This window comes from Coenobita brevimanus, chromosome 84 (genome assembly GCF_032717465.1).
Source record: "Coenobita brevimanus isolate Jiangsu-jjx chromosome 84, ASM3271746v2, whole genome shotgun sequence".
Taxonomy (NCBI): domain Eukaryota; kingdom Metazoa; phylum Arthropoda; class Malacostraca; order Decapoda; family Coenobitidae; genus Coenobita; species Coenobita brevimanus.
This window is the reverse complement of record NC_137037.1, coordinates 36,336,558-36,408,646: the sequence shown is the minus strand read 5'-3', so window position 1 is coordinate 36,408,646 and position 72,089 is coordinate 36,336,558. Positions and strand designations below refer to the sequence as shown.

The 72,089-nt window shown below is 40.3% G+C and overlaps 1 protein-coding gene across 1 annotated transcript; it reads left to right on the top strand.

Moving 5' to 3' along the window:
• Positions 1-17,508: 17,508 nt before the first annotated feature.
• LOC145410128 (facilitated trehalose transporter Tret1-2 homolog) lies at positions 17,509-44,758 on the top strand. Its single transcript, XM_080280326.1, has 6 exons — positions 17,509-17,578; positions 18,203-18,256; positions 18,546-18,740; positions 23,639-23,736; positions 41,174-41,554; positions 44,389-44,758. Exons 1-6 carry the CDS (start codon positions 17,509-17,511, stop codon positions 44,569-44,571), a joined length of 981 nt encoding a protein of 326 aa, XP_080136452.1. The 3' UTR covers positions 44,572-44,758.
• Positions 44,759-72,089: the final 27,331 nt, after the last annotated feature.

Below are 72,089 nucleotides of genomic sequence, written 5' to 3'. Positions count from 1 at the left end.
TGAGGAGCGGCTTGAGGCCGTCTCTTCCGTGGAGCGGCTTGAGGCCGTCTCTTCCGTGGAGCGGCTTGAGGCCGTCTCTTCCGTGGAGCGACTGGAGGCTGTCTCTGATGTGGAGTGGCTGGAGGCCGTCTTTGATGTGGAGTGGCTTGAGGCCGTCTCCAAGGGGCTGTAAGGAGCATAAGGTTCTGCTCCACCCTGATCCTGATGCAGGCCGGGCTGGCAAGAAGGTAGTGCACCTGGGCTGAGGTGTACGGCCGGGTCGGTTCCTGGGAGTAGGGGCGCGCGGCTACCCAGGGCTTGTGCCCATATGATACGGACACCCCGTACACTGCATTTAACCCTCTGTTGTCGCCTCCTGGGGGTGTCATGTCTTTGTCCGCTGTTATTGTTTCAATAATAATAATAATAATAATAGTAATAATAATAATGGTAATGATAAAAATAATAATTATAATAATAAAAATAATGATAAATAATAATAATAATAATAATAATAATAATAGTAGTAGTAGTAGTAGTAGTAGTAGTAGTTGTAGTAGTAGTAGTAATAGTATTAGTAGTAATAATCATCATCATCATCATCCATCATCATCATCATCATCATCATCATCATCATCATCATCATCATTCATTCAGACCTCCATTCCCACCCTAGGGCAGGGTGAGGTGTTGCAACGTAAAAACCACCCACATTTGCCCAGTCCAGTGGGCCACGCTTCCATTTACCCACCATTCTAGCCCTCGGAATCCTGGCACTATCTGATACACCAAAAACATTCACCACGTACTGTAGGTTCAGATAAACATATCCGATCAAGTAAATCCGGACGTTGTCACGTTAAAAGGGGTTGCCAGATCCTTGATCATGCACTTCTCCTCACAATATTCATCCAGCCTGCTCGATCTCTTTTCAGTCCCCTAGCCTCACTGACTACTAAACCTCTCTTCCTCATACACTCGTCCACCATATCTCTTCACCTTCTCCTTAGCCTACCTCGCCTCCTCCCTCCTTCAAATTCACTCAGATATACCCTTTTCACCACTCTGTTGTTATCCATCCTCTCCACACGACCATACCATCTCAATACACACTCTTCGATTCTAGTGTCCACAGACTTCGTCACTCCACATCTTTCACGAATCACATTATTTTGTATCCTATCCACTCTCTGTACTCTACATACATTCCTCTGCAGTCCCATCTCCACTGCTGTCACTCTTGACTTTTCTTTTTCATGCTACACCATAGTCTCACATTAATATGTTAAAGTTGGCACTAGCACTCCTTCATGTAAGCCTCGTGCAACTGCAACACTCAAGCCTCTGTTTCTTGTCAAGGCTTTCATTGCACTAGCTACTATCTTTCCTTGTGTCACTCTACTTTCCACCTCTTTTACATATTTTCCTCTTCTCTATCACTGTACCCAGGTATTGGAACTCTCTTACTAATTCCAATCTCTCTCCATTCACTGTAACGTCACACTGGGAGTCACCTCTCTCAATAACCATCACTTTACTCTTTTCTGCCTTTATTCTCAAGGCACGACGCTCACAGACATCAACAAAACTCTGTACTAGTCTACCATGTTCTTTTCCGGTATTTGCAAGTAGTACTGCATCATCAGCATACAACATATTTGAGATATTCCGACCATCACCATTCCTTACCAACGCCATCCCCCTCTCCATAACTCGTGTTTTTACTTCTCTCATCACCCCATATATATATATATATATATATATATATATATATATATATATATATATATATATATATATATATATATATATTACGTGTCCGACTCTGGACACCTATCCCAAGGCCCAGTAGTCCTCCTACACCTCCACATGTCACCACTTCGGCGCCAACACCCACCATCCATATTGAATACAATCTAGGGTTGTCTCATACAGGATTGGTGTATTGGTATTAGCGGGGGTATTTTAACGACGTGTCGGCGGGTCAACTGGTAGATCAGGAAAGTCTGCATTTTAGGATATTCAAATCCTTAAACTGTTCCCTGCCCCAGCTGGGATTCGATCCTGGGTCCATTAGGACTGCAGGCCGCCTCTCTACCGAGGCACATGCCCACACCGATCGTGAACCATTCACTTAGATGCCCATTTACTCTTATGCATGCTTCACTACCATCATTAAAACTCTTGACGGCACCTAGCAGCTTACCATCTACACTGTACATGCTCAGAATCTTCCACAATCCTTCTCTGTGTGCTTTGTCGTATGCTTTTTCCAGCTCCAGCAATGCCATAGACACCTTATAGTTCTTCTCACGAGTCTTCCTCACTATCTGTCTCACTGCAAATATTTGATCCACACATCCTCTCCCACTCCCAAAGCCACCCTGTTCATCACTCACCAGGACTTCTGATATCTCTTTTACTTTATAATAATTCTGCCCTATACCATCCCTACCACACTCAATAAACTTGTGTCAAGGTGCGTGTTGCACTCACTTCACTCGCATTTATTTCTGTACAGGGGTTCAATCACAGTCTTTTCCCACTCTGCTGGCACAGTTTCCCTCATCCATGCCTTCGTACATATCTCCAACAATCACTTCATTCTGCTTTCTCCACTACACTTAATCATCTCTTCATTCCACTCTCTCCACTACACTTAATCACCTCTGCATACACCTCGTCAACCCCAACTGTTCTCCCATTTTTCAGTCGTTTCACAGAGTTCGTCACCTGTGCGAGTGTAACGTTTCCTATCACAGCATTCCTTTTCTTCACGCACCCCAAACCAATCATGCCTACAACGGCCTTCTATCTCTATTCCCATTCATCAGGCTTTCAAAATATTCTTACTATCTGGTCTTTACTTCATCCCCATCGGTTAACAATCTACCACTTACATCCTTCATACTTTCACAATTCTTTCCGCTGTCACTTCTACATTTCCGCACCTCTTTCTAGAATAACTTCCTATTTTCAGAGTAGATTGCATTCATTTTTCTTCCTAGATCATCATTTACCTCCTCCTTTTTCCTCTTCACTAGTCTCTTTACAAGCTTCTTGCTCTCAATATATTCAGTTCTTATTTCAACTGAACCCCTGTCCTGTAACCACTCTAGCCACTTCTTCCTCTTTTCCTCCACTGCCCTCTTAACCTCTTCATCCAACCATGCCGTACTTTTCTTCTTTGTTGTTACTCTTGCCACACAAGACACCGCTTTAGCATTCCTAACTAAGCAATCTCTATAAATTATGCATTCCACAGATCCATTTCATTCCTATTCACTGATTCTAACTCCTTTCCTACTTTGGTCCTGTATTCATCAGCCATTTCTTTGGTCCTCAGCTTCTTGACTTTCAGTCTTTCTCCCTGACTGCTCCTCACTCTCTTGGTCCATATCACTCCTCTCAGCTTGATCTTGCATACCACTGTCATATGATCTGACAGACCTCCACATCGTCCTCTCACGGCCATTGTATCAGCAACCATTCCCAGCACTGACCTCTCTACGAGCACAATCAATCAGTCTCCTTTCAACACGATCCCCATTCCCTCTGTACCACGTATATTTATGTGCATGTTTGTTTTTGAAATACGAATTGCAAATGCACAAAATCCTTCCCTGACACGTATCCTTCAGTCGCTTCCCATTATCATTTTCTCCTGACAGTCCATTACAACCTATTTTGTCGTCCTCAGGACCAGTTCCTCCTCATCCATTCATATCGCACATTGCGATCACTTTATTGCTCCTGGATATTTCTCCCACCGCTTTATCCAGCTCATCCCAAAACCTGTCTTTGTCTCTCTCACTCCTGTCATCACACGGTTCATACGCTGCAATCACAGCCACTTTCACCTTCTCAAACTTGAACTTGACATACATTCATCTCGAACTGACACATCTGTAATCTCTCATTCCACTCTGCCACACCGCATTCATAAACATAACAACTGCTTCCTTGCATCTTCCTTGCCCATTCATGCCCAACCTCACACACTTTACACCCTCCCACTCCTCCACTTCACACCCTTTCATCTTTATTTTACACAGTGCCATCACTGCATATCTCGCACTCTTGAACACATTCACCATTTCCACCCTCTTTCTCACCTCATGCACATCCTTCACATTCCACATGGCCATGCGAATCTGCCCATTTGGTTGGGGCCCTGGGGAGGTATTGGGCTCTCCGAAACATTAGCCATAATTAAGTGATTTTAGATAGGGGAATCTGGGGGACACTTAACCCGGTCAAAAACACAGGTTGTATGGTTACCAACCAATGTAGTAAATGGGTTTCTGGGTACAGGAAACCATTTGGCTTGTCACTCAATGTAGAGAATATAAGGCATCCCTACATTAAGTGGATGATGGGCGCCCCCATCTATCAGTAATGATGATAACAAGTTGTACCAGGAACAACAAACCTCGCCCGACAGCAGTTACTTTATTGCTGTTAAATACTAAAAGCCCATACTTCCTATATCATAGTAAATATATATCTCTATCTTCAGCAAGATTCGAGTTATAGCCCCCTGAATATCCGTGTCCTTGAGTTTGACCTTTCAAGGTCACGTAAGATCAGAGGTCATGGTACTTGTTAAAAACCCATAGGAGACTTCCTATATGTTGATAAGAGTAAATATCTATCTACAACCAGTTTCGTGTTATAGCCCCCTTAATATCCGAGACCTTGAGTTTGACCTTTCAGGGTCACTTAGGGTCATAGGGAACTTCCTATATGTTGATAATAGTAAATATCTATGTGCAATCGGTTTCGAGTTATAGCCCCCTGAATATCCGTGACCTTGATCTTGACCTTTCAAGGTCACTCAAAGTCAAAGGTCTTGGTGCCAAATGAAATCCCATATGGGAGTTCCGGTATGTTTGATAATATCTGCCTTCAACCGGTTTCAAGTTATAGTTCTCTGAAAATCTGTGACCTTGATTTTGACCTTTCATGGTCACTCGATTACCTCCAGATTTTAACCACTTCCTTTTGGGACCAGTGCCCACATATTCTGAAAGTTTCATGTAATTTCAGTCATCCGTTTATTATGTAAGGTTAACAAAGAAACAAAGAAACAAACGACCAAAAACAATACCTCGCCGGACTCCGTCCCGGGCGAGGTAGTAGTAATGATAATAATAATTAATAATAATAATAATAATAATAATAATAATTATAATTATAATAATAATAATAATAATAATAATAATAATAATAATAATAATAATAATATACAATGATAATATTAAAAACGACAAGATCAACAAAAACAGTAACAAAAACAAGAACGACAACAGCAGCTACTACTACTACTACTACTGCTACTACTACTACTACTGCTGCTGCTGCTGCTGCTGCTGCTGCTACTACTACTACTGCTACTACTACTACTACTACTGCTGCTGCTACTACTACTGCTGCTGCTGCCGCTGCTGCAACTACTACTACTTCTATTACCTTTTAACATCTCATTCGATTTTAATATTTCGACTCGGTGTAAGAGAACTATTGACTACGACTGTACGAAAGATTTCACTAATATAATTCAGTCAAAGCTAAGTAATATCTGTAAGGCTCTTAGCCCCTTGAGTCCTGTGTCGTATTCCGGAGTTTATTCTTGCCATACTCGAACAGTTTTATTAACCGCGAGTTTTCGGTCATTAATATCTCACAACGAATGATTTCTCCCAAGATGACAAAAATCATCTAAGAGTAGCAAAAATAAGCTAAAAAAAAAAAAAAAAAAAAAAAAGACATTGGATTGCAAGGCCTAAGCCTATCAATATGGCAATAACTCACGAATAAAAACATTTAATTTAACATGTTCATGGTTGGAACAGTTCTAGTAGTCTATGCCGGCTAACACCAGACGATTTTATTCTGCTGAGAGTGAGTTATAGGAGTCTTAGTGTTAGTAATGTGGTGACGACTGACCTGCGCTGTTTATCAATCACATCTTCCGTAATGAATCCATCGTTAGCACACAAACCAGGGCTAACGATGGATCGTTAAGGTTTACAGCAGTTAAAAAATTACTTTAATATATGGTTATAAACATCACCAATGAATGATAAACATATTGCTTCTCACACACACACACACACACACACTAAGAAAAATCTAAAAGTCAAGGAAATAAAACTAGATATACCATCACAAGTAGAACTGATTGCAGTAGAGATCGACACATCTGAAGGTAAAGTAATTGTAGCCAATTTGTACATGCCACCCAGATCAAACACATGGGAAAGAGACGAATGTGAGGACCTGGCAGAGAGTACAATTCAGAGTTTAAGATCATTGCTACATAAAATGGAAGAGAAATCGGAAAGAATTATACTAACTGGGGACTTCAATACAAATATAAATTGGAATACTCTAGATATAAATAGCCAAGAAAGCTGTTGGGACCAAAAGCTCCTGGATCTCGTACAAGAGTTTTTCTTAACGCAACATGTGAGGGAAACCACCAGAAAAAGAGGACTTGATGTACCTTCAGTGCTAGATCTAATATTTACAAGGCAAGAAAATGATATTGACAGTTTAATATATCACCCTCCACTCGGCAAAAGCGATCATGCAATACTAAATTATAACTTCAGGATAGCATATGACATAGTAAACAGCACTGATAGTTACAAAAAGAGCCTAAACTATAAAAAGGGAAATTATCAAGACCTAAAGAAGTATTTCTTAGAAGTTGATTGGGAAAATGAGCTTAGAGGACAAGATTTAAATGCTGTATATAAACGTTGGGTCTGGTTAGTACTTGGATGGGTGACCGCCTGGGAACACCAGATGCTGTTGGCATCCCTACGTCAAGTGGGGTTGGCGGAGGATTAGTGCCCCTCCCTGTAAAACAATTAACTCTAAGCCCTTGGCCACCCTGTCTGGGATACATGGCGTCTGGCAATGAATGAAATGAATATAAAAAATTTTGTGAATTTTATGAAATAGGAGTCCAGAAGTACATCCCACAGCACAAAGAAGCAGATAAGAAAATACAGAAATGGTTCAATACAGAATGTAAAAAATCAAAAGAAAGAAGAGATTTGTTGTGGAATAGATACAGAAGACACAATAGTGAAAGGGTGTATAATAATTACAAACAGGCAAGAAACGACTATACAAGAATAAGGAGGGAAGCCCAAAAACAGTTTGAGGAGGATATAGTAAATAAAAGTAGTGATCAACCAAAGCTGTTTTACAGCCACATCAGAAGCAAAACTAAAGTAAAAGATATAATACAATCCATTACAGACGAGGGAATCACTTATACACAAGAGAAAGATATTTGTGAAGCACTAAATAAGAATTTCCAATTAGTTTTTACAGAAGAAAAAAATTTTGAGAGGGACTATGTGGAACACGCATGTCCACACACACTACCAGATATACAAATAGCAGAAAAAGTAATACAGAAGGAGTTAAGTAGATTAGACAGAGGAAAAGCAAGTGGTCCTGATGAAATTTCATGTTGGGTATTACGAGAATGTGCAAAGGAGTTAAGTAAACCATTATTTTTAATTTTCAAGAAATCCTTGAGTCAAGGTAAACTACCTGATTTTTGGAAAAAAAGCAAATATTGTCCCCTTATTCAAGAAAGGAAATAGACAAAATCCACTCAACTACCGACCAGTATCACTGACCAGTGTTGTAAGCAAGGTATTAGAAAAACTTATAAGAAAAGCTTGGGTAAATCATCTAGAAGAACACAGTATGATAACAGAAAGACAGTTTGGTTTCAGAAAAGGAAAATCATGTGTTACTAATCTGTTGAGCTACTATGACAGAGTAACAAACACAATACAGGAAAGGGAAGGATGGGTGGACAGTATCTATTTAGATTTCAAGAAAGCTTTTGACACAGTACCACACCAAAGACTTTTATGGAAACTGTACCATCAAGGAGGAATTCGAGGCAAACTGTTTTGTTGGATGCAAGACTTTCTCAAAAAATGAGAAATGAGGACAGTACTAAGAGGAAACTACTCATCATGGAAAGAAGTGACTAGTGGAGTACCACAGGGTTCAGTGCTGGCACCAATCATGTTTTTAGTGTATATAAATGATATAAACAGTAACACTGGAAATGAGAGCTATCTGAATATGTTTGCAGATGATGCAAAAATACAAAGGAGAATTACTAACACAGACTCTTGTAAAGAGCTACAAGAAGAATTAAATAAACTTCATGAATGGAGTAGTACATGGCAAATGGAATTCAATGTGGACAAGTGTCATGTAATCAAGTTTGGTAAAAGTGGAAAAAGACCTGGTTGGGATTATAAGTTAGGAAATAAAACCCTATACACATCAGAAAGAGAGAAAGACCTAGGTGTGATTATCAATAACAGATTATCTCCGGCTGACCACATCAGCGAGAAGGTGCGGAACATGTATACACTGCTTGCAAATATGAGAATAGCATTCACATACATAAATGAAGACATGCTAAGAAGGGTAATAACATCATTCATAAGACCAACCCTGGAATATGCATCAGTAGTCTGAAGTCCTCATCTAAAAAAGCATATAGACAAGATTGAAAAAGTTCAAAGGGCCGGTACAAGATGGATACCAAGCTTAAAGGACCTAAGCTACGAAGAAAGACTAAATAAACTGAATCTACCAACACTACAGGATAGAAGGAAAAGAGGTGACATGATGATGCTATATAAATGCATATCAGGAAAGGAGAAAATAGACATAAATGATTACTTAACATATGGAGAAGCATCAGCAAGAGGACACTGCAAAAAACTGCATAAGAAGAGAGGTGATAAAGACGTAAGGAAATTCAGTTTCCCAAACAGAGCAATTGATCAATGGAATGTACTACCGAATGAAATAGTGTGTGCCAAAACAATTCACAAATTTAAGGATATGTACGATAAATATGGTTTAAGACACGGGACAGTACGAGCTTGACTCATTCCTGTAAAGATACAATTAGGTAAGAATTAGGTAAGAACACACACACACACACACACACACACACACACACACACACACAAATATATATATATATATATATATATATATATATATATATATATATATATATATATATATATATATTATAGTCGGTTTCACGGAGTCTGACGCACTGATTTTGCCAGTCAAGGACAAGTGGATTTAATAACACTGCGCGTTGCACTCGGGCGCTGATGGGTCGATTTTCGTTGTGTTTGAACGTGCACCAAATTGACTTTGTATTCCAACCAAGGCCCTCATTGATTTGTAAGATGCCGGAATATACAGATACAGATTAAAGCAATGATATCTTTAATGATAAATATGTGCCTTTTAAATTACTAGAGATAAACCTGAACGACAGTGATAACAAAAATTAATTAAAGTCGCGACTGTACGCATAAGGACAAGTCAGCAACTGATATATTTGTTTAAATTCATTTCATTATGTTTGAGTTCGTTCACACTGCACGCGGTTTTGTAATAGCAGCAGAGTTCAACTATTATTTTCTCATGGGGTTTGCTTTTATCTTACTTTCTTCCACCATTAACAAAAATTCGGTTCATTCTACAGTAATGTAATCCATTACTTTCCCGGCTGTCTGTCAAGGGGACAGAGATACATGCTTGAGGAGAGGGTGCATGGTGACCAGGGAAGGGTGTCCGTCTGTCTGTCTCATGACACGAAAATATTAGGGAAAATCAAACACCAAGCTTATTCATGTAAGAAATAATTTTACTGAATCTGACTGGGAATACAAACAAATGCAGAAATTTTTAAAGTTACTGTTACCTATGAAGGTAATGAAAATGTGTATGTACACTATATGTATTGAGAATAGCATGTATTGACCCCAGTGAGGTGTGTGTGTGTGTGTGTGTGTGTGTGTGTGTGTGTGTGTGTGTGTGCTCACACAAATCATAATTATTTGAAGCTAAGCTAAGCGTATCTAAGGTCAGATTGTATATTAGCAGATAAGGTAATGGAGGGCATGGTGTAGACTGTAGACTGTGACACTGTGTAGTAGTGGTAGGAAAAACATTCGATCCTTCACAGGACCTCGGAACCACCTCCCTATTAACGTCTGAATTCCCGCCTCAGTTGCTTTCTGTGTTCGTATGCATCCAGTCGCGACTTTACTTAGTTTTATCACTGTCGTTCAGGTTTATCTCTAGTAATTTAAAAGGCACATATTTATCATTAAAGATATCATTGCTTTAATTTGTATCTGTATATTCTGGCATCTTACAAATCAATGAGGGCCTTGGTTGGAATACAAAGTCAATTTGGTGTACGTTCAAACACAACGGAAATCGACCAATCAGCACCCGAGTGCATCGTGCAGTATTACCAAATCCACCTGTCCTCGGCTGGCAAAATCAGTGCATCATACACCGTGAAACCGACTATAGTATACTAGGAGGGGTACGGGACGTTGCCGGGCCATAAAGGTGAACACTGTAATCCTATTTGTTCTAGTTCAGTCTTCCTTTCTACTCCAGAAAGACCATGTACCTCTTATGCTTTTGAAGAGGGATTATAAGAGGTCCAGGAACTCTCTATTTCAGCTTTTGCTGATTATTGTACAGTATTTGTGCACACTTGTTTACTGTTACATGTGACCTCAAATGACCTCTGACCGATGACTTGAAATGACCTCGAAGGTCAACCTCGTGTAGCCTATGTCCGAACTGGAGGTCATGTGAGTCTCCATGCCAAAAATTGGGCTGCTGGGTCCAATCGTTCGAGTGTTTATTACTGGTGACCTCAAATGATCTCCGTCCATTGACCTCAAATTACCTCGGAGGTCAACCTCACATAGCCTATGTCCGAACTGGAGATCATGTGAGTTTCCATGTCTAATTGGGCTGTAGGGGTACCCGGCGTTGCCCGGGCCATGAAGGCGAAAACTTTGCCATTGAATTCAAATGACCCACATTTGAATTTTGACCCCCCTAAAACCATCTTTGTGTCACCCTGATTCAGAATATAAATGGGTCTGGGGCTTTCTGGCCCTTGGTTTGGGCGTGATTGAAGGGAAAAAAAAAAAAACGCGGCTCATATATATAGATGTTCAGGCAAACTAAGTTAAATTATGTCATTTCTGAGACATTGTGTAAAATTTGACTTAGTAATACATCGAAATTCGAATGAAAAATGACTGGTTGACACGGGCGAAGAAGCTGTATGTCACCGTCACCTTTTAATATCCTGCATCCTATATCTTGTCACAGTTCTGTCGTAAGGTGTAACTAAATAAACGAAATTAAAGAGACAGAAGACTTACTGATGATGCGAAAGTAGAAAGTGTAATGCAAACTGATGCGACAGCAAAACGTTTTCGGTTCGAATACTAGCCTGCTTTGTCAAATCAGACATCCTATGTACGGCCTAACCTCCTACCCCCGTGTCTAGCATTCATCAAAATTCAGGGAGTTATGTCATATTTCATTGGAGTTCCGATGTATTATCAAGTTAGATATTACATAGTGTCGCTGTAATGACAATTAATCTTAGTTTGCCTGAACATGAAAGATAAATCAAGGTAGGCTGCTCGTAAAGCTTTACATGAATGTTTTGATGTCCCGAGAATTAAAAATTTTACACGAATTTTGACCATTTCATAAACTTTGTAAGGTCTCATTATTAATATATGCAAAAACTATAATATTTTATTATGGCAATCTTATCGTCAAACGGTTATTGTAAATCTTAAAATAAAAATCATTTTAAATGCGTCGTCAATAATGAATGCACTCGGACAACCAATCAGCTGCCGTCTTTCAAAAACTTACGGTTCGTCTCTTCTCAGATCTAATAGGCTATAGTTATGTGATCTGAATATTGGATGTTTCCTAATACCGTACTGTGAGATAACAAATAATACAAGTAATAATAAACAATGTCCTATTATTTATGAACACCAAAACTTCGTTGTTGCCTTTGAAAAAAAAAAAACACACACACACACATACGAGTATATAAATACATACATACACACATACATCTATCACTCACTCACTCTATTATCTATCTATCTATCTATATATATATATATATATATATTTATATATATATATATATATATATATATATATATATGTAACCTCAGTGGTATGGTGTGCGTTTTGTACACGGGTGAACCAGGGTTCGCGCCCCCCCAGGGTAATAAACTTTGGGAGTGTTCATCCGGCCACATACTACATTGGCGGACACAAGGGGTGCTGTGGTTGAACCAGTGTCACTTACTATAAAGTATGCTTGCACCCAGTCGGCCTGCGCGGGCCGATTACACTTGGTTCACAGACTACACACACATCCAAAGCCACTCCAACACTATAATTACACTTACAAGCACTTCTCACCCTACATACAATCTCTACTAGGCAGCCTAAGCCACTTGGTAGAGATACATTGGCTGTATCGTTCCGACTTCGGTCGGGATAGGCCGGTCATGCAGTGGATACTCAAACGGCTGATGATGATGATGATGATATATATATATATATATATATATATATATATATATATATATATATATATATATATATATATATATATATATATATATATATATATATATGAATGGAAAGATGATGACAGGGAGTGCTGGAGCTCCCGTTTCATCAGCCCTCGGGACTAGTTCCTGACAATCCCTCTTTGCTGATCTTTTTCAGTGTTTCAGTAACACAGAGGGTAAGCCAGCATGCTGTCCAGTACAAGTTTCTCTGTCAACACCAGTCTACATGCACAGTACACACTACACTTCCTTTTCAAAATTAAAAAAACAAAAATGGCACACAATGACCTGGCCCTGGAGTCCACAGGAAGGGGGGGTAGGACCACAAATACCCCCATCTGCCCCTCTCCCAGTGACGACTCAGCGAGATGCCTAGAACCACTGTCTGACTCACTTCTTCATTTTGTGCAACATTTGCGGCCCTTCCTCTAACTTTCTGTTGAACACCACCTCTCATCCTATAAACCTCACCTTGTCTTCCTGACCGATGCTTAGCTGTCTGAGGCAACTGACAGCAAACCCTTTTCTGTTTCCCCCTACTTTCTCTATACTCAATTCGAAACCAAAGTGGCTGTTGTGTATATGTATGCAACGACTTATCTTGCTTTCGTGTTCCTGGACTTGATTCTTCTGAAATCTCTGCTCTCTGGCTTTGACTTTCCTGTCATTCTCTGATCAAATATATCTATGCTGTTTACTTATCTTCTAATTCTACTGAATATGAAAAATTCTTCGACTGTTTTACTTCTATGATGGAACACATTCTATCCATTTCTCCTTTCTCTGAAATCTCCATTCTAGGAGATTTCAATGTTCACCACCACCTTTAGCTCTCCTCTCCTTTCACTGATCCACCTGGTGAACAAGCCTACACCTTTTCTTTCATTAATGACCTAGAGCAGTGTTTACAACACCCTACCCGCATCCCTGACCACCTTGGGGGGAGCTCCAACATACTTGACCTCTTCCTTACAACTAATCCCTTTGCTTACGCTGTTAATCCTTCCTCTCCACTGGACTCCTCCGATCACAATCTTATTTCCTTGACCTGCCCTATCGCCCCGGTACGGCCTTTGGACCCCCCATAGAAATGTCGACTGTGGCACTTTGGAGCTGCAGATTGGGAGGCCCTCAGGTAGTACTTCTTTGATTTTCCTTGGAATGATTATTGCTTTCATGGCCGGAAGCCATCTGAATGCGCTTTGCGCATTACGGAGGTTATTCTCTCACGCATGGAAGCATACATTCCTTTCTCATATCCTTTGACCATTGCCAGAAAGCCTTGGTTTAATCACGTTTGTTCTATTGCTGTCTACAAGGAGAAGGCCTATAAAAGATACCAGAGCCAACCCACCCCTGAATCACATCTTTTTTATGTTTCTGCCCAGAATCGTGCTAAGTTTGTTCTTTGCTCTGCTAAAAGTGATTTCATCCGTAGGTTACTAAATGCTCTCAATTCTCCAACTCACACTCTTCCTGCACCATCTTGCACCTTGCCAAAAACCTTCCCAACAACTTTACCTCATCATCCCTCCCTCCTCTTTTCTGTTCTGATGGCTCTGTAGCTATTTCTTCCACTGATGAAGCAGATCTCTTTGCTCAGACTTTCTCCTCCAATTCCACCTTAGAGATTCTGGTCCTGTTCTTCCATCACTTCCCCCCCTCTGAAGTCCTCATGGCTGACATTAACCCCTAGGCGTCGGTCCATGTCAGCTGATCATATGACGTGTTGGTAGAGGCCTACAGTCCACGTCATATGATGTTTTAATTTTTTGTGGGCATGTTTGAGCTTAGTAGTGCACCATATGGACTCACAGTATGTCCTGGCATGGCTGGTGCACAGGGTAATGCTGGCTGGCGGGGGGAGTGGTCAGGGGTGTGGGTGGGGTGGTGGGAGGACAGCCCAGCAATGAGGAGGGCTGTGGCGGAGGGTGGTGAAGGGTGGTGGGAGGCTGGCAAAGGGAGAGTGTGGTCTTGGAACCAGCTGATACTGGTTCACGGTAGGGGTAGAGATTGGGAGGGGTTGGGTGGGGTTGGGTGGAGGGGAGGGCTACTAGGGGGCCCTGAGGGGTGTGGGGGAGAGTGTATGGGTGCTTGAATACACTTTTACTGACCACAGCCAGACTTTAGGGAGTATCATGCTGTCAAGAATTACTAAAAACAGTAAAAGAATGTGTAAATAGTGTGTAAATAATAGTGAATAAATAAACAGACATAAATTTGTTAGAAAACAAGTATCATGGAAAGCATAAAATAAGCCAATCTTTATTAGTTACTTTTTTGTGTTTTTTGCTATTTTAGTTGTAATATTATCTTCATACGGCGTTGTGCATTAGTGAGAGAAACAAATACACTCTCAACACTTACTTTGGCACAAGGTAATCATCCCTCTTCCCTCCACCAATACCGCCAACACACCACCGCGACCCTGAACATGCTTAACCCACCTGCCACACACCGGCTCCCTCACACCACACCGCCACCTCCAAATCGCCAAAAGAAAATAAGTACGCTTTGTTTTATTTGTTTTTGGTCATTTGTGATTGATTTGTAATGAAAGAAAAGTATTGGGGGGAAAATTAATTTTCCTGAAAATAACCCAGTTCTGGGACATGGATAGGTCTACCCATGCCCAGTGCGTAGGAGTTAAAATTTCTTCAGCTGATATAGTTTCTGCCATCGCTGGCCTTAATATTAACAAGGAATATGGGCCTGATGGAATGCCTCCTGTTGTCCTCGAGAACTATGCTTCTGTGCTTACACCCGGCCTAGGTAAACTCGTTTGCCTTTATCTTTCAATTTGTACCTTTCCTTCTTGCTATAAGTTTGCTCTCATTCAGCCAATTCCAAAGAAGGGTGACCATTCCCAACCCTCTATCGTCCAGTTGCCTTAACATCCTGTCTTTAAAGTTTTTGAGACTACACTTAACAGAAAGATTTTATAACATCTTTCTTGTCACAACCTTCTTTCTCATCGTCAGTATGGGTTCCGTCAGGGACGATCCACTGGCTATCTTCTTACCTACCTTTCAGACTCCAGGTCATCCTCCTTTCGGGACTTTGGCGAAAGCTTTGCCATCGCACTTGACATTTCAGAGGCTTTCGATCGAGTCTGGCATAAATCTTTGATTTCCAAACTGCCTTCTTATAGTTTCTATCCTTCTATCTTTGCTGTCATCTTTAGCTTCGTTTCTGGCCGTTCTATAACTGCTGTTGTAAACGGCCATCGTTCTTCTCCTATATCTATCAACAGTGGTGTTCCTCAGGGCTCTGTCCTATCGCCAACTCTCTTCTTTTCATTCATCAATGACCTTCGAAGCTGTACATCTAACCCTATCCACTCATACGCTGATGATGCCACCCTTCACCTTTCCATCCGTCTCTCACAACGTCCATCTCAGCAGTTACTTTAACAAACAAGGGATGAGGCTATGGCACACCTAATGTCTGACTTGACTCGTATCTCTGGCTGGGGTAAAAATAATCTTGTTTTAATGCATCAAAAACTCAGTTTTTACACCTATCAACCTGACACAATCTTCCATAGGAGTAACCACTAATGTTTAACAATATCCAGCTCAATCTTGCTTCATCCTTGAACATGCGTGGGTTTCCATTAACTCGGGACTACTCTTGGAAAGATCATAATTGCATCTCTTGTAAAATCTGCTTCCAAGAGATTGGGTGTGCTAAGCCAACTCCGTATCTTCTTTATCCCTGCACAGTTGTTGACTTTATACACGGATTTTATTCGCCAACCTGTGTGGAGTACAACTCTCATGTGTAGGAGGCTCCCAAAGTATAGCTCTTCTCAATAGGGTGGAGTCAAAGGTTTTTCATGTCATTAATTCTCCTCCTCATACTGGCTCCCTTCAACCTCTGTCTCTTCGCTGCACTGTTGCATCTTTATCTCTTTTCTATCGTTACTTCAATGGTCACTGCTCCTCTGAACTGTCTGCTTGCATCCCTCCACCTCTACGACGGGTGCATAGCACCCGTCTAGCACAAACTCTCATCCCTTTTCTGTCCAACTCTCCAATGCAAGAGTTAACTGTTACTCCCAGTCCTTCATCAATGCAATAGGTCAACTCTGGAACTGTCTCCCTCCGTCTATATTTCCTACTTTCTATGATCTCCAGTCTTTCAAACGCAGTGTGTCCAGGCATCTCTAAATGAACGGATTTTGGATTTTGCTCTTTGTATTGTTTTTGTTTTTTTCTTGGAAGGAACGATTTGCGGGCTCCTGGCCTTGGGTTCCTTCTTTCTTGCATTGTATATATATATATATATATATATATGCGTGCGTGTGTGTGTGTGTGTGTGTGTGTGTGTGTGAACATACATACATATATACCTATATCATTATCATCATTATCATCATCATCATCATCATCAGCCAGTGCAAGTCCACTGCTTAACAAACGTCTCCCCCAACCTTGACTGAGCCAATTTTTGTCACTCTTTTCCTGCATATTTCTCTATCTCGTCTCTCCACCTCCTGTCAATCTCATGGTGTCCAGTCAGTCAGTATATATATATATATATATATATATATATATATATATATATATATATATATATATATATATATATATATATTACCCTCGCGTCCAAGACTGTAATATTGTATCACGATGTCCCGTCTAGGACGAGAAACGTCTTGGACCAACACAAGACCTTATGGAAAAGATTATCATTGTCACAAAATCTTCGAAAAGTGCCCCTAAAAACATCAACCTAGACCTAGTTTGGCACCAAAACAAATTTCCTCACCTTGAAAGTGTGTGTTTCTGAGCTTGTTATCTCCAGCTTAGTAGCTCAGCTATCTCCAGTTTAGCAGCCTGAGGTAGATGGCAGCGCTTCAAAGGGTTAACAGACGGTTACCTAGGCACTGTTACGTAAGGACAGGAATAACCTAGGAGGAAACGCTGAATGCAACACGTAGTGTGTCTACGGTGCTCTGATGAGGGAGACAGTTTAGACTAATGCAAGCCCCGCTTGCTCATCACATGACCAGATGCCAATATTTTATTGGACAACATTGCAAGGACGTCACTCTCCCGGGTGTGGGGACCGTGCTGGACCGGGTGAGACAGTCATAGCTGTATTCTCCTCGGATTTGGGCCGTTATGAACCGTTGGTTCCGTGTTGGACGTATTCAACCGTATTACAGCAATACAGTATATTGGATTATTATTTATGGTCTCCGTCTTGGACGCGAAACGTCTTGGACAAACCCGTCTTGGAAGCGAGGACACTGTATATATACATACATACATACATGCAGATATCTATCTATCTATCCGTCTATCTATCTATCTATACAGATAAATAGATGAGAGAGGAATTTGTTTTGTCTGTTGCTTGTTGGTCTCCCTTATCCTCCAGTCTCAGCAACAAAATTCATAAACTAGAAAGGACAACAACCATGAGGGATTAATCTTCGTAACGTACATTTGTCCTTTTTTCATCACTATTTCTGTTATCTGTCTTCTCCTTAACATCTCTATCCAATGAACGTATTTCATATTTTATTTTTTCTGTTTCCAGACGATTTTATTGAGATTTAGAAAGCCTTTCCTAGCTAGAGTGATTAGGTAAAGTTTTCCACAACCGCTTCATTGCTGGGGATCCTTCCTAAGCTGAGTAAATCCGTCTGAAGATTACAAGATTATACGACGTATTGGATTGAATTTTGTGTATGTTCCTAGTTTCAACTCTGTATGGTCAGGTGACGTGGAAATATGGTGTGAACTCCACGACAGGTACCGAATCATGTGTCTGCTTCCTTGATCTCTGCTACCCTCTCTTCTGAGTCTTGTTCAGTCTCTCACTTCCCAGCCTTGGTGATGAGGCCGCAAGAAGTAATTAAACTGCGAATCTTCTGTCTCATCATCTCCTTGACCTCTGTTAGCTGTCTATTTTTTGCCTTTCTTATCTGCCAACCTTAACTTTAAAAGGCGGAAATCGTTGCTAATTCAGAAACTGCTGAATCATATTTTATCATCGCTTTCATATCATTTATCTGTTTCTCGTTTGTCTATCACATTTCAGGTGGTGAGGAGAAGGCGGTGCGAATTCTACGACAACTGCGGGGCGAGTTCGTGGACACCGGTGAAGAGGTGATGCGATACCTGGCGCTGAATGCCGAGAGGAAGGAGCGGTCGGCGTTCGGGGTGCTGCTTCGTCCCCCTGCTCTTTGGGACCTTCTCGTCAATTCCATGCTCTTCGTTTTCATGTACTTCTGCGGTGAGTTCCCGTCCTATATTTCAGAGAATACGTATATATTATATCTCCTATGTCTAACCGCATTGATATATCCGTTGCAGTTAGTTTCTTTAACAGGTTTCATTATCATCATTTGGTGATAATATCAAGTGGTGATTCAAGCAGTGTTCCCCATTCCTGTGTGGCATGAGCTAAGAGACTGCTTGAATCTGTCTATCTATCTATTGCCAGACGTCATAATCCCATAAAGGGTGGCCATTTGACTGAGTTATTTGTTTTACTGGGAGGGGCACTAAACCTCCACCAACCCACTTGCTGACACGTAGGGAGCACGCATGATTTGGTTATATGGTTACCACCAAGCGTTGTAAATGGTTTCTTGGCTTACAGGAAACCATTTGGCTTGTCACTCAATGTAAAGCCACCTGTAAAGGAAAGAAAAGCAATAAGAAGTGACAGGAAAGATGGGAGAAATAGGAAGTGAGGAGGGCAGGCACAGAAAAAGAATGATAAAGGCTGAGGAAAAAGTAGGCAGCATTATATCAAGTGAGTGGATGATAGAATGTTGCCTACTTTTTCCTTAGCCTTTATCATTCTTTTTCTGTGCCTTCCCTCCTCACTTCCTATTTCTCCCATCTTTCCTGTCACTTCCTATTGCTTTTCTTTCCTTTACAGGTGGCTTTACATTGAGTGATAAGCCAAATGGTTTCCTGTAAGCCAAGAAACCATTTACAACGCTGGGTGGTAAACATATAACCAAACCATGCGTGCTCCCTACGTGTCAGCAAGTGGGTTGGTGGAGGGTTAGTGCCCCTCCCCGTAAAACAAATAACTCAAATTCAAATGGCCACCCTTTATGGGATTATGGTGTCTGGCAATGGATAGATAGATAGATTCAAGCAGTCTCTTAGCTCATGCCACACAGGAATGGGGAACTGAACTTGAACCTTTTTTTCTTCACATGTCTTAACTCAGTTTGTAGCATCAAATAAAGTGTAGAAAGATAAAATCAACTACTATAAAAAAAAAAAAAAAATGATTGCTTTAACCCCCTCAGGAGCCGAACGTCAGCTTTATTGTATTCTTGCTGCTGCCAGACGATTTTATATAACTCAGAGGCGTCTAGTAACCAAAGAGTTGAAAAAGATTGTATCTAGTCACTGCAGTTTGAATAGCTTCTCCTAAGCTGAACAGAATTACCTGGAAATAGCAACAACAGTATATAAAGTAGGTACGTCGTCGGACTGAAAGGGTTAACAAATATTTTATGATTCTACTTTGCCGTTAGTCACTTATTGCCAGTTATTACAGAGATAATACAGGATTTTCAGTTTTTCTTTGTTCTGCTTTTTATTATATATACCACACTCTTACTATTTGTATGAGGTAACGCCGTCATATAACACATGACTGGCTGTGGTTCACTTGCTGTTCTTCACCACCTCCCGTTCTGTCTCTGTTGCTTAACATTAACTTGACAAATACTTACTTTGCACTTTATTGCGGCTAACATCAGACTGTTTTACCATGCCTGTAACACATAAGGCACCGAAAATGCTAAAAGCAATGACGATTAAGTTTTGGCCAAGAAAAACGGACTTTATATTTGATTGTAGCTCCTAACGAACGATTTTATTCAGCTAACAGAAATTTAACGCAAGTAACGAATGAACCCCTTCACTACGATGACGTATTAATCTGATATATTTTTGGTGTTTGCAGCAGATATAAATCAACTCATGAAAGACTTCTTATACTGAAGGCGTTAATGAGGCGTAAATCTGTCCCTTTCTGTAGAAAATTGTCTCCTAAGTGGGATACTATAGTCAGGAGTTATCAATAATTAAATAAAAATGCATCATCTTAGTGAAATGATTAAGCTTTAAATGCTATACTACAAGCCTCGCGTTTACTTTCCCTGCCGCATTTCCTCCATTTCTCTATTTCATGTTTGTAATCAGTAACAACATGCCTCGTGTAAACTCCTCCTGTTTATCTCTTTGCTCTCTCTCTCTCTCTCTCTCTCTCTCTCTCTGTTTCCGTAGAACCAAATTAATTTCCTCTTCGGTTTCTGCACAGTGAAGGCCTCTCATATACTTCCTTAGCATGATACTCGGATGACTTGTTTTTTATTCATTTCAAGGGTTACTTTTTTGTTAAACTTAGGAAAGACCTTTCATACGACAAAATGTTAAGGGAGGCCGAAGGCTAGCTAACTCCTCCTGACTGAAGTCTCCATAAGTACTGTACAGTATATAAAAAGTTATCAGAGGACAGCAAAATTAAATTAAATGTACGTCGTGGTACTGAATTGATTGAGTTGTCCAGAAGTGGAGAAAACAGAATATAAGGATATTGTTTTACTTAAGATGTTAATGGAGATTATTTCCAACCCTTCACCACGAGAGGACCCTCCAGAGCTTAATGAAACCATCTTGTGGTTGGAGAAATAAAAAGAGGAAAAAATCGTACTGTAATGCTTGGCAGAAATCGGAACACTACAACTGCTACGTATGAAATAAAGCATGTACAGTCGCCCCAAGAAGTGATGGCAGAGTTTCAGATTGCTTCGGTCACTCTGCAGTGCCATACGTTCAATGAAACAGTGAATATAAGGTAAATATTCAATGCCTTCATCACGTCATATCAAATAAAATATGACATCACGCTAAGAATGATGTAAAATGAATAACAGGAGGCAGTGATACATTAGAAGTTAACACTTATATAGTTACCTTTCCCGATTTGAATGAATGTGAAATGTATTACTCCGCGCGCTGTGGGCAGTAGGCCTATAACTCCGTGTTCCTTATTTGTGTGCCATGTTTTCAAATACAGATGCTCCAGTTTTGAAGACCAGTTAAGGAAAATTCTTGTGACTGCAATACACTGCCTTATTTTCAAATGCTATGGTGATGATACAACAACAATAAGGATGCCATAACAATGAAATTATTATTCGTAATGATGCCCTACCTGCGGTAGCAGCAAGACCGTACTGCCCTTTATTCCGTCTTTCTCTCGCCAATAATAAATATAATTGGCAACTTTATTCCCAACTGATGCAAAATTATTTTTACTTGTAAGGAGGTATGACAGATTCTGCCTTTTTCTCCTATACTAGGCAATAAACAGGACCAAAACATGAGTTCATAAACTCTTGCAGTGCAAATGCACGCACTCTTTACTCCATCTTTTAACCTTAATATCTGTCTTTTTAAATAAACTGTAATGTCCTGCTGAACAGAAAATGCAGATTTGGAAGTTTTGAACTCAATGATTTGATTATGAACCTCTGCATTTTATTACTCTTGCTAATCGATTATGCACCGAGGATATCAGACTATGACGGAAGTTAGCATTCTCCAAGGAGCTCCGACTCGAGGGAAATTTCGAGTTTTTTTTATTTTTATACTTCTTTCACCGATAGCCCTTTGGCATATATTAAATAATCCAGAGATTTTTCTTGATGGAAAACTGGCCAAAGGCAGTGTAATAACTTCATATCTTTGAGTAAATATTATCTCTTTTCGTGCATGTTGATCGAAACGTTTAAAATAGCTTACTGGCTTGCGCCGCCTTCTCGCTTTCTGTCGTCGTCCATGGAGAGATTGGAAACGGAAATGAATGACTTTAAATTATTTCCTAGTATTGTAATGGAAATTATTTTATAAATAATAATTATTAATTTTAATTGTTTATTGAAGCTCCATTTTGTTCAGTCTTACGTTACTATAAAATTATTGCGTGTTACCATACTAGACTTGAACTCCACAAATTATTCCTGACTGTCCCTAAGCGATAGTTGTGAAATTTCAATTAGTTCTGTTTAGGATTTCCTATTATCGTAACTAACGAACTGCTTCCTGCAGTTTTGAAATATACAGGTACTTTAGCATTGATTTATTGTTTTTTATAACAATTTTACGTATTTGGTTTCACCTCGTCGAGATATAAGCAAGAGTCTGTGCACTATCGCTGACCGAAAACTTCTGGATACTCCGCCGTCACTTCTTAGGCCGACTGTACTAAAAGCTGACGCCAGCAGACTGCATGGAAACAGGTACACGCTGCGGGACAAAAGATAAAAACATAGTGATAACAATCAGTTCCATAATATGCCTGCTGAGGTATACAGATCGAGGCTAATCTAGCGGTGGTCAGAGCAATTATGGGTAGATGACGCTTTGCTTCCTTTTCGCATTAACTCATTATTTTTATAACTACATTTATGTGGTTAGACTTTTCCCGCTATATGTCTATCTTTTTGCAAACACATTACACCGTGAATCACTTTCACCTTGAAAAATCATAGCTTTACTGTAATCTATATTATAACTTTCAGATCTCAGTGCTCACAAGCGTTAACATAGCTCTGAACCAGACTGGAAAATTTTCCATTGACAGCAATCAACACAGTATCATCTACTCGTATATGCTGTACAGTCAACCAAAAAAGTATCAGCCCTCTTACGTCAAGGATTATTCTGAAACATGGACTAAGCATTGTGATTTATGGGACATCATGTGATAATTACTGAAAGTATTATCTATGGTAATTATTAGAACTCGAAATCGAAGAAGAATATCATATACTGGGTGGTATATGGTTTGTGGCACCAGATTTATAGTTTCAAATGTGTCTGCAGAATTTGGTTATTTTCTCAGCCATGGTTCACTAAGGGGCCAATACTTTTTCGGGTGTGTGTACAGTGCATTAGATTTGATAAATTCATTCATCACTAGCGTCACTCCCGTCTGCGGAGCTCTTGCTTTGACCTCACCCATAACCTCATCTTTATTTACTGCGCAGCCATGGGGATATATCATCGTACTATTAATATAAAATCGTAGAGACATCTTGGTCAAGGAGTTACATCACAGGAATACTTGCCTTGTTTTTCCCCCACTGCCTGCAGGTTACCCAGTCATCAACGCCAACGCCTCTAGGATCTTTGCGGAGGCTGGCTCTTCCCTCAGTGAAAACAACTCTGCGTTCATCATCATCGGCGTTCAGGTGAGTTCTACGAGGTCAAGTGTTTTTCCGCAGGAGATATAATCGACTGTTGGTAGCAGGAGAATTAAAAAAAAAAAAAAAATGATCATACTGAGTGTTTTGACGAAGATTATCATTATTTTATTTCCAACCTCTTCAGTACTAAATGTTACCCTTTAATTTTAAGTAAGATCATCGGGAGTTGGAAAAAAAAAAAAAAAAAAAAAAAAGGCGTCAACGTAGTAACGAAGTCACTTGCAACTTTCGTAATTTATAGCTACTCGCCTAGCGAAAGCAGGAATACAAACTAAGGGCGTTTTGTACTGAAAGGGCCTTTGGCCATAGCTTCTAACCATGTCACTACGTTGTCTCCTCTAAGGTCAATAAAAACGATATGAAAAAATCAGTGAAATTTAAAAGGGTTAACAATATGAGCAGGGAACTTAAAATAATAATGGGTGTTATACTTAATATCGTTGAGCGTCAGTAAGGATACAATCGTCAGGCGACAGTTAAAATATAGTCTGACGGTACTAAGTAAAAATCATTTGCCTGTAGCAAGAGTAAGATAATCAGGCCATAGCAAAAACGCAATTTTTTGGCAGTTGCAAAAAACATAATGGTCTATCAGTAACAACTAATATGCTGGTAGCATGAGTCCCTGGGGCAGCAGCAAGAATAAAATAGTCTGACTACAATTCAAGAATGAAACATAAAATTACGTCATCATCCAGCAAGGGCAAGTATATATATATATGTGTGTGTGTGTGTGTGTGTGTGTGTGTGTGTGTGTGTGTGTGTGTGTGCCGCATACATTTATACATACATACATACATACATTATTACATACATACATACACCTACATACATACAGTGTTAAGCACACTGTCTGTTGAAAGTAGTGACATCGTTCGTTTCGTGACATGATCGCTACTACTACTTGAATGATAATGTAGTGCCACTAGCACTACAGCTAGTGTTTTTTTTTGGTAAAGTAGTGCATTACCACTACTCTAGCCGCTACCACTACTTTAAATACCCGGTATATACATTTTTTAAGGATAATATTTCTCAGTAATTATATACCGGGACTTCGTATTGATTCTTATATCAGTAGCGCATAATCCCAGACGCAGGTATATGACTTTCATTTACCAGAATTCAAGTTAGCATAGTCAGAATTAATATTATTCACAGTAATTACATGGATATTGAAACTAATTCCAAATTAGTTCTTCAGTACAAGATTAAGTTTACCGAGTTACACACACACACACACACACACACACACACACACACACACACACACGTCGAGTAGAATATAATACCCTGTCTTGTTTCGGGAATGCGAGTATGACTGCGTCAGTATGAGAGCGAAGGAAGTAAATAGAGGTGTGCGGTACGTAGGAGGACTACTGGGCCTTGAAAGCAGGCTGTGAAGCCTATGCCCAGAGTTGGCCACATAAAAAAAAAAAAAAAAAAAAAAAAAATGACAACAATTACTTGCGTCATAATTATAGACAAGAACGAGCACTAAGAGAGAACAACACCCGCCACCACCAACGGGTATTATGGTTGAATATATAACTCTCTCCTGTGACCTTGATCTTTGACACATTAGAAGTTGAATTACTTTTTTTTTCCCTTGATCATTAACCCTTTTTGGGATTTTCTGTCTTTACCTAAGCAAATACAATAAGCATTACAATACATATCGCTTCGCTGATTCTTTTAATACCGTCATTTATGATATTTATATTTTCTCACTGTAGATACCATAGCGGGCTCACCAGTCATCATGCAAAAGAAAGCATAATTGTAAAAAGTTATTAATCACGAGATGATATTATTGGAAAATATACAGACTTTGGTCCTTGGTGGCATAAAAATGATTAAACTGTAGAATACCTTAATATAGAATATTAATCACTGTCAACATGAAACAGAAATTACAGCTGAAAGTTCGGCGATTGATTGGATACGCTATACGGGTTCGGGAGAAGCGTTCCTGTAAGTACAGGAACTTAACAGAGATGTGGTTTACCGAGCACTGGTACAAACCTCTAACCCTTCCTCAAGATTTGCTTAAAATCAGATCAGATCTACATAAGCTAGCTTTGCCTAGTGACTTTCACCTTTGATCTATCCTTGTGACCTCTACCTATGACTAACTATACCTAAAATCAAATCCCCCCCCCCTTTTTTTAACCTGATCTCTGACGGAAAATTTAGTGCACATCGGACAATAATTCTAAGTTTACCTTGACAAGTGACCTTCATATTTGACCTATTGTGCTTAAAAACAGTATGTAGCGTAATCCTCTTATATGATCCTCAACCTATCCACCAGGTTGAATCCAAATCAGATCAGAACTCTTCTAGTTATTTTCTTCACACGCAGACACAAAAGTCGAAATTTGACCCTGCCTTGTGACCTTAATCTTTGACTGTTTTTAAAACTGAAACTTTTCCTTCCTGTCAGTTCCACCAAATTTGGATCTGGTTAGAGTAACCTGACACAGATGATCTTGTCCTGTGATTTTGGCATTTGACCTTTCTCACAGACTTTAACCTTTGACTAATTTTTCTTTTCCAGATTCAAACCCCTTCTATTCTTGCCTTATCCTCAACCTTTCTGTAAAATTTGGTCTAAATCGGATAAAATCTGCCTAAGTTTACGTTACCCTGTGAACTTGTCCCTTGACATTTTGTTCTATACGAGAAGGTCTACAACCTTGCTATCAAGTCTGGTTAAAACCAGATCGAATCTGTTTAGTTTTGCTAACAACCACACAAGAGTCAGAGTTTGACTTTGTCCTGTAAACATTACATTTGTCTGATTGTTTTAAAACTTGAATTACTTGATTCTTGCTTTGCCGTCAACTTTTCCTCAAAGTTTGATTTCAAATGGATAAAAAATTCATTGCTAGGTCAAATATTGACCTACCATGTGACCTTGACTTTTTTACCTTATGTTCTCAGAGATAATAGTTTATTCCTTGGCTAACCCTCGACCCTTTCGCCAAGTATTGTTTCGTTCGAATATACACTGTTCGACTCATTTTGTTCACACACACACACACACACACACACACACACACAATCATAACATTACAACCGCTCTTGCTTCTCCAGTCGGAGGTGTAATAACATTCCTGCAAAACAGACATTTCTTCAAAATGCTAAACCCACGGACGTATTTACTCCCTTACTACGATGACGTACAAGTTTTGTTTATTTGTGCTAGCCTACCACCAGGTGCTTTCACTTAGCCTAGGAAAGATCTCTCGTAATGAATTGGGTAATGAAGGCGATATGTAACGTCTTCATATATATATATATATATATATATATATATATATATATATATATATATATATATATATATATATATATATATATATATATATATATATATAAAAAATCTAAACAGAATACAATCGTCGGGACATGGCAAGAAGGAAATACATAATACGTCCTCGGACTGAAATGGTTTAGCCTGATATTGCCAAAAGGAATGCAAAACCCTAAATACCTAACATTGTTAAAGTAGAAGGAAAACAATATATATATCAAAAGGTAGCTGGACCTTTCTTCCTCGGTACTGGTTGTTCTGTGTAGCGTGGAATACAGTTTAACGATTTCCTATCATCACTGGTATCCCAGTATTGACCGTTATAAATTACGGGGCTGACCTACATAATGGTAGACAGTGTGAACCTTTGAACTATGACTACGTGTCGGCAGGCGAAAAGCCGTATGCTAAGTACCGTCCTTGTATAATTTTTTGTCAACATTTCTTTTAATATAGTACGAGGAACCATTGTCAGAATGCCTTCAAAATTCATCCCTTCGATAAAGAGGTCAAAGGAAAGAGATCAGTTCAAGCTCTGTTTCGTTAGGATACCTGGGCGCATTACGTTCAGACGGCTTGAGGTCTTAGGCAGGTAAAAAAGTACTGCAGAAAACTGGAAAAAAATTGATAAAATGTATGTATGAAAATAATAGTACTTTTGCATGCGAGTGTCAAAAAGATAAGGGGTGACGATGGTACAGTGACGATCGAGTTCAAAAGAACTGAGCTCAGCGTAATAACAAGAGAAAAGAGTGTGAAGAAACACTACTGGAGAAAGAAAAAGTGACTGAGGGAAATCAACAAAAGAATTACGCTCCACAAAACTCCCGCATGTTAGCCCCCCTCCACCTCACGCGTCCCCACTTTCACATACACAGAAATCTGCATTCCACGCCGGGGCCAAAGGAGTCTTGCACAGATTCAGAACTTTTATATTTTTGTCCTACCCTGAGCACAGACTTGAGGGTCAGTGTTAAAAGTCTTTCTACGTGTCACACACCGCTCCGGCACTATAGTTCATTCATTTTACCCTGGCCCAGATTTACGTCCTTTGTAGCCTATTTCACGTAGCAAAGTGGCGGAATAAAACAATACTATGGTTCCTTTTATAACACTCCTTCATGACTAGCATCATAATCTAGGGATAGTTTATAAAAGCAACTCAGCACTGATGATGGAGAGATGGCAAATTTATTCCAAGTTTGAATGAACAAAGTATAGCACCCACAGCCCATATTGAATACTTGCTAGGGCTACTTCATTCAGAAATGGTGTGATAATATAAGCGGGGATGTCTTTGTCATATGTTGATGAGTCTTGCGGTGGTGCAATTGTTTGATTAACGAAAATCGGACAGTCAAACTGTCCCCTGCCCAAGCCAGGGATCTCTGACGACTTACCACCACCTCAATGAACCTCAACCTTGACTTGTGACCTTGGTACTTAAACTTACAGTTTTCCAAGTATGACTGCAGTCTAGAATTCCATACAAAAACTTAATAGTTTTTGAAGGTTTTCTTCCTTTTTTTTTTTTTAATGTTTCACGATGGTGAAAGGAGATGGTAGATGATGCGAGTGAGGGAGAAGGGGAGGGAGGGAAGCATATCCATCTCTTGTCTGATACTCGAATTGGCCAGATCTGCCGCTTGAAAAATTGTTATGAAATCAACACTGTCGTCCTGAAAGAGTTCGATAACTCTCTGACCGACATTCACAATATCACAAGGGATAATTCATTTGACAGTCCCTTGTCAGCGTTACGTTTGTGAGTTCCTACCCTAACGTCGGAGAGTACCATTCCTTATAGATCTGTGTGGTTTGCTTCATACTACTATCTACCTCATACAAATTTTTCATTTGACATCTTACATTGTCACAGCCGGCAGGGAGGTGTTATCGATCTTTTGATCATAAAAGTACTGCATAGGAAGAAATGATACGAAAATAATACCACTCTCCTAACTTTGTCCCAAATGATGAAAAGAAAAAAAATGTGACATTGCTCCAGGATCCACATTGTCGGAACACTAGAGGATCCCTAAAACCTCTTGCTTAGTAAGATATTTGCATAGGTTATTCATCATCCTAACCCTTCTGCCCACTCATACTTGAGGTTGGAGATATCAAGAAATAGGAAGAGGAAAGGCCAAAGCCCTAAAACTATCAACACAGTGCCCAGTGAAACAGGCAAGCGCCCATTTACTCATTATTCAGGTTTTCGAAATTCTCTGCTCCACTTTGCAAACTAAACGATCCACATAAAATTAGTTTCCTAAGGGACAGACCCCATTTGTCAACTACCAAGGGTTAAAGGAGGTGCAACTCTTGCCATGTGCATCTCTACAAATACTTCATCCAATCGCAGCTCTCATACGAGTACGTAGCTTATTTGGTTCTTCACCCCTTCACTTACAATACCCATCAGCCTTCTTGGTCTTCCACCACTTCTCCAGTCCTCAGACCCACTCCTGCATACCCTTTACACAACCCTTTTGACATGTATATTCTATTTGACCGTATCATTAAAAAAAAATAAATATCGTTTGATAATCAGGCTTCCTCGCTCCACGTCTGTTATGGTTCTCAACACTTTTATCCTATCCCGACAACACATTCCACAAACATTCCATAGAAATACCATTTACACCGCTCTTACATCATTTTTTAAACTTGTGCCCTACCTAATTTGTTAATGTGGGCGTTATGGTTCTTTCACCTTAACCTGGCGGAAATTTTTCATCTTTTTGCATCTTATTCGTCTGGCAGGCAGGGGGTGCCCATTATCCACGCAGTTGGTGCAATGCTCTCTCTCTCTCTCTCTCTCTCTCTCTCTCTCTCTCTCTCTCTCTCTCTCTCTGTCCAGGGGACTCTACACTCAGTGACAAGCCAAATAACTTTCTGTAACCTAGGACACCATGTATTACGCTGGGTAATAACCATATACCCATCTGACGCCCGGTGGTCTTGTGGGTTAAGGTGCTCGAACCGGATGAATCCTGCAAAAATTTCCTCCTGGAGGTGGTTGAGGTTCATTGCTCAGATAGTGCCATTAAGGGGATGTAAGGCTGGTCACTCTTGCCTTAAATGCTGGGAGCGACTAACCTAGCCCTGGGTCTATACTCTCTTGCTGGGGCACAAAAAAAAAAAAAAAGATTGGATGATGGAGGCATGAATGCATGTGGCTCAAAGCCACAGTTAGACAGTACCACTACGGATCTAAATCCTTTCCATAACAGTTCCTAATAAACATAGCATTCTAAGACGAAGTTCTTGTTCGTGACCAATATTCAAGATGGAGGGATGGCAAATATGACCAAGTTAAAATGGAGTCATTATAGCACATTTTCCTGTAGTCCTGTTCTACCTCACACTCACACTTCTTTTACATATCAACCTTTTGGATACCAGGAAAGCATGCAAGAAGATATTAAGATGTAAGCATCATAATATTTTCTTGCATGTTTTTACAAACTTTTAATAGCAGCATATTTTTAGTAAGTGATATAATAAACATTAATCCATCCAGGACGTTGACTTTTTTCTTTGTAAACCCAAAATATTTTTTTTAATATCAAAAAATATCAGGAAGCGATGAAGTAAGAAATAAACTCCATTAATCGTTTCTGCACGGTGATACCATTTGAAAATTACAGTAATTATTAGCACTGGTAGATGGTTTAATTCAGCTAAGGGGTGACATCTCATACTGTAGGAACTAAAGTGCCATATGAACAATAAATAATTAAATAAGAAAAAAAAAAAGAAAAAATGCTGAGGAGCAAGGATGATGGGAGCTTAGCAAAGTGAGTATAATGAGGAGCGATGAAGCAGTGCAGGTGCATGTATGGCAAGACAGCAAAACTGCCCGTATCAAATACTTCATGATAGCATCAACTCACACCCGCTAAGGCAAAGACGGTCATTATCTTCGCTTTGCTGTCTCATTGTATTACTGAGTACTGGGTATTATGACAGTACGGTCTCTCTCTCTCTCTCTCTCTCTCTCTCTCTCTCTCTCTCTCTCTCTCTCTCTAAATACAAGACACAATAACCTGTTGTTACCTGTGATCTACAGAACAAGTCTTCCACCTCCCCCTACCCCCCAGCTCTGTCCGCCAAGCACACCTCTCGCAAGCTTGGCATGAATTGTCGTCGGCTTACAAGGCGCCCTGGCAGTTTTTCCTTACCGATGCATATTGTACGCTATGCCCTAAATCCTTCAATAAAACAATAATAATGACACTAATATTATTATTATTATTATTATAATTAATAGTAGTAGGAGCAGTATTAGTAGAAGCAGTAGTAATAGTAGTAGTAGTAGTAGTAGTATCAGCATCATTTTGGCTACCTGGGCACAATTTCATTACATTTAAGAAAGACCTCTCTGATGAGGGGAATCTGAAAAAGCCTCCATCAACCTCCTCCAGCTATGATGATTTTTCTCTTTAACTGCTGCTGCCACCAAACCATTTTATTAATGTTAGGAGGAACTCATCGTAGCGATGCAGGTAATTTTCCCTGGTACATGTTTCATTTCTCTCTGTCAGGGACATAGTGTGTCCGAATGACATATAGGATATTATCATCGTGCCATATGTCTAACATTATAGTAAGTAAGGAGATGGTAGGCGGCCTCGTGGGCAGCCTCTTGACCTACCCTGGGCCGACCCGTGGAGGTAAAAGCCAGCTACTTGCCTGTACCAGTTTCAGTGTTTTCTGCCCTCACTGGCTTCCATTCCAACTAGGCATGAGGCCCCGTTCCGTCCCCTCGTGTTGTTCAAGGCCTTTCAGCTACATGATTTTTTTTTCCCCCTAGTGCTCCTTCCAGATGATTGTGTCCAGATCATGAGAGATCAGTCGTACTGAACGAGTTAATGAAATCTGCAACTCCTCCAGTTCGAAAAGGCTCTCGTAATATGAATAGCATCATCTGATGTTAGCAAAAATAAAATAATACATCATCGGAGTCAAGTGGTTGAGAACTGAGTTTCCACGCCGATGCCCTGCTTAGGCAAACACTTTTCCTTTGTCTGTCGACTGGTCAGTCTCGAAGAAAGGCGAGTGCTCCCAACACTCTCTCGCAGTTCCGTTATTCTTCTGTATTCCTCAAATCGCTGACTCTAAACTCAACTTGAAAATTCTGAAGTATCTTTATATATATATATATATATATATATATATATATATATATATATATATATATATATATCATCATCAGCCGTTGAGGTCCACTGCAGGACTGGCCTATTGTTACCGAAGCAGGGACGATACAGCCAATGTATCTCTACCCAATGGCTTAGGCTGTCTGGTAGAGACTGTATGTAGGGTGGGAAGTGCTTGTAAATGTAATTGTAGTGTTGTAGTGGCTTTGGATGTGTGTGTAGTCTGTGAACCAAGTGTAATCGGCCTGCCTTAAGCTGACTGGGTGTAAGCATACTAGTATGCGACACTGGTTCAACCACAGCACCCCTTATGTCCGCCAAAGTAGCAAGTGGCTCGGTGAACGATTCCCAAAGTTTTTACAACTCTGGCGGGAGGCGAACCCTCGTCCACCAGCGTGCGAAACGCACACTCTACCACTGTACCACAGAGGCTCCATATATATATATATATATATATATATATATATATATATATATATATATATATATATATCATCACCATCATCATCATCATCATCATCATCATAATCATCATCATCATCAGGACCTCCTTTCTGACCCTAGGGCAGGGTAAGGACTAGCAATATCCAGACAGCCCAAATTTCCCCAGTCTAATGGGCCACACTTCCAGTCATTCACCATTCAAGCCCCCGGAATTCTGGCTCTATCTGATACACCATAAACATTCACCACGTACTTTAGCTTCACACAGACTATCCGATTGAGTCAAAGCGGACGCTATCACAGTAAAAAGGTGTGCCAAATCCCTGATCATACGCTTCTCCTCACAATATTCACCCAGCCAGCTCGATCTCTTGTCAGACCCCTAACCTCACCGATTTCCAAACCTCTCTTCCTCACAGACACATTCACCATATCCCTCCACTCTCTCTTTGACCTACCTCGCCTCCTCTCTCCTTGGCCTACCTCGCCTCCTGTCTCCTTGGCCAACCTCGCCTTCTCCCTCTTTCAAATTCGATCTGATATACCGTTTTCACCACTCTACTGGATTCCATTCTCTCCACGTGACCATACCGTCTCTGTACACTCTCTTCGATTCTGGTGTCCACAAACTTCCCTACTCCACATCTTTGACGAATCACATTATTTCGTATCCTATCCACTCTCTCTACTCCACATACATTCCTCAGCAGTCCCATCTCCACTGCTCACACTTTTGACTTTTCATTTACATGCCACACCATAGTTTTACATACATATGCTAGAGTTGGCACTAACTCTCTTTCAAGTAAGCCTCACGCAGCTGCAACACTCAAGTCTGTTTCTTATCAAGGCATTCATTGCACCAGCTACTTTTCTTCCTTGTGTCACTCTACTTTCCACTTCTTTTGCACATTTCCCTCTCTTTTTTATCACTGTAACCAGGTAATTGAACTCTCTCACATTTCCAGTCCCTCTCCTTTCACTGTAGCATCACACTGGGAGTCGCCTTCTCTCTATGACTATCACTTTACTCTTTTCTACATTTACTCTTAAGGCATGACTCTCACGGACATCAGCAAAACTCTGCACTAGTCTACCAAGTTCGTGTCCGGTATTTGTAAGTAGCACTGCATCATCAGCATACAACATATTTGAGATATTCCATCCATCACCATTCCTTACGAACGCCATCCCCCTCTCCATTACTCGTGTTTTTACTTCTCTCATCACCTCATCCTTATATACTGTATACTTAACAACCACGGGGACATCACACAACCTTGTCGCACGCCCACACCGATCGTGAACCTTTCACTTTGATGCCCATTTACTCTTACACATGCGTCACTACTATCACAAAAACTCTTGACGGCACCTAGCAGCTTACCATCTACACCGTACATGCGCAAAACCTTCCACAGTCCTTTTCTCTCTACTTTGTCGTATGCTTTTTCCAGATCCATGAATGCTACAAACACCTTAAAGCCCTTCTCACAAGCCTTCTCCACTATCTGTCTCACTGCAAATATTTGATTCTGCCACTCCTAAAGCCATCATGTTCATCACCCACTAGGACTTCTGATATCTTACTTTCTCTATAATAATTCTTCCATATACCTTCCCCACCACACCGAACAAACTTATGCCACAATATTTCTTGCACTCACTTCGCTCACCTTTATTTTTGTATAGGGATACAATCACAGCCATTTACCACTCTACTGGCGCAGTTTCACTCATTCATGCATAGTTACATATCACCAACAAGTACTTCATTCCGCTCTCTCCACTACGCTTAATCATCTCTGCATACACTTCATCAACTCCAGTTGTTTTCCCATTTTTCAGCCGTTTCATAGCATTCTTCACCTATGCGACTATTACGTTTCCTATCATTGCATTCTTTCTCTGCTCACCCCCAAAACCAAACAAGTTTACAGCGACTCTGCTTTCTCTGTTACCATTTATCAGGCTTTCAAAATATTCTTTCCAACTGGTCTTTACTTCATCCTCATAGGTTAATAATCTACCACTTACATCCTTCACACTTTCACATTGCTTTCCGCTGTCACTTCTACACTTCCGTACCTCTTTCCAGAATAACTTTCTATTTTCAGAGAAATTTGCATTCATTTTTCGTCCTAGATCATCATTTACCTCCTTGTTTTTCCTCTTCACTAGTCTCTTTACGTGCTTCTTGCTCTCAATATATTAATTTCTTATTTCCACTGAACCCCTGTCCTTTAAGCATTCTAGACACTTCTTCTTTTCCTCCACTGCTTTCTTAACCTTTTCATCCCACCATGCCCTACAATTCTTCTCGTTACCCTTGCCACACCACACATTGCTTTAGCATTCCTAACTGTGAATCCCTATGTGCATTCCGCAGGCTGTCCAGATCCATGTAATTCCAATTCACTGATTCTAGCTCCTCCCCTACTTTTGCTCAGTATTCATCTGCCATTTCTTTGATCCTCAGTGTCTTGATTTTCAGTCATTCTCCCTGACTGCTCGTCTCTCTCGTGGTCCGCCTCACCTCTGTCAGCATGATCTTGCATACAAGACTCATATGATCTGACAGACCTCCACATCGTCCTCTCACTGCCCTCGTATCAGCAACCATTCCCAGCATCGACCTCTCTACGAGCACATAATCAATCAGGCTCCTTTCAACACGATCCCCATTCCTTCTATACCGTGTATGTTTATGTGCATTTTTGTGTTTGAAATACGAGTTACAAAGGCACAACCTCCTTTCCTGATACGTATCCTTCCGTCGCTTCCCATTGTCATTTTCTCCTGGCACTCCATTACAACCCATTACGTCATACTCAGTATATATATATATATATATATATATATATATATATATATATATATATACTGTTATATATCCTAGTATCGTCGGGAATGTTCTTCTGGTGATCTTCTAACATTCCTCTTTGATGTAGGATTTCGGTGAAACCTCTGCTATTGTGTTAGATATCTCGAGGCCATCAGCTGAGTCTGTCACAAGGATACAATTTCCCTATTGCCCTTCAAAGGGCTGTCCCACTTTCTATGTCTCCATCTCAAGTTTCTTCTCTTGTTGTTTTATATCCGCTGTTGTAAATGGCCTCTATTCTTTTTTAAGTTTTCATTATTGGTGTTGCTTATGGTTCTCTCCTTTCAGGAACTCTCTCTCATTCATTAATTACCTTCATGCGTGTATATCTAGTCTTATTCACGCATACACTAATGACTGACTTATTCACTTTTCCACTGACTTTTTATATCACAATACAATATCCATTACAACAATCACGGGATAAGGCCTCGGTGCACCATCCTTCTGATTTGTCTCTAATTTGTGATTGGGGAAAATAAAACTTTTTTTTTTTTTTAATTGTCCTCGAAAACTCAGCTTCTCTATCTTTCAACACAGTCTTCCTCATGACTATCTAATTATTTTCAACAACATAACTCAGTCTTCATCGTATGTCAGTAATCTAAGTGTTTATTTTTTATTCCTCGCGATCTAAACTGAAAAGGTCACAGTACACCTCTTCCAAAAACAAATTCGAGAAGTTTATACGTCATGAACCGACTCAGAAACCTTAAAGCCATTCATTTGCTAACTTTGCACGGAGGGCATAATCACTCAAATGTGGAGAACGTATTTTGTGTTTGTGGGATAGCGGGGGAATGGAGTATGACCACAAACACTGTTTCTAATCAGAGTGGAAGAAAAGATTTTCGTTTCAGTTCTCCCCCTCTCACTGACTCCCTTCAGCATCTGTCTCCTCCCTGCACTGTTGCATATCATTCTCTTTTCTATTGCAACTGTTCTGGCTGATGGTCTTCTAAACTCTTTGTTTGCACTTCTTTTCCAGTATAGTGGGCATGCAGTGTCAGTCTAACTAAATTTTCTTACCCCATTTTCTGTCCAGTTCTCTTGTACAAGAGAACTGATACTCTCAGTCATTCATGTTTGCAACTTTAGTCTACGTTTCTCACTGCCTATGATCTTAAGTCATTTAAACGCAATTAGTCCAGGCACCTTGAAGAGATCGGATCTTGAATTAGGCTAATGTTTCTTTCAGTGTCCTTTGAAAAGGACAAGTTTTGTGGGGTTGCAGCTCATAGGTTTACATTTACTTTGCATTAAAAGAGAGAGAGAGAGAGAGCTCATAAGTTCTTTGCCGTTTGTATCCGGAACTCCCCTCAAGAGATTGTCACTGAGCCAATGCCAGAACTTATAGTACTGTACATTTGTGTTAAAGTAATATAGAGTTTTCTGTAAAAAGGCAGAAACAAATACGTTATTCAGTCTACAGTATTATGCAATAATTCATTTATAGCCGCTTGCTGCAGGAAGTGGCACAGATGTTATTTGGAGGTAACACAATCACGAATCAACATTATGACAAAATGGCTCTTCTTGTTACTTTCTCATTCAGTGATGTAGTTCCAGGGGTCTTGAGGGGCCTTGATCTCATCTCACAGCTAGACCCTTGATCTATTCCCTCCCCCGCTTATTTAAATTTTTCGAAAATTTATTGCGTGCACATTGTGTCTGGCCTCACTTTGCCCCTTCCCTCCCCCTCTGCCCTCCATTTGTGTAGACCTGGCTAAGTCACTGCCCTCATCACACTGAAATATAAAATATTCAATTTGCTTGGCTTATTTATAGACTAATGCAGCCACGTGCTTTTATGTGCATCTCTGTGAACTCTAACAAATTTACGACGATTAAGTACTCAGTATTATGACTGATGGTTCAGGCACTTTTAACTGGCATCAGAATATAAAACAACTAGAGAGGACACATTTGCGAGCAAATGAAATAACATTACCAAAGCTTACTTTTTATATTTGAACGCATTTCATAGCTTGTATAGGTAACTCGCATGAAAAGAATCCCAGAACAAATGGGCTAAACGCGTTCGAACTGAGCTCGCTCCTTATTGTAATTGGTTTCTGGCCAGACAGAACACGTGTCTTCAGTGGAATGGATGTTTTGATGTTCAATAGTTCCTTTTCTTAACACTTTTTTGGACTGCAAAATAATTTCAGCGGACTAAATCCAAGAGCGAAAAAGGAATTTCAAGATACCAGGTCAGTCGGCCTAGAAATGATATTGTGGGCGTTGGTAAGAAGAACGATAGCGCAAACCCCCAAAAGAAGAAGAAGAAGAAGAAGGGAGAGAGAGAGAGAGAGAGAGAGAGAGAGAGAGAGAGAGAGAGAGAGAGAGAATGTTAATACAGCATCTGTTTACATTTCTTTACCTAAAACCTGATATAACTCTGCCCATGGAAATCGACTCCCCTCCCACGCATAATATGCGTGGGAGGGGAGTCGATTTCCATGAGTCGATTTCCATGAGATTAAGTCCACTGAATATTTTCCTGTAAAAAGAGAAGCTAACTTGATCCTCAAAATGTTCATTATTATACAGTTTGTGCATTGTACTTATTGTTAGGCCAGGGAATAAGTACTCCTTAGAAGTGCTTTGCCGACAGTAATGAGACTCCATTCGAGGAAATCGATTAATATGGCCTGTCACTTTTTTCCTCAACCTTTCATCCCTCTCCTTTAGTTTTGGTCGTCTTCCTCCTCGACCTTCTTTTTGTAATGATCCAGTTGATGATAATTTTTCCATTGTGGTCCTGATTTGCCCATCACTAATGTTAAGAGTGTTGACAAACATTATCCTGCACACTTTGACTTTTCTACAATCAGCAATTGGCAGGAAATATGCAAAGGTTCTACTTTTTCTGCTTTCTTTTCCCAGGCATGCGTATTTTGGGTCCTTCACTTCAATGGTCCTACTTATCCACTCCCTTTGACTCTCAACATTTCCCAAGTCATAAAAGCTGTTCAGAATTATTTTTCTCTGTTCTTCAGTTACTTTATCACAAAACAGTCCTCTACTACTGCACTTGTTTTTAGGGCAACGATATTTCAATATTCGCCTTGCAGGCATCTCCTTACCACTTTGTATACTGATATACGCTTCCTCACTGTTGCGATTTCTCTTGCAAATTTTCCTGATTTTCTCTTTTTCTGACACCTTTCTAATTTTATCTGGAGATTGTTTAGGCAATCCTTCAACAACAAAGTGTTCTGGTTGTGTCACATATTTTGCGAATGGGTTACACATCTTTTCATTGTGAGTATCTGGTGTGATATTTTCTGCAGGATTACATGCTGTCAAACTGTGATTTTCACAAGAATCCTCTAGGAAGTGATTATAGCACAAAAGCATTGACATTCTTGTTTGGTGCAAGCTGCAAATATCTCCGACTTACAGCCTGTATGTCCACAAACAGTAGCTCTTACAAGTTCATCATCAATAATTAAGTCATCATCAGGCATATACAAAGGGTCATTGACAGAATCGCACGCAGACATTGTTGAGTCATCGGAAGTGCTTAGGTGAGAAATGTCTCTGCTTTGATCTTTTCTTAGGGAAGATACTGATCCATGTGCATCCTCTCCACTTTTATTATTCTTTTCATTCATGTTACTCGGGTCCCTTTTTTTCAGGAATTCTGTTAATGGAATGTCATCATCACTATCATCACTTCCCTCATAGGTAGGTTTTACTTCAAACTGTATGACGACTCCACTCCACCACTTGCCGTGGGGTTGCCACCACATTTTAACTTTTCTGCCATTTCTCAACCTTTTCCTGGGAGGTAGTCTTAAGTCACGCAATGGAACAACATTCTTGGTGTTGTCTTCATCCCATCGAACCAGGACATCGACGTTTTTAACCATCTGAAAGAGAAAATTAACTGGATATGTGACCTCTAATTGTTGTTGGATTTGTATAGGCTATTGTGAAAGACACCAGGTTCCAGGCCTGGCAACTCTCCAAGGAGGACCCCAGGGCTGGAGACAGCGTGTCAGTGCAGCTAGCACCAAAGCGGCGTGAACCTCCATTGAATGAATGTTATAGTAACGATATGCAAAGCAATAATGATGCAGATTTGTAATGTTTAATACTACTTTATCAATTAGCTCACCTTCTGGAATGAGAGTTTGTGGTTGGAAAACACTGCAGTTGCAACCGCCGTCCTGACAGCTGATGTGGTGGTGGTTAAACACCAGTCTAGTGAAGGTTCTGAGAGTGATTCCTGACGACTCTCACATTTATAAACATTTCGAAATCTTAAGAAGCAATGGTTCATTGGCACGAAAGATGGTAGAAGGTCGAAAGCTTTATTCTAATGGGTGAACAAGGAAGTGAACTTTCATGTCTTGCCTTCCGTGTGTAGACTTTGAATGTTAACATGATTATTCTACTGTTTGTGAAAACTGAAATCATGAGTGTAAACACAGCTTTGTTTTTGCAAACCGACAAATCCAATATTCGTCGATTTGTGAAAACAGCAATGTTACATAAGAGTAATATTCGACACTACCACATGTCTCAATCTCGAAAAGTGTTTCACTTACGTAGTTCAAACTTAAACAGGTAAAACACTTGGTTGTCGTTAATGTCCAGGTCGTATTATCTCAATCAGACCAAATTTTCCTATTCGCCGGTTTGTGAAAACACCGACGTTATAATCATTCGCTAGGACTGAGTTTCAAATTCCCAGGGCACCGCAGTGTGGACTGTGGAAGTAGTCATTTGAGTCACCATGGCCTCGTAAATTTTTCTATCTTTATGGTATTATAAACAAACACTACGACATTTTCTACCACGCCTAATCGTCCTCCTCTGAGTTCTCCTTCCCCGTCTCGTAGTTAACTCCTTTAGTCCAATGACGTATTATTTAATCAAGAACCGTACTGCTACCTCCAGACTATTTCAAACAGGTTTCAATTTTTTTTTTTTCTAGCCTGCATTGTTAGTGTCCATTTAGTGCTTGAAATTCATCCTGATTTGATTAAACATCGTCTTGTGATAGCATGAGCAATATTAGAAAGCATTTAGAGAGCACATACCTCCGCCAATGCCATTGCCATTATATAGGGTCCGGATCCGGACCCGTGGAGATATTGCGTGGAATACATAGGATCCGGATCAGCCCCCTAATTTAATCAATTGTTCCTTGACCCCTGGCCCACTCCTCCACAAAATTTATTGAAAATCGTTGAGAACTTTTTGAAAATATTGTACGGGATACAAAAGGATCCTGATCCTGATCCGCTCCCAGATTTCATCAATTCTTTATTGGCCCATAGCCCACCTTTCCAATAAGTTCTTATTGAAATTCAGCGAGAACTTTGGAGATATTGTGCGGGATACTCCGGATTCGGATCCGCCTCAAAGTTTAATCAGTTCTTTCATGACCCATTGCCCACCCTTCCAAAAAATTTCATCGAAATTCGTCGAGAACATTTGGAAATATCGTGTGGACAAACAAACAGACAAACATAGGCAAATACATAACCTCCTCCAACTTTGTTGGCGGAGGTAATGAAGTATGCGTAAACAAAGGACTGGGATCATTGCTCTAGAAAACCAGATTCTGAATAAGATGTATCTCTAACACTGCAGGTAGTGGGTGGTGTAGCAGCCATCTTCCTCCTGGGATGGGTTAGTCGGAGAAGAAGCCTCATCACCTCCTACATCATCACCGGCACGGCACTCTCTGTACTGGCAGCCTACCTGGCATGCGTCAGGAACTCCAATGGGTCAGTAGAGTTCGCTGGAGGGATAGAGAAAGGCCCGGAGTATGTTGTGGTGGGGGGCGTGCTGGAGCCGAACGACACGAGGCAAGACGTGGAAGGACATGGTAGGATAGCAGAGGCAAGACAGGACTGGAATTGGGTGCCTTTGTTGTGCCTGGCGGTGGCTCAGGCTGGGGCGGTGCTAGGGATCAAGCCACTTCCCTTTATGCTGGTCAACGAGTACTTCCCTACATGGCTACGTCCGCAGGTAATCTGATAATGTACGGTAAAATGTCAGTGTATCTCAGCTAGGTTCCTTGCAGCAGTATAATTTTAGGATACTAACTTATCGGCACATGCTCCAGCTCTCTCTTTCAAAAGAGTGTTTGATAGTTTCTTTGAAGAAATGTGTGGTGTTCACGGTATGCCTGGCCCTGGTTGAGATCGGATGGTGGCCTCCCAAACATAACTCTTATGCAATAATAATAATAATAATAATAATAATAAATAATCAGGATCGTGATGTGTGATTTTGGAGATAACATCATAGGACTATTAAAAAAAAAAAAAAAAAAAACTATTACTAATATTTATCAATATTTTACTCGACACAAATTATAATGTTGTACAAAATAAACACGTTATTTGACCGCATTTCTGCGTCGTGTCGGCATGATCTACAGGTATCATAATCACCAGAGCAGCAGTCAGAATAGTCTATGATTTCCCTTCACGAACAACTTAAGAACAGATTTATCCATTAGCCCAGTAATCAATCATGGCCTTTCTAAGAGTTCCTGGTTCGAGTCTTGGCACAGTATAGATAGTATGTTAGTTTATTTTTCCTGTGTTAATACAGGTTTATTTCATCATGGCCTCTCCTGCCACTATTATTATATCACATCAGCCATGTTCAGACTCATTCAGAACAGTCAAGGTTCATTTGTCAGTCTAAGATTGACTAAGTTAATTTTGGTATATTAAGGTCAGTCTAGAGTTATCTGGGTCCAATTAGGTTCATTTGGGTCATGATATTACAGTACTTTAAGTCTATTATATCCAGTCGGGTTCAGCCATATCAAATCAGGTTCGTTCAGAACTAAGTAGATCTACAAGAAACAAGTTATTTCAGTTCATATTCATCAATGCTACTCCACGATCAGTCAGACCTATCACAACCATTTTGGGAATCTGGTAAGTTCATGATAGGTTCATTCAGGCCATTTGCGTTAATTCAAGTCTTTCAAATCCATTCGGTCTCACTCAGATCAGACTAGACCCATTCAAGGCCATAATACACCTAATTAGGTCAATTTGGGCCAAAGTAAGTCCATTCAGGTAGTTTAAGTTCATTGAGGTCGTTCACATCCAGTCCAATAGTCAGGTCAGTCTGGAATCATTATGGGCCATTCGAGTCTACTTAGGCTCATTTAAGTGCTTCACAGGCATCCTGGCTTAGTTAGATTACCATACTTTACGTTCTTTAAAGCCATTTAGGTCCATTTAGGTCGTTTTCATTCATTGAGACAGCTATGGTGGTTACTGATGTGTGTGGCTTTAAGTGCGAAGCAGACTGACGTATATTTTGTGAGGAGCTGTTCCACTCTGAAGGACTGGATGTGCGATGAGAAATATACACACTTAACCGTCATCTTGGTTGTGTTTGAAAAGTGAGTACGGAGAGTGAGCCATGCTGTTTGGTATATGGATGGTTGTAGAGGTCTAAATGCCTCCAGTTGAGGGAAGCATGTGATTTGCAATGGGTGTGTGGGGGGAGTGTGAAGTGCCCGATGGTGGATTAAGTGACAGCGCTGTGGAACCTTGATAGGTAGCTGTAGCATGTGAAGATATGTGCAAACTGTCCGGCGCTGCTCTGATAGATAAGAAGAGCCGTGGGAGTGCTTGAGGGGCAGGTGAGCGTGGCGTCACGTTTTGCTGAGCCGCCAGTTCACCTTGTTGTGTGGAGGCCATTGTGGTAGTTAACAAATGGTGGTAACTGAAAGTGTCATTAGAGGATCATGTGTGTGTGTGTGTGTGTGTGTGTGTGTGTGTGTGTGTGTGTTTAGTGGAAGGGATATAGATTACACATGTGCAACGGTGACAGCACACTTATCGTAGGGTTCAATTTGAGTAATACGTTTGTGTGGTGTTCGCGTACACTGAAGTGGTGAACGCAAAGGCTGCTGGGTGTTTGGAACGGATTTAGGATGGGAGTAATTGTGAATGGAATGGTGTGATCTGGTTTGATTTTCTTCTTTGATCTCCATGGGAGACCTGCAACTGCTAAACCCGCTGCCTGACTTTTAGTATGTTGAAAAGTCGTTGTGAACTGAGGAGGGAATGTTGTCATCTGGTATCAAGCTCAATGTTACACACAGATGGTGGAAATACTGGGTTTGGAGTTAACAGGCTGAATAATGTCAGACCAAGTCATTCAGATAGTTCATTTTAAGTCCATGTACCGTATGTTCATTCATGTCCAGTTGTGTCCATTCACACACAGTCTATTCATATAAAATCTTTCTCATCCGTTCAGGCTGACAGGCCAGTTCAGATTCACTAAGGTCTCTTCATATTCACCTAGGCCCAATGACAACAGTTCATTTCCAGTTACATGCATTTAGGTCAACGTACAATAGATCCATGCTGGTACGTCTAGTTCATTTCACATATATTCGAATTCTATCAAAACAATTTTATATCTTTTCACGTCACTTCATTCCATGAAGTTTACTTACAGTAAGTCAATACACATCGAATCAGGCCATATCGGGCCAAAAATCAGTCCAGCAGATACAAAGGTTCTTTGGAACTTATAGGTCAGACCTTCCAGTGCTGGATGGGGTGGGAACAGCAGCGTGAGCAGGGTGGAATGGATGGGCTCAGATGGTAGTGAGTGGTGGGACATGCGGAGGGAAGCATAATTATGATCTGTAGGCGGGTGTTATACGTAGTTCGACAGGGTGTAAGTTTATGATGAGAAAGGACGCAGAAATTAATATAAAATATGCAGTACATTATCGGAAAAACAGGTTAACGCACTGCAGGCAATAACCTATTACACAACACAGTAGCTATTTTTTTTTTTTAAACTCCCTACAGGCCAGTAGTGTAGTTGTGACTGTCAGCTACCTAGCGTCCATGGCGGCCTTCCAGCTGTACACACCCCTGTCCCACGTCCTCACTCAGCCTGGACTCTACGCCTTCTACGCTGCTGTTTGTATCCTTGGGGTGCCGTTCTCTTACTTCTGCGTCAGAGAGACCATGGGTGTCAGTGTGGGATGAGGGGAACAGCAATACCGAAAGTTAGAGTTAGGTTCTATATGAAAATCGGGATCAGGCTGCATAATAAAACGGTTTTAAATGAAAACTGGGCTCTATGAAAATCTGTAAATCTGACTCTATATGCAGTCTCTGAATATATAGTCCAGTTCTGAAAATTTGGAATCCAGGCTTTAAGTGTAAATCAGTCGTTAAGCTCCCTTTTTCACTTCATCAGACGATGAGTGCTTATCTGAGATGAGGTGATGCAACAGACATACGGGCATTTAGGGTCAAGTTTTGTAAGAATATATAAAACACGACTATATGTAGCAACTGGGTATTTAATATTAACCCTAAAAATATGAAATAAGGCTCTATTTATAAATCTTTAATAAAACTCCCATTTTCATACTTTATGTCTGGGAGACTATTGGCGCCAATGAAGGGCAGCAGCTTTACGTAAATTAGGGATTAAACTCTGTACGGAAATGTCGTCAGACCCTATAAATATATAGCCAGACTCCATATACTGTAATAATATAGATATTTATTCAGAGTTCAGTGGCCAGGTTTTCTGTATATGCCAGTAATCGGGCTCTGTAGATCTCTGTCTGAAAATCTGTTTAGTCAAGCTTTGCATGACAAACTGTTGGCAAGCACTATAGTGTAGTCAGGCTCCTTATGTTCCTCTTCTCATATTTTTGTGTTAGAAACTCATTGCAAATATGTTTTGAAGCCCTATAGGTCGTCTTTATACATGGAGTCTGTTTCTATGACTATGGAAATCTGGCGCTCTGTGTACAGTCAGGCTCTATTTCTATTCGTAAGTCTGTTGTCAGACTCTGTGTGTAAACCTTTAGCCAGATTCCTTATGTAAATAAATAGGCAGTCTCCATTCAGCTACTTAAGTTAACATATAGTCAGTCTCCATTCATTCACCCAGGCTCTTATAATTCGCTTTCAGGTGAACGAAATAGTCTGACGTTAATTGACAGCTGGAGTAATCCCAGCTTTTGATAGAGCTAATTTGTAGCCAGGCTTTATAAATATGTAGTCAGGCTCTATATGAAACTTTTGTCATGTTAAATATGTTAATCATTCTCAGGCACTACACATAAACTACTGTCATGTTCTGTAGTTTTACAGTAGTCTTGCTCTGTAAATCTCGTCAGGTTGTACATGAAAATCGCTTGTCAGGTTCTACTTGTAAATATTGTCAGGTTCTACAGTACATGTAAATCTGTTGCCAGGCTTTGTATGTATATCTGTCGTCAGGATTAATATGTTAATCTGTAGTCAGGCTCTCTATATATATGAAGTCAATTTCTCTACGCAAACCGGTAATCATATTCTCTTCGTAAACCTTTTAGACAGGCTTGTTTATCATCACATGTAAATGCAATAAAAATGCTTGAATTTTTCTTTAACCTCACTACAAATGATAATTTCAGCGTGTAGTTGCTACTGTGTGTTTTCTTGATAATAAAACAATGAATTGACTGACGCTTATCTTTACTTTACCGTTTATACTGTATTTAGGAAAATCCATCGATCGACTGACTGATTAAATACAATAAAAAACAAGTGGTGCCAGGCACAACAAACTACACCCGACCACTCAAGGTGAAAGGTCATGGTGCAAAATGAAAGCCCATATAAGACTTCCCATATCTTGATAATAGTAAATATCTCTGTCTTCAACCTGTTTCGAGTTATAGCCCCCTGAATATCCGTGATCTTGAGTTTGACCTTTGAAGGTCACTTAAGGTCAAAGGTCATGGTACTATTACCTCAAGGTATTTCTTTACCCTCTGTCGTGGGTTTGGCGTAGATGTGGCAGCACAGAAATACTCGAGTTAAAGTTATGAATGAGATCACTCTCTACGGTGATATCAAATTTACGGATCACACACTTAAACAGTGTATCGTAGTCTTCAATAATGATAATAATACATGGATTTTTTACTGTGCATCATGCACAATGATATAATAATTATGCATCATTTTAAGGAATATTTAATATAAATATAAATACAGTATTTGAGTACAGAATCAGGTAAGTTATATCAATTACAGGTGTGATTAATTCAGTCTTCATCTTATACCCTGGAAAAAAAAAAAATCCCCTCTCTTGTTGGCTATCACAGAGCTATGAGACTGTGATGTAATGAGATTACCTGATACAGAGCCCTTTCAATGTCTAATAAGTCTTTGTCGTTAATGTCTTTATATCATGAAAATGGTGGTGTGGTCTATATTTTTTATATCATAAACACCTGTTATCAAAACACCCCTTGTGGCATGCAACTAACATTGAAAATAACGATGCACGTATGTTCGGAAAATCTTTCATATTCAATCATCATAAGCACTGTACTGTAAGTCACGATATGTCTTAACACAGTGTTAGGTAATTCAGAGATTAGCCTTACAAACGGACTGGGTTAGTATCAGTGAACCTCTAACTCCGCGACCGAGATTTAGTCGGCGTTCGTGTCGAAATGTTAATTCACTGTTCCCTAGAATCACAGTCAGTAGGACAGCTCCAGTATGAATAACCAAGAGGAAAGGTTGTCCTTAACCTTTCATGCACGGACTCCAGTCGAGTCATTAAATACCATCCTGTACAACACACCATGATGCACATCGTGTCAAACAAACGAGGATACAAGTTTCCCGCCGATGTGTCATATCCGTCTATCTATCTATTGCCAGACGCCTCAATCCCGTTTGGGGTGGCCACAAACAAATTGCCTCCAAGTCGCCCTGTCCCCCGCCATTTCACTGCCCTGCTCCCAATTCACACCCCTTTCTCTCATATACCTCTCCACCCCATCCCTCCATCTCATCCTCGGCCTCCCCCTCCCTCTTCCCCCCTCCACCTCACTCACACTCTCTTCGTCAGTCTAACACCCTCCATTCTCTCCACATTGCCAAACCTCCTCAGTGTGTTCCTCATAACGCTTCCTATCACATCCACATCCACACCACAACGCTCCTTTATATATATATATATATATATATATATATATATATATATATATATATATATATATATATATATATATATATATTCTTTTTCTACCCGATTCGTGTCATGGTGCGCTTTACAGGTTGTTAAACAATCTAACGACCCAAACCACCTGCCCCTGAGAGGGTTAAGGGGGAGAATTGTCGGCTTGAAGCAGTCTGACATGACTATCGCTGCCATTGCAAGAGAACTTGGAGTTTCCAAACCCACTGTTAGACTTTGGTGGAGGAGGTGGGAGGAATCGAGGAATATACGTGATCAAACTAGGTGTGGCGAACCCTGGAAAACTATCCCGGCTTTTTTTTTTTTTTTTTTTTTTTTTTTTTTTTTATGCCTGGTATCCCCGAAGGGCTAAGGCGTTGCCCCTGAGTAGAGGACTTTGGATTGGAGCGTGTAGCATTTTATGACCGGATGCCCTTCCTGATGTCTACCAATGACCCTTGGGTGGATTCGATCCTCCGACCCTTCGGTCAGAGCGGAGCGCTCTAACCCACTGAGCCACGGCTGAGGTAGACAAATCCTTGAAGCTATTAGACCATCCCCACTGAAAAATGCAGTTGCACTGAGAGACAGGTTGGGAATTGATGTTTCAGCCGGAACATTCTGCAACAGGCTGCAATAAGTGAGGGTGCCCCACAGATATCCGGCTGTTAGAGAAATATTAAACGATCGACATTGACAAACAAGCCTGGAATTTGCTAAACAACATGTGCATATGGATCTAGAGGAGTTGGGACTCGCTGTTTTTATAGGATTAAAAAAAAAAAAAAAAGACTTTACTGCTCATTTTCGTTTGCGCTGTTGAAGCCCAAATAACACCCAGTATCAGCCAAAACGTATTTATAACGTGGCAGGAAGCTGGCACGTCACGTGTAATGTATGGGGGTGGATCCATCTGCATGGAGTGGGTGAGCTGACGGAAGTCACAGGACGATTTACTGCTGACTTGTATTTGGAAATGTTGAGAGAAGCCATAGTTCCCTCCGTGCGTCTTCTCCTAGAAGACGAACCGTTTACGTTCATGCAAGTATAACTGGTTAACTGTGCCGTATTTGGTGATTATTTATTAAACGACTTCGCTAATGCGACAGTCTGTTCAACATAAACAATCTAGTTACATATTGCACTGTAGTACACATGACGTACATAACATTATTGTTTCTACATCTCGCATAGCAAAGACGGCCTTGAATGATGATAGAATTTGACTCCTGCCATTAACAGACACAACCAGCCTCCTCTGACATCTTTATCTGTGATTTCATATTTCCAAGGTATATCATCCCATTCACAGTTGCACTGCTTGTATATTTCGTAATATAGGTCATACAAGCTTCAGGCATCTTTTGAATTCATAACTTTAACTCGAGTATTGTTGTGCTGCCACATCTACTCCAGACTCACAACAGGGGGTAAAGAAATACCTTGAGGCAATAGTACCAATTAAAAATCCAAATGGAACTTCCTATACTTTAATAATAGTAAATATCTCTCTATCTTCATCCAGTTTCGAGTTATAGCCCCCTGAAAATCCGTGACGTTGAGTTTGAACTTCCAAGGTCGCTTAAGGTCAGAGGTCATGATACCAATTGAAAACCCATGTGGGACTTCCTACATATTGATAAGAGATAATAACCAGTTTCGAGTTATATCCCCCTGAGTATCCATGACCTTGAGTTTGACCTTTCAACGTCATTCAAGGTCAAAAGTCTAGGTGCCAAATGAAAGCCCATACGAGAGTTCCTGTGTGTTGATAATAGTAAATATCTCTATCTTCAACTGGTTTCAAGTTATAGCCCTCTGAAAATCCGTCACCTTGATTTTCACCTTTCAAGATCATTTGATTACCTCCAAATTTTAATCACTTCCTTTTGGGACCATTGCCCACATATCCTGAAAGTTTCATGTAATTTCATTCAGCCATTTCTCCGTAATTTTGCTAGCAAAAAAGAAACAAAGATACTCGGCCAAAAACAATACCTCGATGGACTCCGCCCCGGACTACTGTAGGTACAAAACTGGAGATGCAACTGTCGGGGTCATACGCCGCCCGACGTCAAGGTAAACAAGTGGTGCCATGCACAAACCTTCCCCGACACAACCAGTTTCGAGTTATAGCCCCTTGATTATCCATGTCCTTGAGTTTGACTTTTCAAGGTCGCTTAAGGTCAAAGGTCATGGTACCAATTAAAAGCCCATATGGGACTTCCTCTATGTATATGTCTATCTGCAAACAGTTTTTAGTTTTAGCACCCTGAATTTTCATAAACTTGATTTTGACATTTCAAGGTTATTCAGGGTTTAAGGTCTTGTTGTCCCAAATGAAAGGCCATATGGGAATTCCAGTATGCAAATGATAGTAAATATCTCTAACTTCAACCGGTTTCAAGTTATAACCCTCTGAAATCCAGTGACCTTGGTTTTGACCTTTCAGGTTCATTCGATTACCTCCAAAATTTAATCACTTCCTTTTGGGACCAGTCCCCACATATCCTGAAAGTATCGTGTAATTTCATTCAGCCATTTTTCCGTAATGTTGCTAACAAACAAAGAAAGGAAGAATGAAATAAACAAACTCGACCAAAAGCAATACCTCCCCGGACTCCGTCTCACGTGAGGTAAAAGCACCTACACCGAATAAGGGAAAACAATACTCTAAAAAAAGAACAAAAAACACAAAATAATAAACACTAAAACATAAAAACACACTAAAATCACTAAAGCACCGAGAAAGAAGCGCTAAAAACACTAAAACACATAAAAACACTAAAATCACTAAAACACCAAGAAAAAAAGCACTGAAAAAAAAAAAAACTTGGACTAAATCTTAAGCAGCAGTCCAGCTGCCACCACAACACTTAGGGTTACCCCTCCCATACAACAGGCCATCTCCCCAAGCACCGATGAAGGACGATGAAAGACGGTATGACCCATCTCCAACCTGGCACTGAGGGAGATATCGACTGTGTAAATCACTAAGACTGGGGCACTAAACCAGCAAGTGCTGAACGGTCAGGGTGACCAAGCACTACTCACAGAAAGAAGGGGGAGAGCCCTCCATTAAAAATCCATGAGTGAACCGGGTGTGGCCAATTAGCAACTGGAATAAATCAGCCTCCCACCAGCGATACAAGCCTCGATAAATGACGGAGCCCACCGCACCACAAATAGCACACATCTTTTTAGATCCCACTGCATCCCAGTGGTATTGCCAACAATGCCGAATCCGTTGGACAATAAAAAGGTAAAAATTACATGCAGGCAGCTGATGGGGTGGAGAATGGCATCCCACCGATGCAGGAGGTCAAGCTGACGCTGCCTGCCTGCAGATCAGCCCGTTCATTCGCTGACTCCCCCACATAGTCAGGATCCCAACAAAAGCCCATAAGAAGACCACAACAGCCAAGGAGAAAAAAACACCATAAAATTGATAAAAACCAGTGGACGGGATGAATTAAACGACTCCACTGCAGACAGAGCACAGCAAGAGTCACTAATAATCACAAAAACAGATTAAGGAAGAGTAAAAATGATTTGAAGAGCATATTAAATTGCAGCCAGTTCCGCCGTATATACTGGAACAATACCAGGAAAGCTACTGCCCCAACTGAAGAAGGACAAGACAACATCAATGCCTACTCCAGTATCGGTCTTCAGTCCATCAGCATGGGCGGGACAGAGCCCTCATGAATAGAAACATGTTCTATAAAGGGAGAGAGGGACGCCTGTGAGGGAAGTGAGCTCTCATTTTACCAACAACAGACCTACAGAATGTCACACGAAGGAATAGGAAAAAAAAAAACATCCTCAGGATCCAATGTGGACAAACAAGCCAGTCTTGGAACTTAGAAGGCTGACATAACAGACCAGACCATGTAACCAAAATGGTTCGGGAACTAGGACGAGTGTCATAAACAGAAGATTGGAAGTCCCGGGAGACCATGGCACAAGTCCAACAGACGGTGAACATGGTACAGTACTATAGTCGTGGCGCACGACTCTGATGTTATCATTATTGTACCCTAGCAATCTACCTCTCAACACTGCGTCCGATTTCGTATCATATTATGCACGAATCATATTATTATACACGAATATATTATACACGAACACATTACACACGAATCACACGCGTATCACATTATACACGAAATCGGAAGCACAGTTAATGGGTAGATGGCCAGGATATGATAATGACAGCCTCAGAGTCGTGCACCGTGACTACAGCACCTCTCCATCAAGGACTGGCGATGTAAATTCAAAGGGAGGGCATTAGCATCCACCAACAAACTCGAAATAGGGGATGACTGAATGCCCCAGGTGCCGAATGCACACCAACCTGATGCACTGAATCTAACATCCAGAGATGAGCATCTGTAGCAGCGAAGTAGATCTCTCATACCTAATCAGGTTTAGAAAGAATAAGGAACTTATGCGTGAGGAGGAGGATCTGATGATCAACACCCCAAGAGGTTTGAGCCAAAACACTCAGAAGACTCAAGGCTTTTCTGCTTTAATATAACGAACATGAGGAACCCAAGTCAATCGTCTACCAAACAGAAGACCCAGAAACAGAGTCTCTTCCAGGCACGAGATTCTCCGACCATAGAGATACAGGCCAGGGTCTGGGTGAACCTCCCGAAGATGACAAAAATGCATCGCAACTGTCATTGTACAAGAAAAATGGATCCCACGAAACTCAGCCCACAGGGAAATTCTGTTAAGAGCCATCAGCAACTTCCTCCCTATCACAGACATTGTAGACACAGTGACGGAAAATGAAAGGTTATCTATATATAGTGAGCCACGTGCACCATCTAGAAGTACATTGATTACACTGCTGATGCCCACAACAAAGAGAACAACACTAAGGATACTTCCTTTCAGCACCTCATTTTCAAGTGCACGGGCACTAGATAGCACCCGGTCCCCCATTCGGACCCTTAAAAAGCGGTTTCATAAAAACTAATCGATAATTATAGGCAAACACCCAAATAATACCAAACTCATGGAAAGTAAAATGTTAAGACGCCAGGATGTATCGTATGCAGGATGTGTCGTATGCAGGATGTGTCGTAACCCAGGATGTGTCGTAGGGTGTTGGTTAGTGGCAATGCTACGCTGCTGAAACCCTCTGTCTGACCAAGCACATACTCCCCCGCACACCTCCCTGCACACCTGACCAAGCACATATCGGCCCTCCCCCTTCCCAATCTTTTCTTTTAAAGGTGGGAATAAGGAGAACGCCTTGAGGACACATAACCTAGGCCCTTCAGATTCCTTGCAAAGGTCACGTTGAGGTATCTAGATTTTTTTTTTTTTTTCAAAAATACTTAAGACACAGCATCCTACCTATTTAAAGGCACCAGTTTACTATAAGATACATAACTATGTGAAATTTCATGACTCAATAGAGATTACTTTTTGAGTTCTGGCTCGAAAACGATATACCGTATCTACTGTACGTCTGGGCAGTCTCCCTGCTGCCCAGCTGTAAGGACGGGCACCTATTGATCCCAGTGATAACAACACCCTCGTCTGATTCTGTCAGATGGAGAGTAAAAATCTTCGATCGTATGACTTTCAAAAGCCATAACGAATTTAGTAAAAAAAAAAAAAAAGATGAAGTTATGACAGCTACACTCGATTTGATCTTGGCTTTCAGTTTGTAATGAACTTCGGGCACTTCATCCGTATGCCCTGTGCACTGTATGTCTAGCAAAGTTGTATTTTAACATCGGAAAAACAGACGCTGCTATTTTTTTTTTTTTCCACCTTGTTTCGGATTAAATTATTTTCATACTTTTAACAGGTTGATAAAGGGATGAGCTATACTCCTGTTATTCTCGTTTGTCCTAAAATTGTTACCACTCATCTTCAATACCGAGATGTAACTATAGATTAACATCGTAATATGACGCTAGTGAAGAAGGAGTGCTGTGGAAAGAGTAAAGAAAGGTAGCATTGCCTTTTTCTGCCAATACGTAAAATAGTCCGCAAAAGAAAGAAAATCTGGACAGAAAAAAGGCGAATATAGCATACCATTTCCTGCCTGCCTCGCCACTCTAACCTCCAGACGAAGAGATCAGGCCTGTAGTTTCAGAATGAACTCAATAGAGAAAAAGGAAAGCGGAAAGTTATGAGGTAAGCACTAAGATTAACTAATCCTAATTAACCTAATCCAACCTCTTCTTTATGATACTAACACACACACACACACACACACACACACACACACACACACACACACACACACACACACACACACACACACACACACACACACACACACATTTAGAGTAAAAAAGGAAAAAAAAAAAGAAATAAGTAAAAATTATGGAAATCTGTAAACTACTCCTTATCTGAGGTTCAAGTACTGTTTTGCTCCATTTTTTCCCACTCGTGTGACTTCCAAACAAAGGAACACTATGCAGTAGTTATTTACCAGGTTAACCCTTGGTATCTGATGACGTGGTATTTATTTGAATTGAGCTACTGAAAGACGTTTTATTCACCTTAACGGAGGCTTCTGGAAGGGTTAGATACAGCCTTCATTAACCCCTCCACTGTTAGAAGTGGTATTTGAATAAAATCGTGCCTGCGAAAGCAAATATAAACATAAAAAGAAAAGTTGTCCGATTGAAAAGGTTACTGGTCTCAACCCTAAACTTAAGTATAGGTCAAGTGAGAGTCAAGATGCCCTTGACCAGTTTTACCAGACCAAGGAGGGCGACTATGCTTCATGTCACTAGATCTCTAGAAAGGCATTTTCGTTGCAGTTTGATTCGATTTCTTTCCACCTTGCATAAAACTAAAAACGGTGGAATCGTTAATACTTCTTTCTCAGCGACCTATTTTGCCTATTATACTTTCAGAACCTCTTGCAAGCTACGGATGAAAATTATGTCGGTAGTTGATATTAGTATATATATATATATATATATATATATATATTATATATATATATATATATATATATATATATATATGGATAGACAGAAAGATATCACGGCCCAGATTGTGGTGAGAGCCGTAAGGTATCTCTAAAGGAAAAGTACCTTGGTAACTGTCACTGCAGAGGAACTGAAAATCAGACACTGTATGAAATTATGACAGCTTTCTTGTTTATTAACAAAGTAAACAAAAGGCTTCTGCTTTATATTACTAATACAATGTAAATATACAAGCGCCAAGATATTACTGGGTATTTGTTAGATACTGTAATCAACCTTGCAACAATCAATTCGTGAAACAATTCTACTGATTTCCTTTATATGATTATATGGTTCCTATTAACCAGACATAATAAACAAACGGCATGAAGAAAGGCCTATCACCGACATCCATTCATTATATGTGAACACAGATACTGTATGGAAATACTGCACATAGTATGTTGTGATTATGCTTTATCATGTACTGTATATCAGACAGCCAAACAAACAACATGTAAGAAATACATGACCAAAAAAATATTGCCATCTCAAATTTTCTGAACTCATCATAAAGGAAATTCAGGAAAACCTGATCTGTTGGGCCCAGTGACAATGTTCATGCAGAAAGGTCGAAACTGACGTCGCGAAGCATCGACGTTCCAAGTAATGTCGTCGTTGCGGAGTCCCAGACTTCCGACTTGACCACGCCCTTTCTGGCTGCCGTGTTTCAACCGCAACGATGCCAACCGTTCTTCAAGCAGACCCTCGGTCATCCAACATCCAGCGTGACCCTCTCTCAAGCAGGAGTCCCGTGCAGGCGTCACATAGCACAGATGTCACTTGTGATGAATTCTCTGTTGCAAAACGATGTTAACTCGATCAGGAATAAACGGAAAGTGATTCCCTGGGCCTACATGCCATAGCACGATCGCTTGCGTTCGCAGAAATAAAGAGCGGCTACTTTGCCCGCGAATGGAAAAGGCATTGGAAACTAGTGCGGCAGCTAAACCATCTCTTGACCTGTAGAAATGTCATTAAATCTGACTATTCGTGACAATATATATATATATATATATATATATATATATATATATATATATATATATATATATATATATATCATCATCATCAGCCGTTTGAGTATCCATTGCAGGACCGGCCTATCCCGACCGAAGTCGGGACGATACAGCTAATGTATCTCTACCAAGTGGCTTAGGCTGTCTGGTAGAGACTGTATGTAGGGTGAGAAGTGCTTGTAAGTGTAATTGTAGTGTTGGAGTGGCTTTGGATGTGTGTGTAGTCTGTGAACCAAGTGTAATCGGCCTGTGCAGGCCGACTGGGTGCAAGCATACTTTATAGTAAGCGACAATGGTTCAACCACAGCACCCCTTGTGTCCGCCAATGCAGTACGTGGCCGGATGAACACTCCCAAAGCTTATTACCCTGGCGGGGCACGAACCCTGGTTCACCCGTGTACGAAATGCACACTGTACCACTGTACCACAGAGGCTTCATATATATATATATATATATATATATATATATATATATATATATATATATATATAAATATATATATATATATATATATCTATTTGTACATTATATATGCATGTATGTATACAAAGTGCAAGACAACATTTAAGTATAATATTCGCAATATATATCTAAGTAAGGCGTGTGCAAAAATGTAGCTCATTGCCTAAAAAAAAAAAAAAAAAAAAAAAAAAAAAAAAGAGGCTGCTGCAGTATCAGTATAACACACCACATTTTGCTCAAACAAGGCTTTACAGCTACCCTCGTCCATTGAATAGCTAACACTTTCCCTGCAATGTAATGGACCCGTTAACGTATTGCACTGAAGCTGACACCGAACGGTTTTGATTACCCCATGGAATTACAGTACTATATACCCTAAAGAAAATGGTTTAAAAATCTACCAATGATATTGGTGAAGTCTACATCGGATTATTTATTTATATATTTCTTTATTTATTTTGGGGGGAGTGGAGTGGAGCAATATAATGGTCACCTGCTAGCTTAAGCGCTGGTTGTTCATCTTTCAGTCAGACTGGTAGACTCGATATGCAATACACTTAGGTGGCTATAGCAGCAGCCCCACTTGTTGGGTCTATATGGATGATGTTAGATTTTTTCTTGACTATCAATTTAATTCACTGGTTTATCCATCTTTCAAACGCCAAACGCCTCAGTCTATTAATGGGTATCCAGAAACAAATCACCTCCAAGTCGTCCTCCCCACTGTCATTTGGCTACCCTCCCCCAAATTCCGTCCACCTTTCTCATTTAGATCTCTTCACGTCATTCCATCACGTTATCCTCGGTCTCCTCTTCCTGCGCTCTCCCTTCACCTCACTCACATACACTTCTCTATCCTTTCCTCATGTCCAAACCATCTCAAAGAATTTCTATTAGTACTTTCAGTCACATCCTTATCAATATGATAGGGCTTCTTTACAACCTCATTTGTTTGTCTCTCCATGCAGCTGCACATGCTTCTTTCATAAAACCAATTTCCATTGCTCCCACTCTTGAATTGTGTCCTTCCAACAGGATCTAAGTTTCACATCCATTAAACTGTTAGAGTGGGGATCACAATACTGTCATGCAGGGGCTTGTTAGCTTCCATACTCACTTTCCTATTCCTGATCACTACTTTCACTGAACCAGCAGCCATTCTGCCTTGCTGTACCTTTATAAGTTCTTCATCTGCCTTGCTGTACCTTTATAAGTTCTTCATCTGCCTTGCTGTACCTTTATAAGTTCTTCATCTGCCTTGCTGTACCTTTATAAGTTCTTCATCTGCCTTGCTGTACCTTTATAAGTTCTTCATCTGCCTTGTTGTACCCTTACAAGCACTTCACCCTCTAAACTCCCACTCACATCATACTACACCAGTAAAATCCGCTTCGTGAGCAAGCGAGCGAGCTAGCGGGAGTACAGTACTGTACATACCCCTATCATCATAACTTCATCTCGGTGTAAACTTTCAACATTTCTGGTGAGGTAGTTGAACAATAGCAGAAGAAAAATTGAACTAAAATATTGATTTTCTCACATTTCTCTCTCTCTCTCTCTCTCACACACACACACACACACACACACACACACACACACACACACACACACACACACACACACACACGCACGCACGCGCGCGCGCGCGAGTGTGATCAACATATGAAATTGAAAAACAACTCATACCTTGCATGTATCCAGTAATGTTTAATAATATCCAGTCCAATCCTGCATCATCTTCAAACATACTGAGGTTTCATGTTCTCGGGATTTGTATTGGAAAGATCATGCTACATCTCTTGTAAAACCTGCATCCAAGAGATTAGGTGTGCTTAGCCGATTCTGAACCTTTACCCCATCACAGTTGTTGACTTTATACACGGATTTTATTCGTCCCTGTGTAGAGTACAACTCTGATGTGTGGGGAGGCTCCCCACATACTGCTCTTCTCAATAAGGTGGAGTCAAAGATTTTTCGTCGCATTGACTCTCCTTCTCTTACTGGCTCCCTTCAACCTTTATCTCTTTGCCGCACTGTTGCATCTTTATCTCGTTTCTATCGCAGCTTCAATGGTCACTGTTCCTCTGAACTGTCTGCTTGTACCCGAGCGCGTAGCACCCGTCTAGCAGCAAACTCTCATCTTTTTTCTGTCCAGCTCTCTAGTGCCAGAGCTAACCGTTACTCCCAGTTCTTCATTTATGCAACAGGTCAACTCTGGAACTGTTTCCCTGTGTCTGTATTTCCTGCTTCCTATAACCTCCAGTCTTTCAAACGCAATGTGTCCAGGCATCTCGAAATGAACGGATCTTGAATTTGACTCTCTTGTTTTTTTTTTTTTTTTTTTTTTTTTTTTTTTTTTTTTTTTTTGAAGGAACGGTCTGCGAACTCCTGACCTTTGGTTCCTTCTTCCACACGTTAAAAAAAGTGTCACTTTAATAGTGCATGAAATCGATTTCACAGTGGTGCATATCAACTGAAGCCCTCGATACATTCGCTGGGAAAGTTAGGATTCCAAGGGGTTCCTTTGGTATCATGAGTAAATATATGGCCAAAAACAAAATTTATTGAATGCATCTACTTTCTGCTGAAAGAATCTGTTTTCTATCTCACACAGTAAAAAAGTTATATTCGCCTTTGAAAACCATTGCGGTTGAGCCGTGTCGTGTAGGGCCGCTTATTTCTCAGCTGAACGCAGAGCAAACACCGCATCGCAACGCCTGCTTGCTTCAATCGCTGCGCTTGGTCGTTCGAGGTAAGTACTTGAATGCATTCACATTCTCCATTTCTTCAGCACCCAGCCTCACCGTGCATGATGTGACTTTTTTTTTCTCTCAAAAACCATAACTTTACTCTTATATCAACTCACTTTCAAATTCAGTTTCTTACATACACTCTCAAACTAATTCACGATGCCTTGCAGCTCACATTCATCTTCATTTAACATTACAGTGTCGTCGGCAAACAAGAGTACAGCAAGTTTCCACACCCTACCCTCTCTCATTAGAGACATTCCGACATTCACTGCCCTAGCCAGTACCTTTTTATAACTCCATCCACATATAACCTGAACATCCACATAAACATGACACACCCCCTGCTTCAGTCCAAAGCTCAGCTCAAAGAACTCACGTGATTCACTATCCACATTCTCCACAGCCCTAGCGTTCCCATGCTTATTCATAGCATTCAGCAACTTCCCATATACTCCATTATTTTTTTAATCTTCCACATTCTTCTTCTATCCACTTTGTCCTATACTTTCTCCAGATCCAAAAAGGCAGCATACAGCTTCTCTTTCCTCTCCTCAAGATTCTTTTCCACTTAATATCCTAGAAGGAATATCTGATCTACGCAGCTCATCCCTTTCTCCAGCTAATTCCTTACTTATTATCCTTAATATATTGGTAAGTATCCTACCATATACTTTTCCTGTTACATTAAAAAGGTAAACACCCAAATGATTGTCACACTCTTATCTTTCCCCTTTTCTTTTGCATAGGGGAACAGTTCATTGGTACGGTGCTTTAATTTAACACAAAGGTTGTGAAATGACTGCAAAGTAATAAACGTTCTAACCGTATAATATACTATTTCCTTTTTTTTTTTTTTTTTTTTTTTCATTCATTCATTATCCATCTTACGTTGTCCCACGAGAAGCGTTAGGAGCCCGGGGCCAGGCAAGTTGCTTCTGACATTAAAGATGAGAGTGGCCGGCCTCACTCATCCCTGAGTGGCACTATGTCAGCAATAAACCCCAACCATCCCTTGGATATAAACCTTCACCGGCTAAATCCGATTGAAGCGCCGTAATTACTAATTAAACCACCAGGCGCCAAAATTTGGTTATATGGTTACCATGCAACATAGTAGATGGTTTCCTTGTGTACAGGAAACCATTTGGCTTGTCACTCAGTATATAGTCACCCACAGGCAGAAGGAAGAGGAGAGAGTGAAAGAAAGACAGAAGAGGGAGTGTAAAGTCACCTGTAGGCAGAAGGACAAGGAAAGAATGAAGGAAGGAAAGACAGATGAGAATGGAAGGAAAGAGGGATGGAGGAGAGGAAAGGGCAGACACCCGAGAGCAGCACTACATCAAGCGAATGAATGGTAAGCGCCACATAAAGTGTCCTATTGTAGAATATTACCGTGTTACGCAGTGTCCAGATTTGAATAGTAGATATATTTAAGAGCTTTTGCAGTATTTTGTCTCTTCAAAGCCTGACATCATTAATGCAGTATTATAACCTTGGTGCACATCCCAGGCAAAACTGTAATAAATTTGGAAACTGCAGTTATTGGTTTTATTGGAACATATCTCGATTAATGTACAAATAAGTACTTTTTTCTCACAGGTTTAAAGTATGCTGTTTTCTCCTTGAATCAGTGAATTAATCATACAAATATGATAGTAAATATGTGGTAAAAAATATACAATACTTTTTTGTAATGTGGTTTAGAAAGCCCCATGTAGAACTAAAAAAAAGTACTGTGAATCTCATGTATCTCCGTGGTCAATGTTATGCTCTGTTGTCGAGCTAGGTTCCGAGATTGAATCCCAACTGGTACACTGATTCAGTTGTCGTTTCGCTCTGCCTTTACATTGGTTGATGATAGAAATGTGGAATCTGATGCGAGGCCTGGATAGGAGTATGACTCAGATGCTGAGGTTCCTAGTTGAAATGGCAGCATCTATATCCCTACGTCTTCAAGCTAGCTCAGCATCCTTAGAGGTCGTCTTCAATGCCACGCTACCGTGTGTGTGTGTGGGGGGGGGGATGAAATCCAGGTTAGTACACTCACTAATCTAGCAAGTTTTGTTAAGCCTTGACACAGGTGCAGTCTTCTCGATTACTGTACATTGTTCATGAACACCAGTCATCTACTAAACTTGTACTAAGGGTTCGTTTTCAATCAATATATTGGTTATAATATCAGCCAGAATTACTGGTCATTCTGTAACCTATCTACATAAGTTGTGCCATGCATAACCCTATATAAATTATCCAGTATCTTGGTTTTTTAAAAGTGTGTTGGCTCATAATCTAACCAATGATTGGTTGAGGTGGTAAAAAAAAAGTTACTTTAATCATTACATTGATTGGACACCTATCGGCCAATAAAACCGGGTGGTGTGATGAGAAGGGATGGAAGTTTGGAGGGTGAAGTGCTCGAAAGGGTACAACAAGGAAGAAAGGTTACTGGTTCTTTGAAAGAAATGATAAGAAACAGAGAAATGAGCATGGAAGTAATGAAGTCGTTGCTTGACAGTATTGTGATACCAACTCTAACGTATGAAAGTGAAGCTTTGACCTAGTTGGAAGGACACAAGTCAAGAGTGAGAGCAATGGAAATAAGTTATTTGAGAGGGGCATCTGGAGTTACATGGAGAGACAGACTGACAAATGAGGAAGTGAAAGAGCGTTGTGGTGTGGATGTGATAGAATGCATTAGGAGAAATACTCTGAAATGGTTTGGCCATGCTGAGAGGATGGAGAGAGAAAGACTGACGAGGAGAGTGTATGCGAGTGAGCTGGAGAGGGACAGAAGAAGGGGGAGGCCAAGGATGAGATGGAGGGATGGAGTGGACAGGTATATTAAAGAGGGGTGTGTGAGCTAGGAGCAGAGCAGTGAAATGGCAGGGGACAGGACGTCATGGAGGTAATTTGTTTGTGGTCACCCCTTACGGGATTAAGGCGTCTGGCAATAGATGGATAGATAGAATTTTAACCAAATTCATGGTTACCGCAACCAGTCTGGTTTCCGTAAGTACTCCTTATACTCGATCTTGACCTAAAATTTCCATCTCTCGGGCGTGTAAAGGTAAGTTGTAATAAAATAGCTTAACACTAAAATAGGATGTTACTCGCGAATGAATGCAATGGAAAAATATAGAGCTGTAGCTTTTTTTTTTTTTTCTGTCAGTGCGATACCCCCGCCAGGTCAAGGTAACAACAGTAAGGCATTCAGTGGGAGTGGAGAGATAACGACGGAGACGGTATATGAAGACGGATGGAGTGTCGTGGGAAGAGGTTTGGTTACTGAGAAACTGGAAAGCCTGGACGTCCCGATAAGATCAGTCCTCATATACCGTAATGCAGTGTTGGGTACTTAAATCACACTCTGGTACTATCCTTCCAAGAGGTTATGTCAACAGTTCTTTATAGCTCTCAGAACTTAGGGTGTTGTAATTTAATTCACCGTTCTCCAGCTAAAAATTGAGTACCTAACTGTATGTCAGTATGGTTACGTGTATTCTCTTCATAATCACTTTTACCAAAGCGTGTGACAACTTGTGTCATTAATGATGTTTTCTCTAATAGCTAAAACCAAATCTTATTTAGTATTACCTCTGATGGGCTCCCTGAAAAACTGATAGAGGAAAGTATCCTGTACTACCTCTAGAATTCTTCTGACTTTGCATCCCTTGTCTGATTCCACAAGTCTATCCTTGACAGGCTAAAATCCCCTACAATAACTGCTGAACTTGACTGTGATGCTTTCCTGATTTCCTACTACTTGTATTTGCTATCTGCCCTAATGAATTTTGGAGATTCATAAACATCTTGTAAGACTAATTTCTCCCTATTGCTTCTAATTTCAACTCACTTTCCAAATCCCTATTTACTCTAACATCCACTTTATTGAAACAGTTTAATGAATCCTTATTGAAACAGTTTAATGAATACTTATTGAAACAGCTTAATGAATACTTATTGAAACAGTTTAATGAATACTCCACAGATACTCCACTCCCCTTTCTTCCCAGACATTATAATTCGATAATATTATATCTCTTTACTTGATATTCCGCCAAAAATCCTTGAGTCTCTGTATCCATTCATATTTCACTATTAATGACAATTACTTGTATTTCTACGTACAGACTGAGGCCCTCAGTTCACCATTTTGCTAAGTAAACTCCTGTTGTTTGTGTAGTACACTTTTGAGTTTAGTACGAGTACTTATGCCTAAACATTGAGATTTACTCTGTATTTTTTTTTTATCGGGAAAATACTTTTTTCTGTACGAATATATCTATTTTCAATACTGTCATTTATTACTCCTCTATCATCGCCTATTAGCTCCTCTATCATCACCTGCTCATTTTGAAGTGCGTTATTTCTGCAGATTACGATGCATCTGTCGAAACCTGATTTTAGTGATGATTGTGTGGAGTTGTTACTACGTATTATATAACACTCAGCCTCGAAGAAAACACTAATTGGCTATCTGTTTTCCTAGCTAAATCAGCAACTCCCTGTTTACTGAGTCCCATCCCAGCTATATAGTAGCCTTGTAATAACTTTCCAAATGGCAAAGCTTATCGCCCTGCACTGCTTTTCCCTTCCAACCCCCCTCTTCTGTAGTGCTACCACAGTACTTCATTCCTACGCCTACCGAGGCAGACAGTGGGCTTATGTCAACTATCCTTCACGATACTTCCGATTTTTCCTAACACATTGCCCATCTGGACCTCTGAAGACACACATGTTTACTAAAAGGAGTGTACGCTGCTCTGTTTGGGTACCTTACCTGTGAGTCTCAAACAGTATCAACATTCTTTTCAACTTTACCGTTCTTCACAGTATTCCTATGGGAAGAACTTTCACCCGTCGTCCTCACCTCTCTTTCTCTCTCAGTCTCCCCTTCACATTCATCACATAAAGTGTCGACTTCTTTTGTGGTTTTTACCTTAGCTTGCTTTGTAAAGGTAAATTTAGTTGCATTCTTGTCTACAAGTGTCCATCCTTCAGTCTTTGACTCTCTCTCCTTCACCATATCTTCCAACAATTACCACATTTCTGATTTCTCATGCCTGAGAACTTCTACCTTCCGTTTCCGATTGGGAAGCTCTTTAAGTCATCGTCTATCTATCTATCTATCTATAGCCCGACGCCCTAATCCCGCAAAGGGTGACCACAGACAAAACGCCTCCGAGTCGCTGTCACCCACCATTTGACTACCCTCCCCCCAACTCACCCCCCCTCCTTCATATACCTCTCAACTCCATCTCTCCACCTCATCCTCGGTCTACCCCTCCCTTTCCCTCCCTCCACCTCACCTACATACACTCCTTAGTCAGTCTTTCATTCTCCATTCTCTCCACATGTCCAAACCACCTCAGTGTATTTCTCCTAATCTTCTCAACCACATCCACATCCACCCCACAACGTTCCTTCACTTCTTCATTCGTCAACCTGTCCCTCCATGTCACTCCACATGCTCCTCTCGAGTAACTCATTTCCACTGCTCTCACTCTTGACTTGCTCCCCTCTTGCAAGATCCATGCCTCGCTTCCATACGTCAGGGTAGGGATCACAATACCATCATGCAGTGACTTCTTAACTTCCATACTCACCTCCCTATTTCTCATCACTGCTTCAGTGAACCAACAACCTTCCTTCCCTGCTGTACCCTTTCACGCACTTCATCCCCCAAAGTTCCATCCTTACTCATCACACTACCCAAGTACTTGAATGCATTCACATTCTCCATATCCTCACCATCCAAAATCACTCTACATTCTGTGACTTCATTCCTCTCAAACACCATAACTTTACGTTTGTTTATATTAACTTTCAGCTTCCTCCTCCTACACACTGTCCCAAATTCATTCACCAAACCTTGCAACTCTCATTCATCTTCACTCAACAATACTGTATCATCAGCAAATAGCAATACCGGAATCTTCCAAATCTCACCCTCATTCATTAGAGCCACCCCCACATCCACTGCCCTACTTTGCACCTCCTTCACAACCCCATCCATGTATATATTAAACAGCCATGGAGACATCACACAACCCTGTTTCAGTCCCACATTGAGATCAAAGAACTCACTCAGCTCACCATCCACTCGCACCGTAGCCCTAGCTCCTTCATACATACTCTTCACAGCATTCAGCAATTTCCCCTCCACCCCATATATTCTTAGTACCTTCCACATACCTTGCCTATCTATTCTGTCAAAAGCTTTCTCCAAGTCCATGAAGGCAGCATACACTTTCTTTCCCTTCTCTAGATACTTCTCCACTAAACATCTTTGAACAAATATCTGATTTACATACCCTTTTCCCTTCCTAAATCCCTCTTGTTCTTCTCCAACTAGCTCCTCTGTCATATGCCTAACCCTATCAATGAGTATTCTACCATGTATTTCACCAGTCACATTAAAAAGGCAAATACCCCTATGGTTACCACATACTTCTCTCCCCCCTTTTCTTTTGTATAAAGGAACAATTATACCTGATTTCCAGTCCTCTGGAATTCTTCCCTCTTCCCAAGCCAATCTACACAACTTCCATATCCACTCCACAACAATTTCACCCCCATAACTCAGCATTTCACCACACACTCCATCAATTCCTGGGGCCTTTCCCATCTTGATCTTCTTCATTGCTTCCACTACTTCCGCCCTACTGATCTCTTCCTCCCTCCTCTCATCTCTTCTTCTCCCAACCATTTCCCAACCACTTATACTCGCATTGCTCTCACTCTCTGCATTCAACAAATCCTCAAAGTGCTCCTTCCATCTCCTCAATTTCTCTCTCTTCTCCACCAACAATCTATTATTCCTATCTTTCACTCCCCTACTATATTCCCTTTCACACTGCCTTACTTTCTTTACCTCCTTCCAGAACAATTTCTTACTCTCCTTCCATTTCACACTCAGATTCCTCCCAAACTCTTCATCCACTTTCTTCTTACTCTCCTTCACGAGTCTCTTGATCTCCCTTCTCCTGCTCACATATACCTCTCTCTTCTCCCTCTCATCTTCTCCCCTACCTCTACTCGCCAACCATTCACTATATGCCTTCTTCTTTTGTTCCACAGCTCGTTTCACCTCATCATTCCACCATGCTGTCCCTTGCATCTCCTCCTCACTCCACAAACCACCTCACATGCTGCGCCTATCTCTTCCGTGAATATCTTACATACGTCTTCCACCCCTTCCATCTGCTCTAGCTCATACCTTCCCAGTCTTTCTTCCACTATACTCTTATACTCTGCCATTTTCTCACTATCTTGCAAATTCTCCACTCTTCTCACAGGAGCTGTTTCCTCCTGTCTTCCCCTTCGTCTTCTTAACCATTTTCTTTGCGGCTTTATCTTGGCCATCACTAAGTAATGGTCTGAGACTCCATTCCCCCACCCTCTTGCATCCAACACTTGTCTTCTCAATCGCTCATCCACACACACGTAGTCTATCATTGCCTTTCGTTCAACAAGTTCACCATCCAACCTCCTCATTACTCTCCATGTATACCGGTGGATCATCTTATGCCGAAAGTAGGTGTTGGCTATTGCCAACCCCTTACCAGCACAGATGTCCACCGAAGCACTACCATTCCCATCTACTTCAGCTGGCACACCCCACTGACCAACCACTCCATCCATTCGTACATTTCCAACTTTGCCATTCATGTCTCCATTCAAAAGCACTCTCGCTCCTCTCAAATTTGTCCATACATGCTTCTACTCTCTCCCAGAACTCATCTTTCACTCTTGCCACTCGGTCCTCTGACATCGTGCTGCTCAAATTTTGAGAAGATACAACTCTCAGTAGAGGAAGCCATCACGCACAGTAGGCATAAGGGGTAAAACTAATTCGCAATACTACCTCACATAGTAAATCGCAACACAGGGGAATACTAGTTCACAACACAATTGTACTAGATTACAGCACTCACGCATACACTGAACACTAAAACATACTCTGGTATCAGTTTAGCTACACTGATGTGCTGGTCACTACCCTCAACACTAGCTCAAAACTATCGGTAATTAATCTCTTCACGATGTCCGTCGGAGGTGACCTCCGGAAGAGGAATGACCTCTGAGAGTATATTGGCTGTTTTCTCCCAAACAAAACCAAGTTTGGAAGAGGCCTATGTCCTGCAGTGACTGTTACAGGCTGAAGATGATTATGTTTGCCATGGTGCTTGGAGTTTTCTCTCCGTAACTTCAGAAATAGACTCCCATGTGAGATGTTGTATGCTGATGACTTGGTGTTGACTGCAGAGAAGCTGAGAATGAAATGGAGACAAAGAAATCCCAGTGGGCAAATGTCACATTTTTCATGTGGAAAAGATGTGGACTGGAGATGTTTAAAAGATGTGGATATCTGATCTTTTTTGATAGTTCGTTTCACGAGAATTTAAACGCGTGTAATTGACGTGTTGAAATTCACAGTAATATCTGTTGGAATAAATCACATGCATGCAAATTAGAAAGGCTCTTTAGAAGCCCAATGGATAAAAAAAAATATACATTCACTCCCTAACTCCAACAAGTTCTTCCTATGCTGAATAAAAATACCGGTAATAATTTAGCCAGTATTAATTGTCAAATTCATCAATCATCAAAACATTGTTTGCTTATAAGTCGATTAACTCATACATACTATAATCAGTTCAGCTTGGGAAGAACTTCTGGGATCTAGGGATTGAATGTAAATTATTTTTATCCATTTGATTTCTAGAGAGCCTTCCTAATTTAAGTCATATAAACTTGTCTAATGATAGATAAAATAAAGTCAAGATGCATCATAATCATGAACGGGTAAATTTTCAATAATGTGCAAACTATATAAATGTCCTGCAAGATTCATATAATGCATGCAGTACTGTAACTACATCAGTATAGTTAAGGTATAGTTAATGGTGAACGGAACCCATGAAACTTGTTGTGACTATAAGGTGCAACACATCAATAGTCTGCACAAGATTGCACACTAATGAATATAGGTATGTTTTAAATTAATACACAGAGTAGTTGTTTAATATATATATTGTGTATTACAGAAAAATCATTCACATTGCCATCTTAAAGAGTTGATGAGGTGAAAAGCTTTGGATTCCACCTTCTGCAGAAGAGCTCAATGTGATAAAAAGAAAGTAGTTAATCAGAAAAATTGAGGCAACTCATTAAGAAAAAAATAAAATGCCATAGGGGAACTTAACGGTATACTAAAGGTTAACAGGGGCTCAGATAGGACGGTAAGGATAGTAGACAACCAACAACCATCAGCACATTCAGCAGCGTGTTCGTTTCAGTAGCCAGATCCATTGCTCCTCTTAGAGTACAAAAGAAAATATAAAGACTACAAACTATTAACCAGAAACCCTGGGAGCACTGTGAAAAACAAAACCCTACTTGGGTGCTACCACCAAGAATAATAATGTACAGTGTAGGTTCTGTGTGACAAATGGAGAAGCTGTCCACCATCCTCTTAAGGACAGTGCTGGCTGTGTGGTATGTGCGGTTCTATACGGTTCTCATGTAGGAGAATTACAGTGTTAGATTATCTGAAAGAATAAAACATAGATATTAGTTTCAAGACAACAATAAGTACAGTAAATTAGGGATTTTTTTTTTTTTTTTTTTAGTTCATAGTACCGTGGGCTCACACAGTACGTGAGTTCACAGTACGTGAATCGCATATTATGCAAGTGACCAAAATAATAACCAAAAAACCTTCACTGCACGAGTTTAGCACACAATCCGTGAGACAGAGGCAAGGAGTGGCCCAAAACTAAGTGACCCCTCTCCCCGCACAGTGGGCCCATTACGACTTCAGAGGCTCTTGGGGAAGGTGCTCAAGAGGAGTCTACAGTAAGATCTCGCCAATAATGACTTCGACAATAATGTTTTCGGCAATAACGGTAAGTTAGAACAGAAATAAAGTTTCTTTAATCTAAGGCTACTAATACCAAGTCGGTTCACTTCCTTCTAAAACGGCTCCAAGCTCACGCAGGGGGCGGAGCATCGGAGTGATGTCGACTGGCTCTGGCACGCGAAACACCAGCTCAGATGACTCCTGACCATGATGGAGGATGGATGTGTGCTCCACTACTCAGACTATAACGTATTTTTCGGTTCAGTGAAGTGAGGGAAGGGACTGAAATGTGTGATGGAAGGAGTAGGGGTGTGAAGGAAGCATTTTTTCTCCAGCTTCGTTTTCCCTTGTTATAAATGTTTAATTTGAATCTGCGGTTTTATACATTTTCTGTTACTTAAGCCAACTGACGTCATACACAAGCCACGCCTCCCTGCGCCCTGATGGAAAGTGAACCGACTCAGTATCAGTAGACTTAGTCTTTAATAATGTTTGGATTCGATGAATGGCAGTTATTTCGCGAATGCCATGTTGTTATACAGCAAATACGTCCATAACAAGATAAGGAATGAAGCAGACAAACAAGAAGAGATGAAGGAAATTGCCAAAAATGTGAGCAGTAGCGAGGAGATGGAGGATCATCTCCTCACCACCTCCCCTGACTCGCCCGCCACCATCCCCTCCACCTCCCCTGCCGCTCCCTGACTCACCAGCCACCTCGACCTCCACAGTCCCACCTGCTTCCCCTGGCATACCTGCAACCCCCACCATAATGACTTGCTGCATTCTAGAAGAAATATAACATTCAAAAGGCCATAAATGTCATCAAAGCTTGGAATAATACAACACTGGCAACTGTTAATCACGCGCGGTGTGTGGGGGGTGCAGCGGGGGCACTCTAAATGTGCTGCCCTGCCTCGGAACCCCTGTTATTTACGTCCATCAGGCATGTTGTCTACTGTTGTTCAGGTGACTGACCATATTTTTGTTATTGTAGCTATATCTGCAGTATATGTCTGAAAAAATTTTCCCTTTATTATGTCTCTAAGGGTAAAAAAATGCCAAAGTATGAGGGGGTACCGCCCATATGTAATTTTTCTCATAAAATTATGTATTCACAGTGCGCAATTTCAAAGTGCGCGATGACAAGGACTGCCCATCCACTCTTGCACTGTGCAAGCCCACTGCATTTTTTTTTTTTTTTTTTCAGTATTGGTAAGAAGTAACCCTTTTTTGCATGATTTAGGGAACAATTTCCACTGCAACCAAATCCTAAGGCCTGTAATTGGGTGAAGTCAAATTCGAAATAATATCCTTAAACTGGTACTAAATATATATATATATATATATATATATATATATATACAGTATATATATATATATATATATATATATATATATATATATATATATATATATATATATATATATATATATATATATATATAATATATATATATATATATATATATATATATATATATATATATATATATATATACTGTATATATATATATACAAATTTAACTTTTTCTCTGGAGGGAGGATTTACCACTATTTTGATTTTAATTGACAATACTTTCAACCACATATGATCACATACCGAAACCTGTCCTAACTCCCATTAAGGGGTTGAAGTCAAATAAGAGTTGAAAATTGTAAAATCGAACAAATTATTTACCTTTTAGTACTAACCTGACCTAACCTAACCTAACCTAACCTGGCCTAATCCCTGTGCATAGTTGAAGTCATATATGAAAAAAAAAAAAAAAAAAAAAAGGGAAATAAAACTGAAGTGCTTTTTAACCCGTTAACTGTAGCATTAGGTTTCATGGTCAGTCCCCCCATGCACAAAAAAATGGGATTATTTTTTCCTCAAAAATCATTTTTGCTCATAAATGAAAGAGTGCATGGAAATGAATAGGAAACCAAATATGAGTTCATTATTTACCTTAGTTTGGCTGTGGTACACTATTTGCAGACATTTGGGTGAAAAATGTAGCGTGCATTTTTTAAAAAATAAGAGCTTGAGTATATGATGTATGTAGCAGTTGCATGCTATTCTTCATGTGATGTACGTAGCAGCTATCGGGTTAATTAAACTAACCTAACCTACCAAATCAGACCTAATCCAACAAAATTCAATCCCCAACCTAACCTACATGAACCCCAAAAGCATTTTACCTAACCTAACCTGGCCTAATCCCTGTACTGTATGTGGTTGAAGACATATACAAAATATAAAAAAAAAAGAATTAAAATCGAACAAAGTGCTTTTTAATCTAACCTAACCCACCAAATCAGACCTAATCCAACCAAATTTAATCCTCAACCTAACCTACATTAACTGTGAAAGCTCATAAAGTTGAGGGATGGGATGGGCTAACGTCGCCCTCCCCAAGCCATGACTATACAGTGAGTTGTTACTGCACAAACAAAAATACCTAAAGGACATATTTGGGAGAAAAATGTCATATATGAAACCCCCCCTAAGGTGAGGAGTAAATATCATTGGAAAGGCTGGAATTCCCCTAGGTTGTGACTAAACGAAATGTAATACTACCTAAAATAGCACTCTACAGACACCTGACAGAATTAATGCCTAGCCTATAGGCTAGCCTAGGCCCTATACATCATGCAGAGAGGCTAGGCTATTTAGACCGAGCCTGTGTGGTTGAATAGTTTATTTAAGGCAAATTTCTTCAACACACTAAACTTTATACCTAAAGCTTATATATGATTACCTTTTGATACTGAAAATTGATAGAGTACTTCAAAAATCTTCCTTTCCCTCAAAGTTTGTGCCTTTGTACTTATGGTAAATGCGGGATTTGAATGTTTGTGCAAGGTTACCATTGAAAGTACTCAAACTTCGCCATAGGTAGCAAAATGGAATGGCAAAATAGCTAGAATAATGCCACAGATATTAAAATATCATTTAAAATGGCTCAAATAACTATAACATTTATAGAATGTCATTAGATGTAAAAAGTAAATATTTATACATGATCAAAGTCAATTTCTCTATATCTAGCGAGAAAGTATGGCTAGCTTGTATGAACATGGCAACACTGTTTGAGGCGCGTTGTTTACGTCGATATTGGTGATCTAGTATTATTTCGCATTCGTTAAAAATAATAATAATAAAGAAAATGTTTAATAAGCACATAAAAAGTATTACTTTGAATATCTACTGTACCATCATTTATATCGCTTAATTAAGAGAGATGATCATTTTAGGTAATGAATTATCCACAACCACTTCAGTCTCCGTCTCTCTCAAATACGGAATTCATGGAGAAGGTTTGGGGAGGCCTTTGTTCAGGACACTAAATGGCTGATGATATCATCATCAGCAGCAGCAGCATAACCTGCCCACCTCAATTTCTGTTCTAACTTCTATAATATCTTTAATT

Excerpts from the sequence above, each read along its gene's own strand:
- LOC145410128 (XM_080280326.1), top strand. The coding sequence starts at position 17,509 with ATGCCAATATTTTATTGGACAACATTGCAAGGACGTCACTCTCCCGGG. Across the intron at positions 17,579-18,202 it reads TGGGGACCGTGCTGGACCGG|TTTCAACTCTGTATGGTCAG; the intron begins GTGAGACAGTCA and ends GTATGTTCCTAG. Across the intron at positions 23,737-41,173 it reads TCATCATCATCGGCGTTCAG|GTAGTGGGTGGTGTAGCAGC; the intron begins GTGAGTTCTACG and ends CTAACACTGCAG.